The following is a 72,089-nucleotide window of genomic DNA, read 5'->3' on the forward strand; positions in this document are numbered from 1 at the left end:
TCACAACATGAAGCACTGGGTAGTGGTGATCATGCCACTGTAGAAATGTTAAAGGAACTCATACAGACCAGCAAAACATCACAACTTCAGGGTATAACAAATACATCTGAGAACAAGAAGAATCATCCAGACAAGGTCCACTGACCTGGGAATTGTGTTGCCAACAGCTCAGCCACCTAACCTGTGAAGTTCTACTGTTTCGGTCTCAGCAGGTGAACATTTACTGAAGCTGGAGTAGTCCCACCTAGACACTTAAAGTTTGATTTGCTGACCCCACTCACTTTCTTATGATCAATTAAAAAAAAAAAAAAAAATTCTGTCAAGAGAAAGTACAGAGAACTTGTCGAGTAACAGACAGCCTTTGTTGGCCACTACAGTTTTCTATATGGTGGCATCATTGGGGAAAATGAAAGCTTTGTGAAGTCAAATTGCCAGTGATTTTGCAACCTGGACCCATTTTGTAGTTGTCTTTGATGGAAGTCCTGAGTGTGTAAATGTACCTCAATTTCTTTTAATGTTAAAAGATGATAATATATTTATATGCTTAATGTAAGGAATATATTTTAGGATTAGGAACTCTGTTTTTGCAGCAATTTCAGAGCACCTTTTAATAATTTGGGAGAATATTTTTAATGCTTACTATGTTTGGCACCATGACACTGCCAGGTCTCATATTTCAAGTATTTCATGGTTGCCAAACACATGTGCAAGCTAAGGGCACCAGCAGGGAATTTAAGGTTGACTTGTTCTTTTTTTTTACATTCATGTTGTGATTGGTTTGTTTGTTTTTCTCTCTACCTAATCTCCGAGGTCCAAACATTATCATATGTAGTTTTTATTTTTATATGTTTACACTGAGTTGGAATAAGTAATATACTCTTTTAACTGCTCAACCCACTTTCACTGGTGTAATAAGGTCCATTCTTTTTGCAGAGGAATGTACAATTTACAAAAGCTACACTAGAAGTTTGCATAAATGTCATGGAAATTTATTCTTGGTTTACAAATATGTAATGTAAACACTGTTTATATTGTACTTAAGGTACACTGAAAAGCAACCCGGTCATCAGATTCGAATCGATGGGAAGGGAATGGAGTGCTAATAGATAGAGCATTTGCACGAAGATTTTTGTAAGGAGTAATTGGTTTAGCAAAAAGAGTAGTAGCAAAATACCCACAGAGGGCCAAGCCCAGAGTTCCTTTCCTTGTCTTAATTTGTGGGACTAGCATAGGGGACAATGGTGCCTTGAGCTTTCCTAAATGTGTGCCAGCTGCCACAAAAATAAGTTTGTTTGAATGAAAACAGAACACCAAATATTGGCTGCACCAGTTTCAGTGGGAGCTTCACCAAGGTTTTAGACTGTAAGAACACTTCAGTTTTGGCTCCGAAGAAAGAGCTGTAGTGGGAAAAAAATGTAAGGAAAATTAAATAACAGTAAGCTGAGTATCATGGCCTGGAAGTAATATTTAATGAAGAGGTGCAATATGAACATTATGAGGCATAGAAGGGAAAATGATGCCATTTAAATACCAAAACCTCAGGGATATACTAGCTATTAAATGAAGATGAACAGCTCTACATCTGTGCTGGACTTGAAACAAACCAGGTTTTATAGGAATCTGTTTAAAATCTCATGTTTAACTGCTGATCCACAGCTTACTCCACAACACAGATGCCTAATGAGCAGATATCTATGTTGGACAACAATATAACTGAACATGTTTAAATCATCTGCTAAGAAAAATAAAATTTTATGAGAAAGGAGAGATGCAGAGGCAGCTGAAGACCCAAATTCTGTTCTTAGTTACACATACGTAATTCCACTGATTTCAAATTCATGTACTTACATGTAAACTGAGAGCAGATGGGGGAGAAAAACAGATTTGGTCTGAATTTGATCACTCTGCTGCAGCCCAAGGGGAACCTTGACAGTTGAATTTCTAAAATTTGTTCTGTGTTTCTTTCATTGAGTGAAATCTACCTGCACATTTAAGGCACTGTGAATCAAACAAACACTCATGAATGATATTAATTAAATTTAGCTGCATTAAATATTACCTTAAACGCTGAGTAATTCTGGAGCAAATGGACAGACATCCAAGCGTCTCTAAAACACAGTGGATCAATTTCTGTTTTAATGTGTGCTAGCAGAAATAAAATTATTTCTCCAGATGTGCGCAGCATATAATTGTGTACATTGTTAGAAACTACAGGTCAAGCAAACAACATGTTGACCCTTTATTATCAAAATCTGGGTCACACTTTTAATCTTAATGATACTACTACAACATTTCAATACCTATTTGAAGAAAAAAAGTGAGAATTTTACCTTGATATATCTTCACGAATCTTGATACTAACTGTTTAGGGCAAGTGGTTTCCATCATCTTTGATAAAGTTTACAATGAGGTAAGCAGTATCTTTGATATCACTGGGAGCTCAACAATTCTGTAGGAGCTGCATTTCATAGGTTATAGCTTAAAAATAGGATAAATTATACTTTCTTTGATAAAGGAAACTTCTGTGGGTGATACAGAGACGTATGTATATGCAACAGTCCTTAAATGAGAAGCAATCCACTTGGGTAACATACTTTATGTATTACAGCACAAGGGTTGATCACTAGAGTAGCAAGCCTTTGGTGTTTTTATTCCCCTATATGATCCTGTAACTGTAGTGTTTATGAATGCTCACATCAGAATTCCTTTTGCAAGAAATTATTTCCTCCTGTGCAGGCAAAGTTCAGTTTTTCCTTGGAAGAATCAAGTCTTAAGTTGTTTGCTCAACAATACTGACATCTTTTACAACCTGAAATATAATTTCTTAATGTAAACCACATATAAACTTTATGCCTCAAGTTCACATTATGCTTTTTATTCTTAACAACTGGTGAATATCTTCAAAGAGCACAAGGTAGTTGTGGAGGGGAGTGCTCCCTGTTCTTAGTTTTAAATTATTTTGGCATGAGCCAGATGCTTTAAAATATACATCTCAAAAATATAAGACACAGAAGGATGTATGTTCAATAAATTTACATCAAACCTAGTTGTTCATTGTCTTATCCTCTCTTAACATAGTGGCCAGACCAATAACCTCTCGGTAAGAAGCAAAATAATCCATTTATTAGAAAAGGAGGCTGGAAATTTAAAGGACCAACATTAGTTTTCTGTCACATTAACATTGCTGTGACAGGTTCAAAAATAATTAACGAGAAAGAAAAACCCTAAATGTGTATCTAACCTTACAACCCAAATCCAAGTCAGACATGCATTTTTGGTATGCAGATCTAGGGTGCCATGTTGGGGTCCTTCCTTTTCAGTTTTTGCTGAAGATACCACATGCTCTGACAGAATCTGGATTAGAGAGCTTTGTATATAGAATGTGTCATTCTGTTTTGTCTGTCACAATACTATGCCCACCAGACCTTCAAATCTGATGCTTTTCCCTTTTGTACACTACTGAGGTATGTAATTTGCTGTTGATCACAACAGGAAAGACCATGTTGAGCTGCAGAAGCTGCATATCTGACCTGCTACAGTTGCTCTCATGTTCTAATGCAACATCTGTCAATACTGCCATGAACTATTCTTAAAGATAGAATAACAGCATATAAGTGGTTTGTATGTGTACTTCAACCTGCGGATATGATTTAATTTATTTCTCAATTATCCTCAGACACCACAGATCTGTTCTTTAAAGAGAACATTTTCTCACACTCTTTGTTCCATGAGAATGCTTACCACAGAGCATAGGAAATACCTCGGTAACAGAGAATAGACACCCAAAGACATCCTCAGTATTAGTCGGTTGCCAGTAAAAGAGAGAAACAATTATGCAGGGGGTTATGATTCAGAGCCACTGGCTCCATTGTAACAATGTCTCCTTTATCACTTCAACATAGAATAAAATCTCACGCCAAGAGAAAGTGCCAAAAACAATCAGAAATATATCCAAGCAGTCATTTGAGGCAATGACATTAAAGCATATTCAGAGGGTATGTAATGCACCCTTGCACCCATTTGTTGTGTTGTCAGGGACTCGGTAATCTTTTTAAAGTCATTTCAAGTCCTTCTAACTGGGGTGAATCTATTTGCCATGCTTTAGTAACTTGTAGATCTGACCAGCTATATTTGTTTTGGGAGAAAAAAGCATTTACTCCAATAAATGTCGTGTGATATAAGCAGTGCTGTTTCTTCCTGTACTTAACAGGGCTCTGAGCATAAATTTGAAAATGTTCATTGTTGTGACAAACTCAGAGCAGTGATGGGCTCAGAAGCCACACTCTCTCAACAGTGTAGGACTTTGGGAGTGAAAAGCCACAGACAAAATGCAAGTGCAACCGTGTGAAAAATGAAAAGCTCTTTCAGCACAGTATGTGTGTTCAGAAGAAGAAATTACGTATTTCTGCACCCTTTGCATCTCCTAGGTGGAGTCTCTTGCAGAACTTGCTGTGTCCCCACCATTAAGAAGACATGCATACTATTTACCGTAATTAGTCAGTCATGAGGTTTCCTCCTTATCTGCTTTTTTCAATTATTGTAATTAGCCACTAACAATTTCTGAATACTAACTGCTTACTAATATAATAATAAATACCAGGGATGGAATTTTCATAAGAGAGTAAGGAAGTCAACTCCCATTGAGGATTGTGTTTTTAAAGGAAAGAGTTCACACGCAATTGCTTTTATGGAGTATTACTCATTAATTAGCAGCAAACTACATAGCAGATTCTGCAGTTTATGGAACTGCCTGGTAGCTGAAGCACATTTTTCATTAGACTAACAGATTATTGATTTTAAGGGACAAAATTACTTCCGTTTTTCTTTTTCATTAACAAAGAGTCAGATGATTGGAGAAAAAAATGGACTTCTAATTGCAGTTGTAGTTTGTGTTCTGCTTTACTGAAAACTTAAGTTGAACAGGAGGATTGTTAGACTCTCCCTAGTGTCTTAAATTCCATCCATAGGGCTTTAAATTGGTGTTTCAAAGTGCTGAACACTGATGCAAAGACCAAGTTCTCATTTTCTACAGACTGGTAGGAGAAGGTATCAAAGCTGATTCACAACGCTCCTACTCCTAGGTCACCAAATACATCAAAAAGGTTTAAAGTGATTAAGTATAGGCATGTGAGTTCATTGCAGACTTCCCTGAGTGTCTGACACATCAACCCATGGCTTACAATATGACAAAGGACAACATGGGAGACTTGCAGCCTTCAGGAAAAGAAGGGATATGCTGAAGTCTAAGATGGCAACAAACACTTGTGATTAATCCCAGCAATCTGTGAAAATTCTGTCTTCCCGAGAAGTTCAAAACGTGTGTGCAGGTTTCGTGGGTCAAATAAAATTATTCAGCAACAAATATCACAATTTCTTATTATGTAGTTCTTAGTTTTGATCTAAAATGGCTTGCAAGGGCTCAGTTACCTCCAAGCCAATGAGTTTCTGATTTCAATTAGAGTAAAATCTGTACCACTTCAAATTATATTCTGCTTCTCATAGGCTTCAGATGGCATGTAAGAAACAGAGAACAGCCATACCTCAACCATGTCACCTCCTTGTCCCTCAGCCATGCCCTTTCATCTGGTAAGAATATACTCTTCATATTCTTTCAATATTTGACACTTCCAAAGATAATCTTTTCCATGTTTCCATACAGCTACTTATTACACAATTACTTTGTCAGCATGCTATTTCACTTCCATTTTTAACACAAAAATAAAATGTTTTCAATAACTACCCACCTTAATTACTCTGTATAACTGTACCCTACTGACATAGGACAGTTCATAAAGTAATAATGCCTACAATTGTGGTTAAAGAAGTGCGGCTAATATACCTTATTTCTCACTGCTTCAGAATTCCCTTCAGAACAACCTCAAGTGTTGGAAGCTAAGCCCTAAAACTAAAATTGTTTTTAAAAGCACAAGAAGTTATGTAAGTATATTCTTTTGCAAGGAGTCAATAACTAAATCAAGTAATAATTTAATAATATCTCTCTTTCAACTAAAGTATCTGATGTAGGAAAAAAAATTTCTTCTTTTACCCAAGCAGTGAACAACTGCCTTGAAAAGGTGCTAGTGGGTATTTTGTAGAAATATGTATGCAAAAGTCTTATCTCTCTCCAAAGAGCCAAGCTTTCGCAAGGAACATCTGCTATGAATTTTCTGTGCCTAAATTGTGAACTGCTAACTGAAGCTGTTGATTTTTTTTTCTTCTGCTCACAGCAAAGTACTTAGGCCTAGGTAATTACTGCGTTGTATAAGCTGCAGTCGTGCTTACATACCTGTACACCTTCATATGAGCAATGCTTTTGGGACATGATTTAAAATACATCCATGACAACCAAACTTCTGCCTTTGTTTACTGTCTGGTTGCTCCTTTGCTCATTTGAAGTTTCTCAACAAGCCTAGCCTGAAATGGAGTTTATTCCAGAGGGAAGAGTGGAAAAAAAGTTAATGATGAATAATTACATTGTTTGGAATGTGACTTCCCAAACTAATAACGTCTTCAGAACAAGAGGTAGCAAATATTCCAGTTTTCAGTGTCTTTACAACATCATTGAAATGATACGTAATATCAAAAAATTGCTTTCAGTAAATTGGCAATGGCACCCAGTGAAACTTATATAACTGTCTGGGTTCAGAAGAATACTTGTTTGAATGCCAGTACTTTCCCACATTGTGTCAGACACTCCTTTCATAGCTGTAAAAAAAATACTCAGAGCCTTTCCCATCAGATGAAAATAAGCTGATATTCTTAATCTTTTCATTAATGCGAGATAACAGGGAGCTACAGAGAAGATCAGCTGAGCTTCATGTTATCTGTTGAAAGACTCTGCTGTTCCAGTCACAGAGTTTTAACAAGATCCATAAAGTAGAATTTGAAACAAGGAGGAGCCCAGCATGTCAAGAGTCATCCATCGTACAATTCATTTAATGCAATCCTTTCAACAGCTATGCTGCTAAAGGCAGACCAGCCATGTTGCATTTTAAAAGGGCTATTTTTGTAGAACAATGTTGCCCAAAGCATTTCCTGTTCTTATCGCTCCTACAGCAATATGTCTGGAGCTCATTACCAGTAGCTCCCACTTTCAATAGTCAATCTTTTGCAAAAGATGTTCATTCATGTTTTCTCCCTTTCCCTACCAATTTGCCTTGTGAATTATCTGATGATATATCACTGTTGCACTGATTCGCTTAAGAAAACACAGACCTATTCACATCTCAAGACAAAGTGTTGGACAAAAAGCAAATTCTTAGACCACCCACTCAATGAAAATCTTCTGTACCTTGCAGCTGAAAGAATTCAAAACCTTGAAGGAATTCATTTGCATTTTATTATTCAATGTTTGTTGAGTAAGTAATTAAGTGATCATGTTGAGAAGTCAGGCTGCATGTTTTTTGTTTCTCTTTTATAGAAAAATACACAGTAAGAACATTTGGTAGCAATTTTGTGTGTATTTCTTCTGTGCTGATGGCTCCTACGTGCTGGTTGCTATGAACACATGGAATTATCTTGCTTAAATATAGTATCAGAAGAATAAAACAATATAAATGTAACACATTTTGGAAACTTCAAGGATGAAACTAAATTTATGGAAAATGTCCTGGATCTGTGGATGAGGATAAATTAATGAAAAGGGCCCTGTGATGTGGTGGGAAAACAGAGTTTGTGAACCAGTATATCTCTTTCAGGACCACATTCTCAGAGTCTTATGGATGGGACAGGATGATCTGAAGTCTAAAGTGGTTATGGGAAATCTGGAGCAAAATACAGTAGAAAAAAAATGCTTTTACTGAAGCTGCAGTTGAGCACGAGTTTCCAGCATGTGCCTATCTTTAAGTACAAGGTTAGTCCTACAGAGATAAATCCTGCCTTCACTGAAGTTACATTTCACATTTCTCAGAGATTCCCTGAGGTTCAAATCTCTGCTCTTATCCATTCACTTCAGAAACCCTCATAAGCTGCACCCGTATCCAAGCCAGAAGATTTTGCCAGCAAGACTTTTCAAGGACAATTGTTACAGAGGAGTCTTGCAAGCTGGTGGGAATTGCATGCTTGCCTCCCTACTCCTTGAGTTAGGTACAAGGAAGTGGTATTCAGCCAGATTCTATGAGGCATATAACATTGATGCCAAAATCAATGGAGAGGAACTGTTTTCTTAGTTATTTGATGAAGATTAGCATCTGTGGAAGAGTCTACATGTCTCCATTGACTTTACAGGAATCACAGACTTCTAGTTCATCCAGAGACTTTGATGACTCCACCACGGCATGAGGTGGCCAGCCTGCTGGCCACCACACGTGCATCTCATGCTAGCTCCTGGAGGAGTGATCACACCAGACCCTGTGCCACACTATTTCAGCAAGCTGGAATAGGAGTAAAACCCCCATTTTTTTGGCAATGGAGATTTTAATGAGATGAACCTAATTGCAGTGCAGAGGCTGATAGGGACAAGCAGAAATGTCCTGATCAAGAATGAGAGGTCGGGTGGCACCACAGCAACCATTGTCAGCTTGGTCATGGAATTCAAGCCCTAAGTTTATGACTTAAATGCTAAAAAAATAAATGCAGCATTGTATTCATGTCTGATATGCAGAAACATGATATCAGCTTTTGTATATACTACTGGGGGGAAAAAAATGCAGAAAAAAAATGCAATGTAAAAAGTATGACTTGTAAAACCCTAGTGCCAAAAAGACTTATCCACAGGCTTAGGTGTCTCTTTGTATTCTAAGTGACAGTCCAATGAGTATATTGTCTGGTAAGAGAACTACTGTCATCAAATCCAGAAATACCATAGAAGAACATGCAAGTTACAAGGATATATTCCTCAGTGATGATCAAAGAGTGGGTAAAAATAGCACATTTTCTAGTTTTGAGAATTTAAATTATACAGTGAAGGCCTTTTAAGTGTTGCCAATAATTAAAAACAAAGGAAAAGCTCATAAACAAATGGAAGTCATGTAGGCATGAACTGTACAGTGTTCAGAAGTGACTGGTCTCCTGTGTACCAGTTACTGCAGAGTTAAGAACACAATAATTACTTCCTAAAATAATTTAACTAAATGCATGTTTTTTTCAGTAATGAACAGGCTGTTACTGTAAGTAAGCATAAATGTACCACTATTTGTATGCATTATAAAATCTGGAGAAGTGCTCTATTCAGGAATTCCCCAACACTGGCTCTGCAATCTGAACCTCTGAGTCAGATTCTGACTTCTTTTGTATAAACCCAGTCAACTTGACTGAAAGACCTGATTTTTACAGGGTGGGATTGCAACAAGGCTTTATTATCTTTAGGGTGTTTCCAAGGTAATAAAGTTGGTGTACTGTAAACCCGAAGGCTGATATACAGCCCCGTGGCTGCTTCTGACCTCATCCTCACAGTGACAGTCTGAAAGCTAAGTGGTCTGCTGTGCCTTCAGTAAGTGTTGGCAGGAGCTTGGAAGAAAAGAAAGGGAAAACAAGAAGCTAAGATGTCCATGTAAATAAGCTGTTTTTCCCAAGATTCTCTGTTATCAAAGGGTAGGGTCTAAGGTCAGAGCCCTCCCTTTCCCTCCTCATCTGTCACAGCCTAACTCATTGTGCCAGCCAAAAATAAATGAACCTCTCTCCTTTCCAGTTCATTTTCAACTCCAGTCAGCTCCTGGATCTACTTGAGCACATGGCCATACACATGCTGATGTTGGCACAAGGCAGGGAGAGGTGCAGGAGGGCAGGATTGCCTTTTCCAGAGGCATTGTATTGTACGTCCTAGTTTTATTCGCATTGATTTTCCTGTGTGAGCAAGTCTTGGCCCTGAATTTCCTCTCCTCCTGGCTATTGTCATTGACCCACCCAGTCACACAAGTGAGAAAAGGATTAAGTGTACGTCATCTGTGTCCACTCAAAGCAGTGGAAAAATCCATAAGCTTTATTATTAGAGAGTTATTAATATTGTATATTGCTGTAGATTAACAGAGTTGGACCTTGATTAAAAAAAAAAAACATTATTTTTCATGCAAACACATTAGCTTAGGACACAAGCTTTTTTGAAGCACAAAAGTCAGTAAATGTCAAGAATTATTTTTTGTGCTATTCTTACCTCAACCCAGAGGTTGCTAAATATCTTACAGGAAAATTATTTCTTAGCAAAAGGAGTTTGAAAAGTTTTCATGTAAGCACTACATTTTTTCAGAGCTTATTGCAAAATAAACGCTTAACACTGGGACGACTAAAAGATTAAATAAATAAAAGCTAAAAAACTTTCTTAATCTTAGACACTTCAAAGTAATCTGGATTTAAATTGCCATAGCCTGAAACAACTCCGCTGCTCTCAATGTGAAAGGAACTATGTCCTGCATATTCAGACATGTTACAGGGCATATACATTATGAGACAGTTTTCAAACCGCTGCTTTCTCTTCTTAAGGATGCATGGCCTGAAATTTATGCTTTAACTTTTGCCCAAGCCACTGCTTTTTTACTTTATTTGTATCCCATACCATTAACAAACTAAGGATGTATGAAAATCTTTCAGATTTTGAACCTCAACAAACTTTGCCATGAATGAGGCAGAAGTTCTGGATTTGTAACAGAAACCCAATTAGGGCAAATTTGGGCCTGCTTTCCACAATTTTTGATGCAGGTTTGGTTGAAAACTTATTTTCAGTCAAACTCCTGTTTCTGCTTGCTCATCACTTTCTCTGAGTTATTAATACATAGTCATGAATTCACATATTTGGCTTATTATATAAGTAATTTTTGTAATGCCAGTTTGTTTCAAAAAATTTGAAACAAAATCATCAAATTTAGGCATGCATTCATCTCTTGCTGCATTGCATCCCTTTATTGTGCTACAATGTGAAAATTACTGAGACAATACTTTACATAGTATACAGAAATTACTTGTTTCATTAGTTCATATTGAGTACATTTTCCTTCCATAAGCCATTTGATTAGCTTATTTAAAACCCAGTGTACAAGACCATGTGAGGTGACTAATACAAAAGGTAAACTTGCATTTAAGAAAAACAACACACTAGGAAAATAGAGAGGAAAAATTCCCACTGGCAGAGATCTCTTGTATTTGGAAGCTGATTTTCCCATTTCTGTTTGGGAACAGTGTTGGAAATGAGGTTCAAAGTAGCAAGACGAGTACATAATGTTAAAAAGTATTAGTTTATACAGCAATTCTTACTGGGCTTTGCCCTTCAGTTGTGCCTCTGAGAAAACAAATTGAATTTCCTGATTTCAAATGGCAAACTCTGCTATTACATACTTTGTGATTTCAAAGAGCATCTGTCATCACACAAAGACAAATACATTTCTTGGAGAAACATCTGGTGCTTTTTTAAACAAGCCTCAGGCCAGGTCTGCGCAATGAATGAAATATGTACTATAGATAGAGTGTTATTTAGTGTTGCTTTTCATTTAATCAACTGTGTGTGGAATGTTTGTATTGCGTTAACTATCTCTAAAATATTGGCTCTCCTACCACTTTGGGCAATTGTTGCCTTAAAAAAAACCCTGAAAATGTGCTTTGAGTATAACAACAAAGAGCAGTAAATCGGCTCTACTTGATTCCCTACTTCCTTGAAGGATATCTGTGGGAAAGGCAGTAGATGTTCACACACTTTTTTTTTTTTTCAGAAGTCAAGTGTTTAGTCTTCCTGCTTTGCAAAAACAGCAATAATCTGTTCATTTGTCTGCCTGAATTTGAAATAGAGAAATGAACATACATCCAACCCCATCCCTCAACTGAGCTAGTATCAAAAATCTGTACTGTAGATAGAAAAGAAACAGCAGGCTAATCAGCATAGCAGTACCCCTGAAGCCCCACTTCTTAGGTTTTTATCATTTTCTTGTGCATATGTTGATAGCATTAAACCAGCCGGTAGCAGGGTCCTCACCTTCTGATGAGGTGTCACGAGCTCATTTCTAACATTGCTCTCATGCTGAAATTCAGAGCAGTTGATGGCTGTTGAAGAGCTCGTTGGTTGTTCTCTGTGGTTTTTCATGTCTCATGTCTGACCGTGTCTTTCACAGTAAGTTTATAAGTGGAGTGAATAGACGGGGGCAGTGTCACATGCATGAGTAAGGAAGCAGCTGGTAAACTGATCTATGGCATACTGAAGGTCAATATGAAAGCCAAAAATAGAGAGGGGGAACACAAGGATGGAAAGGAGGTGAAGTATCTCATCCAGAACATGTGGAATGACCATAATGAGAGGTTCATAACTGGGACAACCCTTCCCGCTTTTCTGGAAATGAAGAAGCTGTGCTCTGGTTTTGACTCACTCTGTTGACCCGTGTTTCATGTGTTATTCAATATTGGTCCAAACATTTTCAAACACTGGTTTCTAGATATGGTGCAGGCACATCTCACTGTGTGTTTCCTTGGACTTACACTGCCCTAGAATGGCACATATTTAATGAGGAGAATTGTCCAATCTGTTTATCTTCCCCTTCTTTCGCTGCAGGGGAAAGGACAGCATTTCATCTATGTCCTCTGCATTCACATCCTGCTTTTAGGTGAATGGTTCAGCAGCCAAAAATGCAACTAGTACACTTATGTAAATATACAGCATACATTTGGAGGACAAGGAACGAAAATAGCAAGTACACATAAATAGATAAGTCATAAAGCACTAAAAAAACACTGAATGGCAGAATCAAGCTTAGTGTATGTCTACATTCAAAACAAAACAAAACAAAAAGGACAAACAAGACCTCAGAATGCATAAACAAATAATTGGAACTCAGATACAAAGATCTGCAGCTAGGCAATGCAACATCCTTCCCACTGAAGTATCTTTTGCAATACTGTCTGTGAATTAAGTCTTCTTAGCCAACTCTCATTCTCCTTAAGGGTGACTGTCAACTAAAAAATAATTTTGGAACGAATGAGAACTATCATGCCTAAAGTCATAAAATAATCTCAGGCTAACAGGGGCCAGTAAGAAACTTCATTAATAGGAAATTATTCCATAATAGCTCCTGTATAGTCTTACCCACATTCTTCTGAAGCAAGTGAAATGTGTTGCTCTTGAGCTGAAAACTGGACGTAGAGAATAGTGATCTAATTTGGGCAGTTCAAGAGCTTTCTTATCCTCTACAAATGGGAACAGAGCTAGAGTAGACATCAAATATTTCTTTTGAGCTAAATTCTTTGTGTGAGTGTAGCATTTTAGGAAGAAAAATATTCCTTTAGGAGGACAATAGCAGCCTGGCTAAGAGTATTGTATAGCGCATACATTCAACAGGCAGCTCAAATTACAGAGAGCTTTTCCATTGTCTAAGCACAAAGTGTTTGTACAGATGCCAGGTTTTGCAATGACAGATTTGGGTGGGCATTAGTGGCAAAGAGCAACAGTGCTTTTTAAAATAAGTATGGGAGCAGATGCTGAAAAAATTTACCATCACTGACACAAGCAACTCCATTTCAAATCTAATGGCCATTAGTCCAGGAATAAGTGACAATATATCTAAAATGAAAAAATTATTCTCTGCTCTCAAAAAACATGTGAACATTTAAAGATCATAGAATTATATAATAACTGAGGTTGGAAAGGACCCTTCAGATCACTGAGTCCAACTGTTAACCTAACACTGCCAAGTCCACCCCACCAAACCACATTCCCAAGCCCCACATCTACACATTGTTTAAATACCTCCAGGGATGGTGAGTCAAACACTTCCCTGAGCAGCCTGTTCGAATGCTTCACAATGTGTTGTATGAATAAATTTTTCCTAATATCCAGTCTAAACTCCCCCTGAAACAGCTTGAGGCCATTCCTCTTGTCCCATCACTTGCTACTTGGGAGGAGAGACTAGCAACCTCCATGCTACAACCTACTTTCAGGTAGTTGTAGACAGCGATAAGGTCTCCCATCAGCCTCCTTTCTCCAGGCTAAACAGCTCCAGTTCCCTCAGCTGCTCCTCATCAGACTTGTGCTCCAGACGCTTCACCAACTTCTGGAAGGATGCCCAACCTTCTTGGACTCCTTTGTCCTTCAGGGCTGCCCACAATGGACTCTGTCAAACAGGTTCCTAAACAGGCCACAGTCTGCCCTCAAGATGGCAAACAACAGTGGCCACAGCAGACTCCTTACCCTGAGTACAGAGCTCCAGCTGGTGTAGTCATCCAAACTAACCTGCCAGCCTCCTCCCTGCCCTGTGCACACTCCCTGCTCGCATGCCCTGACTCCTGCCCATTTTAGGGCCATCACTAGAAAAGCTGCAGTCCTGCCCTACACTTGCTCATTGGATCCTATGTGAGGCAAACACACAGCTTGTGATGTGAAGGAGGATTCATCCTTTCAGAAAGGTCTGGCCTGTTATCCCTCCAAGCAAGAGGTGTCTGGTGCTTCCTCTCAGCACTGACTGGCACCACCACCCTCCTGTGCAACTTCACCCAACATACTCTGGGCAGCAGCAGCCCCTAGTTTCCCTGATTCTTTATTTTATGACATTCATCTTTACTCTGTAGTCTTGGTATAAAATGAAACTATGATCCAAAAAATATTCCTTCTCACGCTAAATCTGCCAGCATAGATTAGTCCTCTGTACTCAAGTTTGGATTCCGGTTCAGCTATAGTTCAGACAAATTCAGTTATACAAATGAAATAACAAAATTACTTAATTTCCTTGATGTTGTCCCCATAATGTAAAGTTATCAAACTGAAACTAAAGGTTAAATAGGCTGAATTATTGGCCAGAATTATGCATGTCTACATCATATGGATGCAAACAAAAGTGGTGGGGAGATTTAAAATTCACAGAACTGCAATTATTTTGCTTTTAACTAGTGCAAAGGTAAGAAATATCAGAGATCAAACAAATAACTTCGTCCTGGCTGTAAAGTAAGTGTATGAAATATCCCATAAATGTGAGTTCTAGGCATGAAAAACACACGTATATAGTTATGTATATACCTGTATTTCTTTGAACATTGAATGCTGTCTAGTTTCTCTAGTATTGCCACAGATACCAGGCTACACTGAGGGACATAGCAGATCGAACAACATCCCAAGACAGGCAGGGCAAATAGCTTTAAAGCTCCCCACCCCTTTTTTTTTTCAAAGAGTTTCCTCCTGTGGTTTGTTTCCATGTATCATTAGTGAAGTATAGCTGCTGGGTTCTAATGTCCATGAGCACCCGATAGCAGAGACCAGCAGCATCTCTTGGGTGGCTCGGGGTGGGAGGTTTGGGCCGGGGGCACTGAGAAACATATAAGGTATGAAGCCAGGGGCATCTTTGGAGCAGGGTTCTGAGCAGGCATCATTGCCCCTTCTCACTGCAGTGCCTGTCTGCCAACATCCTGGGGCAATTTATTAATGTTGACTGAATAATTAATTTATTTCCTCTGGTTTACCTTTGACAGGTTACAGTATCTTGTTTGTTGCAAAAGTACGATGACATAAAAACGTGGGAAAGTAGGTAAACAGGGCAATTAGACCCTTCCCAAAGCCAAACAAGTGGGGAAAGGAGCTTCACATGGCAAAAACCAGCAAATCAATGAGATGGTCTTTGGAGGAAATCTGATGTACTGCTCTGGCAGCTGGAGAATCAGAAAACTTGCAGTGTGATTTTCATCAAAGGAGGAAGATGTGGGGAGATTACAGGAATCAAAGTAAGACATGGATGTTTTCTTATACTAAGGTTTGGGATTTTTTTTCAATCCCTTTAATTTCCTCATTCTTTATTACTAGCAGAGTGTGGGTTTACGTGAAGTTTTATACAGTTCAATTACTAATGTGTGGTAGGTACATCGAAAGACATTTCTTTTGTCTTTTTAACCAGAAATTGATGCCATGGGAGCATTCCCCATAACGTCCATCAATAAAAATGAGAAGTTATGGACACGTTGCAACAAAACATGATTGTCACTAAAAAAAAAAAAAAAATATTATGGCAAGAAAATAACAAAATACACTGACAATCATTTTACACACACTTATAAATTCAGTAACTTAAATTAAAAATATATTATCAACCATACTTTCATCCAGGTTCAAGTCTCGATTTTGACAAAACTGTTCCGCTACTAAAACTGGTCAGGGTACTGCTTTTCTTTGACAAGATTTCCATTAAAACCATTTTATCCCATAAAACGTATATCCATCAGGTCTTACTTAAAACATAATATTTCTGTCAGGAAGTGATTCTGATTAAAAAAAAAAAAAATCAGTGGCTTTTAACATTAAATAAAAGGAAACCTATTATTAAAAAATACATAAATAAATAAATAAATAAATAAATAAATAAATAATAACCTCACTCATTTTTCAACTGGATAAATACTCAAACAACGAATCAGTCCTCTTCTAAAGTACTGAGATGTTAAGAAGACATAATTTCTAAATTGAAATATAACAACCTAAGGCTAAGCAAGTGACAAAATACCAAGACGTAGCATATAAAATCGAAATTTTCATTAAATTAATCCCACGTTTGAAATCTGTTGTTTGGCTGTTAATTTGTTTTAGCTTGATAAGATCAACAGTTTAAAATGGATTAACATAATGGAAAGAGACATATAACATGCAGAGATGATGTTATAAAGTAAGTTAACTCTAAAAAGCAAACTACTTCGTTGCTTCTTTCTTAAATGTATAGTTACAGATGGAAAAACAAAAGTTTCATGGAAAATTTAAAAATGTCCTAGAAGGACAAAGGAAATGAAGGAACAAACCTGACACACATTAATAATTGAAGTATAGATGAGTTATAAGTATAAGCTGAAGTTCTGTTATATGTCAAGCATTATGAAATAGAGTGTATATAATAAATTCTCGTAAGTTAAGCCAGAAAACCATATCTGCAATACAAAACCAAATGCAAGCTTGTGGGCATTTTGCTATATGCTGTAACAGCAACACTCAACAAATACAACTTCTGTCATTATATTTATGCTGTTATGTAAACATCATTACCCTCATTGTAAACCTGGGGAAGTGGAGCACGGCATGGTGGGGATGGAAAGACCGGTGAGCCAAATTTTCCTTTCTTCAGAAAGCAGCTTGAAAACATTTTCCTGCTGGGTTCGGCTGTGACTCCCTGTGAGCCTGGAGGCAGCCCCAGTACTGATGGAGGGGCTGCACAGGAATTTAGGAACATCGCATCCCATGCTCCATGTTGTTAGTCAGTCTTGTGGTTAACTGTGCTCCTGAGCATCCGCTCTCCTCCTAGGAGCTCCCTTTCAAATCAGAGAGTGCATGAGTATGTCTGCTTGCATTTTTTTTTCCTCCGTTCCACATCAACTTCCTTTGACCCCAGATGGTCCAGCAGCTAAAGATGTCTCTTCTGCTATATGAGCACATCCCTCTGATTCTCCTTTTAGTCCATCACTTTTACTTCTTGCAAAAGACCTAAATTCTTTTTATTCTTTCTGAAAATGTCTCACTTTGTCAGTCGTGACCTTTTGATCTGGTCATAGATTTTCAGCTCTCCTTTTTTTTTTTTTCTTAATATATGTAGTTGGAGGAGTAATTTTTCTCAACTTCAGCCAATATTGCATTCACATTTAAAGTCCCAAGATGACTGAGACTTTCACTTGCTTTAGCAGATATTAATACTTCGTAAAGCCCTCATCAACTCACAGCTGTTTCTCAGCACATTGAAACAATTCATAATTTTATCATGTCAGCCAGAACTTCACAGCCGGCAGTAGAAATCTTTGACAAAGCAACACCCACGAAATTCCAATGAAGACAGAAATAATTTGCAGCACATGCAGTCTTATTTAATATATGAGACTACTGTTATTAGTTATGATACAAAATAATTGTTCCTAGAACATAAGCATTATTAACCCATGTATCAGATAGCATATTTATAGGTAAATATATCATGGAACAAAAAAAATTAATTTATAAAACTTCAGTTTTAGATTATTATTTGGAAATTTGTAAATTCTTCAGAAAAGGATCAAAACCTACTCTGTTTTTTTTTTTCAGTTAGAGCAGGTAGATGTCTTAACACAAATATGTTACAGATATCAAACCATATAAGAAATCTCAGTTCTTTTTAGTTAAGACAAATTTGAGCACGAAGTTGTGGCTGAGAAACTTCTGGGTTTGTATTATTCAAAACTTAACTATGTACTTCAGTAATGAGCCAAAAAAGTAAATCAAATTTCAGAACACAATCACTTCAGTACTGTAAAATGTACCAGGTACTTTCTGAGCAGTAATGTTCATACAGTACTGAGCTGGTTGTAATGTTGAAGTGTACTACAGTTATCTGCTCATCTAGTTCAAGAGTAGCAAAGGAAATACAGGTACTTCATAAAATTGCTTTCTTCTCTTAACGTCCCAAAAATGTTTTCACCAGAACAGAAGGTACCATCATGATCATCCAGCCTAGCCTCTTCCATGGCCCTGTTGTGGTGGTTTAGCTTTGCTGCTTCAGGAAATCCAGAACTGCTGGTCAGGTTAGAACTTCATTTTTTTCAGAAAGATGCAGGTTATAGAGTTTATTCTAAAGATCTATATAAACAAGCTCGAGGAGAAAAAATGAAGTAGATATTAGTTTAAAAATGTAAGTAATAGTTATAACTTCTGCAGTCTTCCTTGCGAAGCTGGACTCCGGAGGCACTGTTGACCTGAACAGGAAGAACAGCAAAGAGCAGACTAGTCTGTGACAAAGCGATTATCAGTTGGTGACTGATGTTCCCTTAAATTACGTTGGGGAAGAATTGTTATGAAGCTTCTTGTGACTAAATGAAAAAATAAGTTTCTGTAATAGCAGACACAACTTTGGCAGGATATCAGATAAATAACTCTGTATTAAATCATGTATGTTTAAGGTATTTCAAGTAGTGAACTTACAGCAAGATGAAGCTCTAAGCCACACAAAGCATGACACAGCAACAGTCTTGACAATTTGAACATGTTAGCACTTCTATCAACTGCTACTGTTATTGCAATGTGTGCTATCCTGCTATTCTATTGCACAGGTTCAGGCAAGAGTGTTAGTCTTAGTAACAATAAAGATTGTGTAGTAGTATTTCAGTTTTAACGCGGACAACACCATAGACATAAGGATGGCAAGAGGTTTTTTTTTTTCTTGCTATCCATTTGTCTATGGTCTTGTCAACATTAGAGCAGAAGATTGGTACACATTACAATAACATCTCTGTCAAAGACGTTCACTAACTAACTAACTAACTTCCCCATATAGAGGTATACATACACATTTCCCCTAAGTATACCTTCTTAACTTACACAAAATTCAACCTACATGACCAAGTGTGTTTTTGTTTAAGAAGAAATAGATCCCTGAATCTCTGTCCTTCGCTGAGGTAATCGTTATTCCAATAAATAAATTACTCAGCTTAGTGAGAAATTGAGGATTGCATATTCTTCTTCCTTCACCAGGTCCCAACTGCCAGTACACTCTGTTGAAATATGCATTCGTACCTTCAGTCTCATGACTGTTGCCAAAATGATCAGTCATCTTAAAAAGTGTAATTAAACTACACAGTATCAGTTACAGAGCTGACTCATGTCAAGTGGCCCAATTCTAAAAGGTTCTAAGACCTGCAAACAAGTGCTCAAATTTGAGTTAGAAACCAAGCCCAAAGTATATCTCCCATCCAATTTCATAATCTTTCGTAATTTTGAATATTAACTTAGCTAAATTTTGACTAATACAATTCAAAAGAATTAAAGATTTCTACATACTATCATTTAGCAAGATAATTGTATTTCAACTGTGGTTTTCTATGTAGGAGTGTATGCTGACAAAACAAGGAAGACTGATAAAAAATGGGAGAACCAGAATGCTAAAACATAACACATATCAATAACATCTTTTATCAACACAGTTTAAAGCGTGGTACCTTGGAAGATGCATGTTTTGCTCTAAATTTAGAAACAATGCCACTATGTTCTGAAAAAATAGCATGTTCTATTTTCTTCAGAGAACCCACCCAAGTCTCTAAATATAATTAATTAATCAATTTAAAATGTGCCTTATGTCAAACTGTTGACTCCCGAGTGTTGGAGATCTATGCATCACCACGTGGGTTGTCCACACTGCAATGATGTTGTACGCAGTTACCAATTCTTTTGAAGTCCCTCTACTCTTTATCATAAGATATGGCAATCACTTACAGGGATTTTGCACAGTAACCCACTGTCCAAAGGGCTTGAAATACAAAGGAAAAGAAAGGACAGAATAATTTCAGGAAAAGTTTACATTCCTTGTTACAGTTAGCATTGAATATCAAAGATAAAGTCAATGTGCAGGATCTAAAGAAAAACAATCCAGGATGTGCCTCGTGTCCTGTAGCATATGCTAGACTAATGCCACAGGACAAAACTGATAAGGTCTTATAAAATGTCACTTCACGCTGAATTTTGTTTACTGTTGTTAGCAATTATGCATGTAAAAATAGGCTATTTAGACAATAATGATTTCTAAAGATGTGTCATATGTTCATGGTTAAATATGCTAAATGTCACATTAAAGCTGACATGGCTATAACTCAAGGCAAAAACACTGTCAAGCTGCCCATGACCCAGATGTGGTATATGTCATCAAGCTGATTCTTTCTGTTTGACTGTAGTTTATAGTGCATAATATTGCATATCAAATGTCCTGCAAAAGTGCTGCTTGCCGTGACAGAATTTTTGCTCCCCTTTTGGTATTGTTGTCTTGTTACAGCTACTGGCAGACATTGAGGATATGTTTCAGTTAGTTCTAGCTTCCCTTTCATTGGGAAATACACATATATACATATATACATATATATATGAGAAAAATAGAAGTAAATAAACTAGAATAAAATGAAATTACTATGCAGTCATACTCCTTGAGGAATTCAATAGCACTACACTGTGTAACCTTACTATAGTAGGCAGACTTTCTGGAGAAGTCGTGAATGTGTGGGAGAGCTAAAATTTTTCCACTAAAGTCTTGTTAGACTGCCTATGGATCAGCTGAAAGTACTCCTTTGATGACATTTTTCACCCCCAGGCATTGGCTTTGTCTTTTTACTGGTGGAGTGAATCAGTGCTTTTAAGAAATAAGTTTAAAGAAGCTTCAGTAGCAGTTGACTCAAGAAGACTACCTCTGGAGCAAACCGCTTCGAGTGGTGATTTATAATATTTTAATTATCCTTAATATATGGCTTTTTAACACAGCTGGACCCGTATTTCAATTGCACTGGGAATCTGTACTTGCTGGCAGATAGCCTATTGGTTTTTGCCAGACAGATTTCTATCACCACTTGTAACATTTTTTTCCACTAAGTGGGATATTTATAAACACTGTTTCAAGCATGCATTAGCAGCATAAGTTATCACCAATTAAATCCTCTAGGACCCATTCCAGTTCATCCTAGAAAATAAGCATTTTTCATGTTTATATTGTAACTCTAGAAATTAATTGCAAAATAGTAAAAGGGCTTGATTTGGACTGGATAGAGCCTTTGAATAATGCTTGGTGTTACTCCCAGAGAAGACCCAAGAAGGATTTCCAATATTATGTCACAAAATACCTTTCTGGTTTCCACAGAAAGAAGCTAATGTGATTTTTAACTAGATTCAGAACACTTATCTTCTTGTAGCAGATCAGGTCTAATTACGGTACTTCAAAGAAAGCAGAACAAAACCAGGTCTCTATCTCTTCTCGTAACAGGGAGGCTCTTTCACTCACTTGGATGAAGAGTAGAGGGTATGATCTTTTTTCTGTTACTGTTGTAATGTCTCTGAAGGAGCTTTATGGGGTTTTTGCACCCTTTCTTTCTTGTGTCAGACTGAGCCACAATCTATTCCCTCCTGTCAAGGGCTAAAACAAGACTACCAAATGATATAACCAGCACTCGTTGAGAAAGCTTTGATGGAGCCACTTGGCATCAGAAGACAACATCCCACCATTAGCATCCACCAAACATATACAGAGGCTGACAAAAAAGGCGCACTCCCACACGTATTTAGCACATTACCAAGTTTTACAACACAGAACATGCAAGTCCAAACTTGCAAAACACATGTTTTATAATTGCCTGGGAATAAGTGTCTTATTCTGTCTTCATGCACTTCTTACATTTTTGGAGACAGTGGAAGATACAGCATCATTCTGACATTACTCTTCTTCTTTGAAGTGCAATGCGATCCCTAGATTTAATGCCTCCATAAGGAAGGCATTGAAAATAAGAAAATGATGTAAATTGTAAATCTGGAAACTGCTTTCTGACAAAATGAGTAGGGCTCTAAAGTTAGGTTATTCCTACTGGCTTCATGTGAATTATATAGTTATAGCTGAGGTTAGGATTTGGCACTCGTGAAGCTGAAATTCATGAATAAAACTAACATTATTATTTCTGGATAGTTAAAAAGAGACCAGCTGATTTTACTCCTGTGTAGGTTCCCCAACTCTGCAAAAATAGTTCAGCTGGCATAATTGTATGATTTTTTTGTGTCATGTAAAAAACAAAGAAGAAGTTAGCTGGTTTTGATAAAATAGCATCTGCCTCCTAGAGGGAAATTAAATTATAGTTGACAGCTGAGAAGTATCCACATGACAAAAAAGCAAGAATCAAAGCAAGTTACAGGATTCCAGATCTTTTCCAAAAGCGTTTTTGTCTGACTCATATCAAGCAGAGGCTGAAATCTTAGCTTTTTTCTGAACACCTATGATAACCTGTCTCCACATAGACTGCTGCAATCCACAGCTGCCCCTTCTCCCTTGAGTCTATGCTTTAGCCAACTGGCAGCTTCTTCATCTCTTTGATTTCTGAGCATGATTGAGCTCAGACAAGCTGTGCGGGTCCAGTCCTTGGGTCCTCATTTGTCACTGTGACTTGGTGCTCCGTATCGCTTTCCCTGATGCAAGTAAAATCAACATGTCTTTACAGGTATCTGTCAGATTTTAATCACAGTCAGCAGTATTTACTGTGATGATAGGAAAGAAGACTTAGAAAATGGAGAAGGAAATCACGGTGTAGCATTGGCAGAGAATAGAACTAGTGGTCAACTACTAGTTAAGACCAAGAAACAGCACGTACACATTCAAGTCCCTTTCTTACAGTGTCTGCCCAGACAGAGCATTGACAAGATATACATATATAAATATATTTATTATTTGTTGCTAGTGATTAAATCTGTCTTACTGAATTAAGCACTGCATAAAAGAGAAATCACGTTCTCACAAAAAGAAGATTATTCTGTAGATAGAAATTATAGATAGAAAGTGTTGAGGAAAACAAGAAACAAAGAAAACAAGGGACAAAGTAGAAGTGATGTGCTCAAGGGAAAACACCAATATAAGATCTGAGGGATTCCACAGGTTTTCCTTCTGTCTATTTTTCACAGTGAGCAACTGTTCAGTTCTGTAGATCTCATCTGAAATTTACTGCTATCAATGGAATTAGACATACTGAAGTTGGCCTTGGAAAGAGACATTTTGATTTTGATTCTGTTGAGATCACTTGTTTTTCCATTTTCACCTATTGTGTTGTGTATAAAACAAAGCTCACTGAGAGGTATTGTATAGTGTGTTATTGCTGGAAAATGCCGTTTCTTCTAAATCAGCTCTTTTTATGAGAATGAACAAGCTTCAACTTGACACTAGGCTCTTGGCTGTACTGTTCTTGAAGGCATTTCATGTTTTATTAATAGTAATTCATACAGACTGTGGAGAGAACACTGATTGGAGCAATTGCCTCATGTTCACCTCCCTGATCTGCTGCTGTCAGCGCTGAGGTGAATGCTCTGACTAGCCAGCAATACTGCGAAGGGCTCTTTCCATCTCTGTTCCAGAATAAACATCCTCCCACTATTTTTTGCAAAATCTTTGAAAAGTCTTAACGTTATCCCAAAGTTTGTATGCCTCCTTCTATTGCAGTTACACTCTCCCTCAGATGAAAAGAAAACCAAATTGGAAAGGTGTTTTCCATGCCACCTATGCTCTCCCTTGCTGGCAGACTGCTGCCTACAACATGCAAGATTTGCTTCTATCCCTCCAAGTTACCATTGCTTCCAATGGATAGTTGTGTGACTCAGGTTACATTTCTGGGCTTTTGAAAATCTCTGAGTGACATTTCACCTCCAAGTCCTGCTCCTTACGTACATTTTGAGATTAATCATTTTACATACAAAGCCATGGAAGTACCTAAAACACCCCTAATGATGTGAATCAGTGACTGAATGTGTATTTTCTGTCTTTTAGTCACCACCACATTAGTGTAATATTCTGGTATGGGGCTGACCAAGCAATTTGAATTTGCAGTCATCCTCAGTACAGTTTAAGCATAAATAGGGAGATGTCTATGGGATAGAAATTCCAAAGGTTTCTCCTCAAACCTTATCATAAATAAAAAAATAAATAAATAACTAGAAATAAAAACAAAACACCACCACATTAAGGTTACAAAAGTTAACACATTTGAACTGAAATTCCAATTGCACTTCCTTATTGACTGTTTTCTTAAAATTGCCCAAGATTCTGCACTTGTCGAAAGACTTCCAGTATGACTTATAAACTGGGAAAAATAATTACAGGTTTTAACATGAACTGTTGGACAGTCCTCTGCACTCTATTCCTCTCGCTGCAGAACAAGGTTCTCAGCTTCCTCTGAACGCAGCTTACACGTATTGTGAAAAATCTAGCTCATGCCAATTTAATTTCTATTTGGTTTTTAGACTGTCCTTTATTTCCATCAAAAGATACATATAGGGCATTTGAGGAGAACTAGCCTCTTCTGATAGCACCAGGTCACCTGTTTGGTGACCTAGTGCTTTTAAGAGATTTTATACAGAAGTTTTAATACATTGATTCTCTCTATAATACTGACAGTATTAGATAGTGTTTTTAGGTTTGGAACGTAAACCAGAACAACCCATTTGTTTAACTGTATGGACAGACTTTTTTCATGCTCTTTGACTAGATATAAGAGTAAAAAACAATTAAGAGTTCAGGAAGAGTTCACTTTGCCACCAAACAGCTCTTATTTTACTCTGGTATTTCTTTTCCATCCATGTTTTTATGTCCTCTTAATCTTATAAACTCTGAAGGAAATGGTTTGTGGGAAAAAATTTTCTTAGCAGTGATGAGAGGCTACATAATAGAAGGCTTTTTTGAATTGTCTTGGCAGGTGGGGGGAAGTAAGAGAAACGCATGCAGTTTTGCATAAACTTAAAAAAAAAATAATTTGAAGTAAGCCGTTGTGGGTTTTGACTCTTTGATTCTGTTATATATATAAAAAATAGGTCTTTATGTTGCGTGTTGCTAAACGTAATCTAAATGCACAGGTGTTTTTCTTTTCATCTTTTTATTAAATTTTTCCACTCTTAAGAAATGATGTGGTGCAGACCAGACAAACTGTACAAAACTCAAGGAGGAAGGCCAGTTCTTCAGAAATGCCAGTAATTGCAGAGCAGATACTATAACATGCAAATGATTCTGTGAATTTCAGCCACTTGCCAACCCTTGAGGCCTTTCAAAGAGAACTTAGCAGCCCTTCAAACTGTAAACAAGACTTTGTTGCTCAGATGGTAACTGAGGTTCTTCCGATCAGTCTTGTCCAGATCTTGGTGGATAACCTCGCCATCCCGTTTCCTTCAACAGGATTTCTTTCTTTTCTCAAAACACATAATAGCTGTTAGGTTGTACATCATAACAACTTCAAGCAAGCACTGCTTGTTAATCAGAAATCTTAGCTTCTAGCAAATACAAGTAAAAAGAAGTGTTGGTTTTGCAGTCAGTTTTTGGTAAGCAATTCAGAAGTCTGCTGCACAAAAGAAAATCATTATTTCCTTCTCTTCTTCCCCTCCCCAAGATTTGTTCTAGCCATAGAAGATTTTCAGAGGCACAGCAGTTAGCTTTTGGAGCAGAAGATGTCCTCATTTTTTTTATAATGATCTCTGTGGAGACCAGTCAGGCAGGGATTAGAGGTTGTAAAGCTACCACGACACTTGGGTGGTGTAGAGAGCTTCCAGGAAATTTTTGAATTAGATGTTCAGAGTGTAATTTTGCTTATCAGTTACGGAAGAAGAAATAAAGTTGAAATTGAAAACCAGAGGAATGGGAGGTATCAACCCAATGGAGTGTGATATCAACATCTCCAACATGGAAGACACGCCAGCAAAGTGGAGGCAGGCTGACCTGCAAAAGCTATCATGTCCTCTGTTAGTGGTAGAGCTTCCCTTGGGACTTGTAGGAATTGCCAGGCTTTTGAGCACAGCAGTCTGTATGTCATTTACTGATAAAGGCAAAGGCAAGCTCTCTGTGGAACTGAGTGTCCTTGTGTGACTTCAAGATCAGCTCTGCTAACATCTTATCAGTTTGGTGGCTACTGTGGAGAACCGGAGGCACAAACAGTGAGTGTGTGAAACATCAGCCTTTGGGAAACCTTGCCATTTATTCTTTGTGTGCAGAACTGAGGAGATTTCAACTTGTGGCTTCAGCTCATTGTTGTCTGATAATAGGCATGAGCAACTGCCACCAGTTTCAATAGTACTTATATGAGTTTAACTGCCTGTCCCCTCCTCACTGTGCTACAGCCCTGGGCTCTGCAGTAGACAGAGTCATAAGGAAAGGCTGTCTGAACTCTGCAGCCTAACTTGAGGACTGGTATAAAAACTAATATCCATCTTTGTTATGAAATAGCTATTCATCCATTTCCATTGAGAAATCACCCTGTAAAGCTATCCATCACATCCTGAAAGATGTCTACTGATCCCACCTCCTTCCTCCCGTCCGTTCTTTACGCTCCTGATAGCCACTGTCATGTTATATTTTCCAGGTACCAGTCCCAGGTTACAAGGACTGGCAGTACTGAGTATAACCAGGTCCCCCAAGCAACAAACCAGCCGCCAAGCAGCTCCTCTGATCATCAGCCAATGGCCTCACAACACTTGGCCATGCAGCCAGGCTAAGCCAGGAACATACTCCATATTACTACCTGCCGAAAGCTTAAAGCTTGGCTACAGGCATCTGCACTTGCAGGAAGATTTCTTCTGCCATAATATTTTGACATCAGTAAAAACAAAATAGGGAGGCATCAGACACCAGGCACAGTGTGCCCGTTCTGACACATGCAGGTCAAGATCAGTGCTAAATGAAGCATGGTCGATGCTGCTAACGCAGTGCAGAGCTGGCCAAGGAGGCAGGAAAGCCATGGAGAGAAAATAAAACCTTGTTGAACAAGCTCAAGTCAAAATGGAAAGCCAGATTGTGAGGTCTGCATCTTCTTCATTACTCCATAATATATGACATCAAAATGGATAGAAAGGAAATACCAGCTTGAATATATTAAGACAAGTACCTTAAACTGTAAATGGTCATTGTGCAGCTTATTCAAAGCAAGGAGGACATGTTTTTTACCTCCCTGAAAGTATACATGGTTCCAGGCAGATATATTGAGCTACCCTGACTCAGAGAAGAATAGAGAACAAGAGAATTAGGTTTAAGTCTTGGCTTAAGTCTCTCTTTCTCTGAATCTATGCACTAATTTTCTGTCTCTTTTTTTTTTTTTTTTTTTCCCCCTCCTTTTTCATGTTTTTTGGTTGGAAAGGGGAAATTTACAGATAAGGATGCTGTGGAGTGTTTTTCTTTTAACTTTACAAAGTTTCCAATACAAACAAACCCCCATTTACTGCAGAAATGTTATTTCAAGAAAAACATTTGCTGTTAATTTCCATAACTCAATTTTATACATTTGCATACTTCTCTGTCTCTGTCTTGTCTTTAGAAACAAACAAATAAAAATAAAAAAACAAAACAACAACAAAAATATTTTTGGACCCTGAGTGAATTCCAAAAGAAAGGGTTTAGTTTTTCTGCCACATATTATGCTGATCTTACAAGTCACCAAAACAGCTGCTGAACAGGGCTGATATTTTTTCCTCTCTTTTTTCTATACATACCATGTTGCCAAACATTACAATGTTAATGACCTCATTTTCCCAATGCTCTATAGGAGCATATCTTTAAAATGCACAATAAGAAACTGTGTTTTAAGTATGTGACTTGAATTTTGTAGCCAAATTGACAGACAACCTGATTTTCAAAGTTATTGACAAAGGGAGTTTGGGTTGCTGAGCATCACTGCTATTCTAATGCATGTTTTTTTCAAGGGAGTACTCAAAATTGAGATACATTTTTAAAAGTCAAGACCATTTGAGCTACAATCTGTAAGTATTTTGTCCTGGCTGTCAGACTCGTGGTATGGCTGTAGTACCTTCACTGGGTTTTTTTAACTGCACGTTTCTAATAGACAGTTACCAGACACCTCACTCCAAAACACTGTAGCAAATATTGACCTAATTTTACTTCAAAATGTAATCGTGTGTGACGGATGCAGAGAAAAAAGACAGTTCTGAAGAAGCTACAGTTCCTTAACTATGGCTGCTTCAGCTTTTCTTCCTCTAATTCACACTTCCCTTTTTAAAGTAGGAAACAAGACCGTATGAACACTGTAGAAGTATCTGTAAAACTGCTCTCAGACAGTGAAGGAGAGTATCTATAGTGCTAATAGAAAGACATTTTTAGAGTTTTCAAGGTTTGATTTTTTTTAATTTTTAGATTTTTATCCAAAGCCTACTGTGTTCAGTGTAGCCCAAACTGGCATTTTATCCCGAAGAATTATAGGGAATTTTTAGATGCCTGTATAGGATCAGCACAGTGGTACCCTTTGAAGACTCTCTAATGCAGTGTATCGTTCCCATTTTGCCACCTACATATGATGATGGATTGAAACAGTGATACATAAATACCAAAGGCAAAATTCACAAGCAGTAGCAGCTTGAGCAGTCCTTGACCTCGTCAGGCTGCTCCTGCATCACCTTCCCTGCCAGGGGAATACAATGTGTGCATAGGTCTCCAGCCGTTGAACTGATCCAGGATAAACCAAAACAAAACAAACAAAAATCCTCTACAAAATGAGTGTTTGCTCTGAGCATGGTTCAGTGTCCAGGTTCAGTATGAGGTGGGAGCCTACACTGGGAGCTGCACACACCTGGGGGCTTGCACTAGAAGAAAGGAGTGTGAAATGAGACTCTCAGATAAATACCAACGAGGTGCTTGCTCACATCCAGTCGGGATCACCCCAGACCTCTCACACTGCCAATGCAGGCTGCACAGCTCACAGTGCCCTCAGAAAGGTGTCTGGTTAAGCGCTTTGCACTGTGCTCATCACATTATCACTGTGTTCAGAGCTGACAGCACCTCCAGCATTGCAGACTGCCTCCGCTGCAGGAGCTGCCGGAATAAAGGTGAAGAGATAATGTGAGGACCACCGCCAGACACCTGGAGAGTGAGAGGGGAAAATAGTTCAGGTTGGTACCAAGGGGCAATTACATCTGTGAAATTCTAGGTGACTTGAGAGACTGTAAATACACAGGTCAAATAAAATGACTGTGCTTTAGCATTCTTTGATTGACCTCTTAAACTGGTGATAATTATAATAAAAATTCATTGTAATTACTAGAGTTTTGTTATTTTTTTCATTTTACTAATGGTTCAAAAACACTTGAATTCATTAAATTACTTGAAGGGAAAATAGTATTTTAGCAACCTTCTTCCCTAACTAAGTATTGAAAAAAATACCGATAAGGGGGTTTTTATCTGCAATGCAGAATAAATAGATAAAAACAGATTCAACACAATGCAAGCAAAAGTAGCCCAACTGAGCTCTTCCAAAACAAGAAACTACACCTGCTAATCTAAATCTTTCTTCCTGCTCCCACTCTATTTTGGCTTGCTGGTCCCTGCAGCCTTGTGAGACAGATGCCTCAATGCTCCCACAGGTGCCTCAGAATCTACCAGTGTTTCCCCATCCTGTAAGCTCTGTGAATTTATTTTCCTATTTGGAGGAGATGTAAACACTTCAAACGCACCCCAGGTGAGCTGAAAACTAAGCAGAGAGTGGGCTGTCCTCTTCTGCCTAATGAAATCCTTGAAATGAGGTGTTGAGCACTTTCTTTGCAGCTAAGTATTTCTTGGGACCTACCATGACTGGCTTCTCAAAGTGAAAGTTTCATTAGCCACAAAGACCTGGCTTGCCAAACAGCCCAGCACAGACACTTGCTGTGTCTGCGGCACTGTTCGAAGAAGTAAAATGTTCAAATATATTCATGCTGCTAAGCATCACTATTTATGACCTCCTCGCAATGACAAAAGGGAAGGAATGTGATTTGTCCCAAAGTTCACTGACAAATATGAGAGGAAATATTTTTTAAACTAGTGACAGATATGAAAGGACAGCATATTCCAGGTGAACGAGGAGTAGGCAAAATGTCTCCTCCTTTCAGATATGTTTCTACAAGTTCTTTTTCTTTTTTTAATTCATGCTGACAAGCATACACCGAACCTAGCAGATAAATATTTTACTCAGATTTTATGCTGTCACTGACATGTTTGCACAGCAAGAATCAAGTCTGCTCCTCATTTTCAGGGGCATGCCAAAGCAAGTGCCAGCCCACACAGCTCTGCTCTTCAGAGGGCAAACTTCCCTCTGATGGCTACCCCTGGCAGGTACAGCAGGGCAGGGCTGCAGCATGTAGCTAACTTCTTGACAATTCTGGAGTCTAACAAGTCAAATGCAACCAGCACAAAGGGGCAGCTGCTATACAGTAGCTGCATTTTGGTATTCAACAGCCTGCCAGTGGGAAAATGGCTTTGGCTGCGGTAACTGGGGAAATAGGTTTCTCCTCCCCAGAGCCTTTACTGCTTTAGTAGGGCTGGGTATAGTCGGCACTGGCTCTGGGCTCACATGATTTTTACCAACCATTTTATTAACCATAGCTGCATTTTACCAGACCAAAAATAGGATTTGCATGAATGATTACTCAATGCTGAAAAATTTTCTAAATCAATCACAAGTTTCAGGGCTTGATTTAGCAGTTGCTAGTTACTGGGTAACATTTCAAAATGTGCTAGGCTGCTGCTCAGACGAGATTTTACAGCAATTTGATCTGGAAATGTGATACCCCAAGTTTGATAACAAATGTTCAGACAGATTAGGGGACAGAGACCACTCAGTTATGTAAAGTTACTCTTTACAATATCACTACAGTAAGATAGGCACAGGTAACCTACTGTAACTTTTGTTCAGATGAGCAGCTGATTCAACAGCAGTAGGAAAAGTCATTTCATAAACATCACTGGGTATTGCTGCCTGCAGAACTTTTGTGCTTTTATGTTTAGAATAGCAGCACCTTCAGCTATTGGTGCCAGGTACTTTTTATCCTTTTATTAGCTGTTCTCCCTTCCCCTTGGCTTCTCTCACACACCCTGAGTAACTGAACACAAGAAGCTCAGTTCCCAAGAGACCAGTGGCGTGATAATAATCACCTCTATTAAGATAAGACAAACATAGAAGATGGAGTCAGTTACTGGCACTGAGCTGCTCATACAAGGCACTGCTAAACCACAACTTCTTAATCCAGGGAGCTTCCAGTCAAACAAAAAGCAGGTTAATGTGCTGCTGATGCAGAGAAAGATGAGTCACAAACTTTGCCAGCAAGCTTTCCTTTACCTTGGCACAGCCCAAGGTATGTCCAAATTCTGAAATAATTGGAAGCTAATTTTCTTTGAAGGAAGGAAAACCTTCAGAGAGGCTGTTGGATTAGAGAATGGAAATAACATGGTGTTTTGGTTCAGGTGGTGTGTGCCCAGTCAGTGCTATACCTTCCTTGGATTGCTGGAGAATGACAAGCTCACCAGGTAACAACCCAGGGTGGTAACAGCTTGTGTGGTGAGTGGATGGGATCAAGGGAAATGCTGGTTACTCCACTGGTGGGCAGAAGGCAACACTCTAATAACAATAATAGGCTACCATCTTGTCTATTGATAGTCTAGAGACTGGGAAATCAAGCCCTAAGCAGGATTGGCACAAACAGGATAAACTCTGACATTGCAAATGCATGGATAAATGTGACTAGAGCTAAACTGCCTTGCAATGGTAATGTGTTGTGATGTTGGGTTTTTTTTTTCTACTCTCACTGATTTGTTTTGGTTCTAGCTTGACATCAAGATCTTTCAAACCATTTTTTTAGGCACTTGGTACGGGAGGCTTTTTCAAAGGATTTTTGCATTCAAAGTTTGAAATCAATGGAAAACAAATGCTTGTGATGCCACCCAGACTCAGATTCAAATATTTTAATATAGTGCTACAAATTTCAAAGAGAGGCTGCACTTTCACAAAGTATTTTGTGGGTTTTTTAAATCCGATTTTGAAGAGTAAAAAACTTCCACCCTCTATTTTAAGTGTCACTTTCAACATCTCTACATTTATTGATATTTTCCATGAAGAAACGGGGATTTTTACATTTTTTTGGGTGACACAAACTGCCAGCTAGACATCATACTGTTTCATGTATTTCTAACACTGCATCTAAAACTCTTTATATGCATTTATGTGTGAATTTATACACATATGAGCAAAGAGCTACATTAAAATGGCAGTCACAAGCGGAATGACAGACACTTTGGCAATGCTTGTGAATCATTCCAGGATATTAAGGAAATCGTTCAAATAAGTGGAAACAGCCTAATAAGTCAAAAGACACTCTCTCAAACAATATGTATACTCATTTATTTAACATGGGATTTTTTCTGGTTTGTGTTATCATAACACATATTCCTCCTACTCTTTGGAATTACCTTTTTTTTTTTTTTCTACTTTGGGATCCCAAGCAGCTATCCCTGAGCAATTAAGAGCTCTTCTGAAACATCAGGTCTTGCATCTGTTTACTTGCTTTATTTACTCACTTTATATAATACCTCTGTGAAATTCCAAGGAACTTATTCGCCTGTGTGTTGCTCAATAAACTGTGTCCACACACAAAAATCTTTCTGTTGAGTCCTTATCTTTATGTAGCTGTATCAAACACGATGACAGGAACTCTAGGGAATACAGTGAACCAATGTTTCAGGAAATTCAGGAAGATGTATTGGTAATAGGTGAATAAATAAAGGAAAAAGCGGCCCTCGGTGAAATTTCCACCTGCATTCATTCTGGTTGCTGCCAGCACAGCAGGGGTTGTGCTTCTGCTGAAGAATTGTCTCTCCATTTGTTCGGCCAGCAAGAGATAGTTCACAGCTCATATCAAAGGGCCCTAAAGTTCCCTCCTCACCTCAATATGCCTAGGAAGCTGTCATGATACAGCTCCAGTAAACTTGGCTCTAGCAGGGACTCATGTAAAGACATGATGCTTTATGAGTCAATTTTCAGTTAAAGTGTTTAACAAAGACAACAGTTTTCCAACTTTTGTTTTTCATTCTGCAAAAGAATGTGGGCTAAACAAATCTTTAACTCTAAATAGATGTTCTTTCCTTCTGGAGCTGCCGTGACAATGCATTATCAGTATGCTTTCGTTCTCTTTGTGCTAGCTGTTGATTTGAAGGCATGAAGGGAAACACGCTATGCAGGGAAGTGGCTCAGATTTGGTTTTCCTCCTTCTTTTTTAGACTTTGACAGAACACGCATTTCTTTGTCGTAGGGCTTAATTCCTTCACATAATTCAGAGACTTTCAGGAACTCTTTACCAGATTGGGTTGCTGATAAAAACTTGCCAATGCCACAGCCCACAGGGCTCTGCATCAGTGCAGTTTACTCTTTCACTGTCATTTTTGCCTACACCTAACACATGATGGGGAAATATGGAGAAAGTGACTGTGAAGTTCTCAGAGGGACCTAGATTACTGTCACATCAAAGGCTCAGTAATGCAGGCTGGGGTGAAGCTTATAATAAGCTAATTCAGGAGACTTAGTCTCTGAACATGGCCTCCTGGGATCTCAATGCAGAAAATTTATATATTCCAGTCATTTTGCTTTCTCTTACTTACATAATAGATGTATTTGCCATGCAGTTATACAGCTATCCATGACCAGCCATAACTCTTTCCATTGACCTTGGAAGAAAATCTTGAAGATTCAACCTCTCTGCCCTCAAACTTCATTCTCACCAATGCTTTGTTGTTCGGTGATGAAGTCTCCATAATATAATCTCCAGCCAGCCTCTAAAGACCAGCATCATCAGAGCAATTCACTAGATCACACAGTACAGAAGAAACAGTGGAGTTAGTCCTGAGTTAGTGGTTCCACTCACTGCACATACCAAGAGAACTAAAAAACGTATATACGGCCACGCAGTCCTGTCAGGTAACAGTAGAAGACTGAAAACTAATCTTTCCTCTCCCACTAAAGACAAAAAGCTTAGAAATCTGACTAAAACCCCAACAAACAGGCAAAAGGTCAAATGCATTAAGCAGAATTCTGGATTCTAACCTGCATCTCCTGTGTGATAAAGCTCAAGACACTGTTCCTACATGTGTCAGACATTGCTGAGGTTCTGGAGAGGTGACCATCACCGTACAGTACAGTATGGTACCATTCTGTACCCTCCCATCTCATCCCATTGCATCCCATCCCATTCCATCCCTTAGCTATCACTGCCTTAACCATGACTGCAAGAAAAGACCACTTAAAATTTATGAAGTTGTTTACGTCAGACACCTGTGCCAACTGGAGTCTTCCCAGGGCAATTAAGATTTATCTACTATGACACCTGCCAGCAGTAGTGGATACATGTGTAATTCAGTAGAGGACTCTGAGACAACCCTCTTCCAAGCCCAGATCCAGCCAGGTACTTGATGCTGAAGTGAACTTTTGACTTGGATCAAGAAAGATAAAAGTACTGGCTTCCAATGAATGAAAACCTTTGCCAGTAGTTTGTGTTGACACACACTAGCCCCAGCACATCAAAATTTGAAATATTTCTATAATATCATTTGTGCCAAAGTGTTTCAAAGCAGCCTTGCAGAAAACTACCACAACAACAGGAAATGAGAGCCTGCTGTCTACCCTTTCCCAGATTTTTAAGACTTTTATATATCTGTGATGAAGCAAATTGGTCATTCAGTTCCCTTTGCCAGATGTGCCAAACACATTTCCAAATACACAGTTTAGTTTATAAACAGGAGAACTGTAAGGAACTTCCAATTGCCAGCAAGAAATAATTGGTAAGAAAGAGTGATTCAAGATATCATGAATCTGGTCAAGATCACAGTGGAAACAGGGGCTTTGGTAGTTTTCAGTAAAGTTGCACGGACTGCATATTCCTCTTTTTTCTTTGCCTGTAACACCAGTGGCCGCAAAATTGCTAGCACTTTTGCTTTTCCTCCTCCTTGTCATTAGACGTGCTCTGCAAGAAAGACAACCAGGGTGTGATCCATCAGCCTTGGAGATCAGCAGAAAATCCACTAAATCAAACATATCTGAAATCAGATCTTTAATGAACAAAGCCTGCAGAGGAATGGCTTAGAAATGGGATACAACTGCATAAAAGATACCACAGTAGCATTTTTTTCTTTCTTTTTCCTTGCGTGGGCAAAAGCTGATCTATGTACCAAAGGCTCCTTTCTGTGCAGAAGCTCCCGAGATGATCTGGCTGTAATCTAACAAGCTGATTGCAAATGAAAGTCTTAGATTTCCCTGTTGACTGAATTGAAAGACTGCACACATTTTCCACCATGGCTTGTTTATGATGTAAATGATAGCTTAAACATTGCTCTTCACTGAAAACAGTCCAGCTGCCCACAATCTGGCATTGATTTTCAGTGAATATTTTGCAGCTTTTAAATACATTCTTGGCAAGAAAGTTAAAAATTTTAGCCTATGATATTAAAATCTGCAACTGGACTTGAATGTGGAAACATTTTTCCAGATCTTCAACCTGCTTTTTAGGAAATTCCATTTTGGTCCTGGATGCATTAAAACATTGCATTTGAACTATCAGGAGGTGTCAAGTGCACCACAGCTCCAGCAGCATTGTTTTTCTGAATCGATTTCTGAACAACAGGAGAGCCTGTGGCTTGCTGTGGCAGTATGCATCTTTGCATTTGCTCTCCCAGTTTATGAACAAATTATCATATCATGTAGTTTGGAATTCTGGATGATTGCTTGTTAGAACACTGTAAAATATTTGTAACTCTGAAAATAGTTAGTCCTCAATATTATCACAGTGCAATGTCTTCATATTTATGTCTATTCAATAAAATTAAAACACAAAAACAAAAAGAAAAGCACTTTTCTGCTGCTAATGATGACTAAAGTTTCCAATACTCTGAATACAAGTGTATAGTTTAGATTTCCCTGAATTACAGTCATTAAGGTTTTAAATGTCAGGCTTATCTTTTCACTGATGTTGAAGTTAGCACGAGTTTCAGACATTCAATGTAAATTATAGCTTATTTAAACAGTATCCTTCATTTATAGCCATGAATAATAAAGATCCAGAACACATCCACCACTACAACAAATTACACTGCTGTGAGAAAATGAAACTAAAGAAATCTGAAAATCACTGTGCTATAACACTATCCTGTTTCCCCTCCTAAAAACACTTAAAATATCAGACTGAATTCCAATAGAATGATATTGTTTACACAGGAATTGGACATAATAAGATTCAAAGATCCAAGAAGAGAGTCCTGAAAAATCTCAGAGAAGATGTTGTACTTCTGGTTCAAACAAAATGCTGGTATGATGTGTCAATCTTTTCATAATTAAAAAAAAAAAACTCTGTGTATATCTTATTGAAAAGCCACTACACTGTAATGCCAAAAAGAGAATAGCTATTAAAACTGGAGTCTTTTCCAGTGTTATATGATAGTTTTGATGGAAATAACCGTTAAATTCCATCCCAATAGGTGCAATATTATTACTCTTTTGAAGCAGCAAATAAAGTAGCTATTAAAGGCAGCCTGCTGTGATAGCAGTGGAAGGGGAAGAGGTGAAGTTTACCCATTAGCACATCATTAGTTTGGATTTTTCTTTAGTCTGTAAATAAACATTTGGGTGCTTTTCTGATCCAGAGGTGATTATTATTAACTGAAAGATTTCTGCTGACTTCATTAAGCTTTAAATTTAGTCCTTAAGAAAGAGTGAGTTTTGCCAGAAATTTAGAAACTTAGGGTTTTTTTAATCTCTGTTGCTCTCTCTCCAAAGTTCAGCTCTGCAGCAGCTGAATGAAGAGGCTGAAAGCCTGAGTTTAATTTCTAGTTGATGCAGTTTATGGTTTGAGTGGATTTCCACCAACAGATAACTTTGTCCACCATCCCTTACTGCAATAGCTTTGACTCAGTATTGCCTCATTTGACCCCACAGTTAAAGTGGCTTCATTCAGTAAATGGCCAGAGTTGGAAGACACCTTTGGATACCTCTTAGTGTTGAAACAGAGCGTGGCTCAACTCAGGCTTTTGGGTTATAAGCGCTACCTGTGTGTTGACTTACACTCTGTCATGGACCTGGAGTGGGGCAGGTGGCTCATGAGGCAAAGAGCTCGGACACAGTAATATCTGCAAGCCCTTACTCCACTCCTGCTCCCACAGACACTAAAAAGGGGCCTGTGCAGCCTGACCCAGGGGGCTTGTACCCACTCTTGGGCACTCTTGCCAAAAGCAGTGTCTCAGCACGCAAAGGACTGAAATTTGTGTTGGGTGGGTGATACCAAAAATGCAGGCTTCTCTCCACCACAAACTGATGTCAAGAAATACCTCGCCCTTAATCAGAGATGACCTCAAAAGATTGTAACTTAATTTTACTTCCATCATGAGATGGAGTGCAAATTTAGGTTATGAGACGTTCAAGATGTTAGATGAGGTTTCAGTTTGGGTTAGCTGCATAATGGGAAAACAAGGATAATTTAACATTTACAAAAGAGCTTGTCAAGTTTTGTTTCCTTCTACCAACATTAGCCAGAGAGGTTTGGATCTTACTTGCATGCGGAGTCTGGGGAGAAAGCAGGATGGAAAAGTTCCATGTTTGGCTGCTCTTTCTCACCATGCTGAAAATCAGTGATGAATCACTCAGGCAATTTCCTTCTCTTTGAAACTATTGTACTCTGCTGGGCAGATGTACAATACTACTGCAAGCACCAAGAATACGATAATAAGCCTATGGAATTCTATATATGCCGTGAGCTTTATAGATGCTTTCCCACAAATACCAGATACACAGTTGAATTCTAAGCTGATTGTGTGAATTGGTTTTAATTTACTTCCTCCTACTTCATCCATCTACTGCTCCTGTTACTCTGTAAAGTCTGTTTGACAACTTCTGTTCTATCTCTGTATTTCTCCTCTACACTTTCTGTGCATAATTGGATTATTGTTTTCTTCAAACATTTGAGTATTTTTCCTGTTCTCTTTTCTCATCCTGTTTTAATCCCCTAGATTTGCTTTCATTCTCATATTTCATGAAGCGTTTGATTTGCTAGTTGGTAGTTTTCTTTGCATGTTTCTGTTTCTTCTCTTCCCCCCACTCATTCAACACTGCACATTCCTCCAAAGGCTGATTCCTCACTCTGAGTTTTATTCCAGTATCTTTTGTCCTTTATCACTTCCCTATCACAGTGTATGCAATAGTTTCCAAGCAACTAGCGGAAATTGTAATGAGGTGTCTTTCCTTCAAAATTACATCACATCTGTACTTGAACTTCCACAGAATGCCACCTCTTCTAATAACAGGGGGATAGAAAAGGGTAAAGGTTTATTTTGAGTGGAAACTATACTTTCTTAACAGCACCAGATTTCTTGGAAAGTATAACTGGCTAATATCTGTGAAATGCCTCCAGCATTAAGAGAGCATGCCAAAATTGAAAAGCGTGAGTTGAACATGAACAGATTTGGAGCTGCCCTGTAATAATTATGAATGTTGAATGTTGACCTGCTTTATTGGAATAGTTTCTGTGCAGATAGACTGGCTTCATTGACTCATGGGAAAAGCCAGCCAGGGCAGAAAAAATAGGGACAGGTAAGTCACTTTTCTCTGGACAGGGAAAGGTTGTTCAGAGACAATAATCAGACAAGAAAAAGTCTGGGTAATAAAAGAGTAGCAGTTTTAAAAGCAGCATGTTCTTAAGTGAGACACGCTGAGACAAATGCACCCTTTGGTTGTCTGAAGAAGTGAAACCTGGACTGCCAACCTGGATCTGGTCAGAACTTTACTGTGACTACAGAGAGTTATATCTTTAATCAAGCAAGTAGCCAATGGAATTAAAGTTAAGCACACGTGTCTCTGTAGGTTTGGGGGGTTATTTTGCAGTGATTTTTGTGATATTTGTCTGAGCCGATTCCAGAGCAAAATCTCATAGCTTCAATTGACTCATTCCTCTGAATATTTCAAATATTCCAAAGTTCCCTAAAGTAGTGTTAACATTCCTTTTAAGCTTTCTTATTAGTGCAGAGTGGTCAGCGTCTTTCCCACATGAAATTTCCCTTAAACACTCAAACTCAAGCAAAGAATCTCTGTGTTCATGACAATAGTCACTCTCCATGGACAGAGAAAGAAGAGAAGAACAAAAAATAAATTAGCCCTTGGGAAAAAAAATACAAACAAACAAAAACAAAACAACAACAACAAAAACCACAAACAAACAAAAAAACTCACACACACAAAAAACCCAACAACCTCTTGCAAAATTACTGTTAAAGAATAGTTAACTGAGCACAGAAAAGCCATGTGAGCATACTCCAGCCAGAGAGTTATGCATATTTTTCAGATTTTTAATGCTTTTTCTGATTAACCTTAAAAATCTCAGTTCTCCATTAACATCCAGCCTTTGAGTCAGCAATCAAGAAGGAATAATTCAGAACTGACATCACAGGCAACTTCACAGTTTAATGTCAGCAGATGACAGGGAAAGGAGAGACTTGCATCAGGTTTTCATCAAACTCTGTTTAGAACTTATCATGGGTTTCTAAACATAGGTCTGACCAGCCCCACATTTGGCACCAAGTGCAGCCTTTCACAGCCTGCCCTGGAAGGGATTTTTGAGATTTGATTTCTTCCTTGTCAGATGCTGTAAGTGTTTTAGGTGACTAATGAATATTTTAATCTGACCTTCTAATCTCCAAGTGTGTAACATGCCAACAAATAATAAGATAGGGGAGAGCATGTTACAAAACAGATGATTTCATTGCAAATCAGAACCCCTTGCCAAATTTCGTTGTAGTTCATGTTCTGCAGTACGCCAAAAACATCAGACAGGCAGGCGTCAGTATGATTAATTTCACCATTATTTCCTTTTCTCCCTCAAATTGACCACTGAGGCTGCTAAACTTGCATGCTTAAACGTACACTTTGCACGTGTTCACTGAAAAGTTTGTCAACAAATTACGTTCTTTTCCCCATTAGCTGGTCTTTGGTCAGTCATCTTGAGCTATTATATAGGGAGCAGAATCACAAGTGGTTTTCTTTTGCATCTCCATCCATGTCAAATCAAAATGGGTAAAGAAGATCCAGAATAGAAATGGGTTTTTTTGTTTGTTTTTAAGGTCTAGTGTACAGATATTAGTTCACTGGATCAAAACTTCCTTGAGCATATCTTGTATCCAGAACCATTTTTGAATGCTTCTAGTTTGTGGATCTTTTCATCTAGGATCTTACTTGCAGATTATGATTAATAATTCATACAATAGGAGTTTTTCATATCTAGTTTCTGCCCACTGGTATACAGTTGTGAATGTCACTGATGCCAGCTGAAGTTTCATCTGCATTCTGAAGAATGAAGTGTGAGCACTGTCCATTGACATCTCATGAGAAGTTTAAGTATCGACATTAAACTCAGAGAGAGCTCAAGTCCAGGATAAAGGTTTGAAGCATGGAACTGCTTTTTCTTCCACCATACAAAGAACCTTTTTTTTTTTCAGAGCACTAAATATAATCCTATCTTCTATTTAAAGCATGCAGTTTATTATCGCACTTTTTCACTTACATTTCTCTATGAGGTCTCTTAATCCATTTCAATGAAAAGAGGATTTAGCAAGAGTAGCACATATCAGATTTCCTGATAGACAGACAGATTTCTTGGGGGTTTTTTTCTTTTATTAGTGAATGCAAAGCTATTTCTTTTTGAAACTGTTCGTAAGTGGGAGCTGAAAGAAAAGGAGATTTCATTTTTTTCCACCTACTGTGCAGAACCACATGTCTACAAGGGTATTGGAGAAAGATCAGAAGAATATTCATGTAGTGTCATGCATATGTACAAAATTTCTAATTGTTCAGTCATACATTATGCAAATCTGTCAAAAATCATGTTATAATGTATACCAGAGTTTCAAAAATGATGAATTATTATTAATCCTTCTGAGATTCCCAAAGCAAGTAAAAGATGAATTAATTAATCATCACGACTATGTAAGACAGGCAGTATCTCACTTTGAAAGACAAGAATCATTATTTTCTACAAGGACTTTCTCAGTCTGAACATTAAGTAATAAACTTCCTGATTTGGCTTCCTAAGAGATACCTGGACTCTAGAAACTTTAGCATGTCAGTTAGAGCTGTATATGTCTTTGAGCAACCTGGCCTAAGTGAAAAGTGTCCTTGCCCATGGCAGGACTGTAGGAATTAGATGATCTTTAAGGTCCCTTCCAACTCAAACCATTCTGTGATTCTATATAATTCTATGTTGTCCCCTTCCAAAGAAGCAAGGAAAGAAACAACCTTTGCAATTGCAGGAATAGAGACACAAAAGACTGATGAAATCAGAATTCTGAAGGAAAATATTGCCCTAAGTGGGTTTTCCAACATCAGGCAAGGACTGTGACACAGCTGAGCTGAGAAGTCAGACCCCCCCAACTTAAACGTGAAAACATCATTTAGACTAGCCTATACCATCTTCTAGGGCTTGGAAACTTCTGTATTGATCGCAGTTTCTTTGCAATAGTCCCTCCAAATATTACCTGGTGTTTTGTTGCAGTATACTGTTGTTTCTCATGTACCCGCATTTTTTCCACTTTTTTATACAAGGTCTTCTTTATTCTTAGAACAGTTGTACTGCAACTTCATTGCCTGGTGGCTCACTGAAAACTTTTCAGGCCCATACTCCAAGAAACACATAAATTAAACCCCCTTATTTTTGGCTTCAAGGTGCTGCCTCTGCAGGTGTGGAAGTACAAAATGAAAACAGCAGTCTCTAGAGAAGTCTTGCCAGTCTGATTCTGCCTCCTGTGAAGGACAGAACTCTAACAATGTGGAATTTTCAGCCATAAGGTTACTGAAGCAGAGGGAGGAAGATGGAAGAATTTATTTGATCTCTCTTTGAAAATTTCCTGTGCCTCGGAGAAACCATCCAAGCTACAAAACTAAAGTTCCTAAATTCTCAGCCACACTTGCTAGTGACTACTGTAATTTTGAACACTTCAGAATCATCGCCAAACAGCAGCACACCTGACAGCTTTGGTGGGAGAAACCTATCTTACAGTCCTACCACAAAGTAATTTCAGAGGCAGTGAGACTAGAACTAAGTTCTGTACAATACCACAGCAAATCTTCTTCCATTTGGCCACAGTTGGGAAGTATCTGCATTCACAGCTGTCTAACACCAGGATGGTAAGCTGTCCCAGGGCTGTAACTCATGCCAAAAATATTCACAAGGCTGAAAGGCTGAAAGCCCCTGGACAGATACTACATAGCTTAAAAAGCTCAGAATGGGAGAACTCTGGGGGAAATTAATTGGCAAGAAGTGAAAGTGGTTCTCCAGGTGTCCTCTTCAGCTCACTGAACAAGAATCTATGTCCCAGTGCAGTTTGGGGACCACATTTCAGATTCATTATAGGCTTGCTTCCTCCCCCAGCCCTGCTTCCAGGAACACAAGGCACCCGCCGTGAGGAACTGTTCAGAAATAGCTCAGGTGCAAAGCAAGTTTCAAAAGCTATGATTTAGCTACATCTGCTCTTCTAGGCAGTGCACAGAGAGGGATTTCTGATTATACAAATGGTGGGACTGAATGCAAATGATGAAGGCTGCTGTTTTCTTTATCACGAGGTCTCACATCCAGTCACCCAAACAAGGGATTCTCCCCACAGCAGCTCGACTTTTGCAGAATCTTCCAAGAGAAGGGCTGCTGCACTGCAGGGTTTGGGCAGTTCTTCTGTGTGGTAGTCCACAGAGAGAGTATCTCCACCTTTAGGTCTCACCAGAGCAGCAGCTGAGCTGGAAGAGAGCCAGGTTCCTGCAGATGGGCAGGAAAAAAATCAAAAATCAAAAGAAAAGCCAAAACCAACCTTTTGTTGTTATTTTTTTGTTTTTGTTTGGTTTTTTAATAATATTGTGCTTGTGGAGTATCTGATTAATGACCTTAAACTTTTCAGAGCAGAAAGAGTTCAGGACAATCTTAATTTAAATATAGCTCACAGTTCAACATAATTAGTAGTAAATAATGAAGAGACTCCTGGTCTGAAATTCAGGGACATGAACTCTTTCTGCATCACATCACTGGATCACCTGCTTATAATTTGAAGTATAACAACCTGATGACATTTGGATATCTCTGTAGTTATTTGGGGACTTTTTATAGCTCGGGGAATTCTGCCTAGCCTTTTCCCCTACCATACAGAAAAATACTCTGCTACAATACATTCTTGAGCCTCTACTTCAGCAAAGGCTTTAACACTATAATTGAAATGAGCCAATACTCAAAGGCTTTACCTTATAACTTGCACATTCGCTCATACTTGAAATCAAAGCTAGTTTTCAGATGACTTTCAGATTACTTCAGAAGACACACACTGCCCAGTGTTAGTTTACACTAAAAATCTCTGAGCATTTTTATCTGGGAGCGATTTTCTACTTGAGAAGGAGAGTTTAGGCTTGTTGAGCCTACTCTTTCTTTGGTTTTATTTTTCAGTTTTTACTCTTCGATGACTTGGAAAACTGATACCTGGAAATTTTTCCGTAGTTTTTTGGAACGGAAATAGCAAGAAGCAACCCACACTGGGTTTGAGCCTATATGACCCAGTTTTAAGTTTTAGCGTGCAGCATATACATTATCAAATTACAACTCCTATAAAGCATAGTTTGTGAAAGCCCTGGCAGACTAGCATTTAACAGGATGGAGACAACATGTACAGCTCTAAAAAAACACTAAACTAAATCTATATGACAAACAGAGCTGCACAAAGACTTTCAGTGTTTACACAGTTTTTTTGTTTTAACTCTAAGGTTACTAACTTTGCTTTGGCTTCAAAATAATTAAAACCTATTGTAATTATCCTTGTTAACCATACTCTCTGATGTATAAAATGCCTGGCTTCAAAAGACAGTGACATAATGAGAGCAGAGTATGATGGACATATATTACTTTGCTTCCAGGCACCTTGGAAGAACTAATATGTATTTATACTCATTTTTACCTTGTTAGGGTCTTATTCCACTTCCTCTGTGGTTGCCTTGCACTGGGCCTGTGATGACCATCAATGATAAAGGCAGACTACATTAAATTCAGCTGCAGACGTACAGTGTAAAAAATAGACAGCAGAAACACACACCACATACAAAGTTTCTGGGGAGGGTGTTCATGTAACTCCATCCCTGTCTTTTTCTCCTCATTTCCAAAAGGAACAATTAAATTTCAGAATAATCCCCTGTCATAGTGTATTTGAACAAGGAAAATTAAATTAGCTGCTTCCTTGGCTACAGTTCCTAACATTATTGGGAAATGCTTAATGAAAGGCTCCTCAGAAGCTCATCACACATCTTGGTAACTGAAAGCCCCTGGTTTACAGCTCCTAGCCACAACAACTGAGAAACAACATTTAGGAAAAATGCTTTGTTCAGAGAATACACACAACTGAAAAATTAAACACAGACAATTATTATAGTGGCTCATATTAGGATGGAGGCTGCACATATTACGGATGTACAAATTGGGTAATACTGATTGCTCCTCACGGCTTTTTCTTCTAACAAAACTCTCGGTTATGAGGAGATGGAATGGGTGGACAGAGGCTCATGAAAATCCTTAGCAACTGAGTCGACGGCCTGGACAAAATACTGAATTGTTGTGAAATAGCCTTCCATGAGTTCTGATCCCCAGTATGCAAAAAGAGACTTCAGGCAAGAATTTTTTTTCTCTTAAGATTAAATTTTTTAAAAAAAATAATAATTAAAAATTAGGAGATCTTTAAATACCAGAAAGACGAGAACATTGAACGAATATAGAAATACTGGATGCTGGAAAAAAAAGTTGCAAAGCCCTTGAGAGTGCTAGGCCGCATGCCAGAATTAAACCAGCCCATGCCATAACTAGAACTAGAAGTAGGGACAGACGCAAAGCCCGTTGAAGTCACAGGCAAATGTTCTGCTGATTTCAAGGTAACAGAGCTAATTCAAAAGTGCTTTCCTTAGCCAAAATTTAATTTTGTTAACACACCAGCCTTTTACCACCAGTTTATTCACCCATATTTATTTTAAATAAAATATAAACATGTTGTCCAATATTATCTGTTAATATATAATAAGAAGAAATCAAATCAATAGTTCTCCTTTATCTTACTCTGACCTTATAATGCAAATAACTGGGAATCCTTTTGCATAAATGTATGTAGGACTATTGTCGTCATATGATTTCACTCATAGACTAAGAAACAAAATATAGCAGTCATTAAAACTCAGAACAGCTAATACTCTTTACAGCATTGCATAAATTAGTCTGAGATACTGCTAAGGATTCTTAGCTGTTTAATCTGTTTGATCTAGAAGTATCTTAGGATTTCTAAGAAGCATGGTGTGGTTTTGGTTTTGTTGTATTTTTTGTTCATTTGTTTGTTTGGGTTTTTCTTCCCCCAAGATAGAGGAAACATGCTACAGATACAATTTTGGTATCTGTGCAGTATTAAAAAACAGCAGGACCTATAATCTAATATTATCCACTGGAAAGTGAAGCAAAGTAACCTGGCTTCTAGGTCTGAGTGACTTAAAGTAATCCCTGTAATATGGTGTTGGAGTAATTTAGAAGGGCTCAGGGGTTTCTGTATGCCATAGGTCTGGGCTGGTGTTCAAGGTGCTTAAACGTTGTCTTCAGGTGCTTAAGCATTCAAAGCAAAAAGAAAAAAAAAATCTCAGACAAGGTTTTAACTTTTAGTCTTGTTTTTCATGTGTTCTTTAGTCTGATCTCGTTTGATTCACCAGTAATTAGATATGAGAAATGTCAAGATAAACTAAACAAAAGTAAAATGCTATCCGTACCTTCTTCTTGGACTTGCAATCTATATTCACAGACGAAGTTGAAAATCAGCTAAATAAACATATATGTTAAGCTAACATTTTCCAGTGATAGCAGTTTTAATGTTGTGAAATGTGTTTGATGTGTTCATGTTACAAAGACCAGCTTCCAAAATGTTACTTCTAACTTTTTTTTCTTTAACTGTAAACTGACCTTTTTCCTGTTGGTTCTGTGCTGGCCAAGATATATTTCATTTAATACTGGCTGAAGCTAGAGGTAAAATGTTGAAATACTCTACAGATTTTATATGTATGTTGGAAAGAAAATATTGTGAGGGTTGTATAGAGAGTAGGACCAAAAATTTCAGCTCTGTTAAATGTCTTCTCTAGCAGTCACACTTTGCAATAGATCTGTTTGGTCAATAAGTAGGTAGGAAAGACCATACTTCTTAAGGCAACTACAGTTGGCTTGTTTGAGCTCTAAGAGAAGATTATCAATTAAAAGAGGTGACAATACAGGCTCAGGGGCAGAGTCAGCACTGGCACATACCTGTAAGCACATCTGCAAGCATTTGTGCCTGTGTCTATGTAGAGCAATCAAAATGTCCACACATATTCCCTTTGAAATTGATTCAAGAAAGTATTTTTTGCCTTCAGGGTGTAATATCAGGTTCCTCATGATCATAACAGAAGCACGACTGGCAGGGTGATTGATGTTTAGCTGGACAAGGAGTGACTTGAGAAGGGAGATGATACTTGAACTTAAAAAACCCATCTTGCAGTGGTTTTATCCTGTTGTTTTTCTGGGTTTCCATATCGGTAGCCACCCAGCCACAAAGAGCCCATCATCTGCACCATTTTAGTCTTCACTCCTAGATTTGATCCCCAATTGCTGGGAATAGATCAGAACTGAAACCTGAGAAAACTAGCTGAGAGGGAAGATACTGGTTTTTCACTTCTGCCAGACACAGAGAGGCTGGCCTGGCAAAGGTAAAACACCCCTTTGGAGGTGGACAGGTGAAGAAATAGTCTTCCATTTCTATTTTTCTTGAGAATACACGAACTTTGCTACTTGTGTGATCCAAGAGACTTAATTTATTAGAAATCCTATGCCCTAACATCTTCCAGTAATTTTCTTTTAATCAGAAATCAAATCTAATGCACAATTGCTTCTTTGCTAAAGAATCAGCAATTGCACTTTAAATGCTATTTATTTACAGCCATGACAGCTTATTTTCCCCCCTAGCCTCTCAAAACTTGACAAGGTTGAAAAGCTTCTACTTGTCGGACTGTCCTCAGACATTGATATCTATAAAGTCAAAAAAAGGGCACATGATTAGTGACATGCTGTCATTAAATACCTAGAATGATCTCATAAACTCACCAGTCGAGACATATTAAGATCTATAATAAAATACACTCATTAGAGCACGGGGATAGACAATAGCCTGACATTAAAGTGCTTTGATTGTCTTGCAGTACAGCAACTGCAGCACTTAGGTTTAAGGTCGTCTGTTCTTATGAGGCTTGATATAATTTGTATGTAAGTAAATAAACCAGACAATACTGTTAATACTGATTATACAGAGCATTCAATGGGATTTGCTGTGGCAAATGCTGAAATGAAGATACATTCAAGTATTCATGGAACACATGGGAAGTATGGACTTGTCTAAAATTCAGCAGAATTCAGCAAGGAAATCACAGTCAGAAATGACTCTGAAGTAATGTCAGACAGTGATGCTGAGCTTTTTGGGGTTAAACTCTTGAAAGATGAATCAGGATGTCAGATTTGTACAAATTTTAAATTGATGGCTGCCCTTCATCTTTCCACCACACCTCCCTCAAATAATGCCTTAATAAATATTGGAGACACACCTCTGTTATGACACTGGCATCACTAAGAGTGATGTGCAAATTCTCTTATCTAAATCGAAAAGCCAGGAGGCAGGACAGACCCCAGGGTTTGAGTGTCACTTGCTTCAACTGCCTTTCAGGTCTCCCAGCTGGAATGTTGAGGACTGGAGCAACAGCAGTGCTGGAAAGAAAGGGAACGTGAAATGCAGCAAAATGAAGAGCTGCAAGACTTAACCAGAGAGCAAGTGAGAATGATGATTGTAGGTCAAGGATGGCTGAGATGACAAATGTGCAAGGGCTGAGACCAAAACAAGAACACAGGAAATAGTAAAGGCAGCAAATATATCAGATGAGGCAAAAGCTGGCCACAGAAAAGGGAACAGGGTGTGAGTCACAAACTGGTTCTCTGACACCAAAAAGCAGATATGAGGAAAGAGATAGACACCCAAAATGTGAGAAACAATTTCAAAAACAATGAAGGAAGAAATAAAAAGAGATACATTTTAGATCAGCAATTTGAAGGGCATTCATTTTCTTAAGAAAACAGTTAACAGACAGTTACAAGTCAAACTCCTTCTTTGCAAACATCAGATTTGGAGATGCTAGACAGCTTTGTGATTATGCCAGTTCGACAAATCGAGTGACTTGCACATGGTGGAGGTGGGGGAAATAGGCAAGATAAATTTCCCCAAAAGTTAAAATATTCCATTTCAACACTTTTATAAGATAAATACTTCTTTAAAACTCAAAATCTCTCTTTTAAATGTCCCTCAGTTTTACTTACTTGACCAGGAACTATTTTTGACCTTAAGCTCCCTTAAGAAAATTGGGGACTTCTATTTTGGATAACCCTTGACATGATGGATTTTACCAGCTGTAAAAATAGTTCATAATTTCTCCTGCCCATGCAGCCAGACAGTAGAAGAAACCTGCATGAAACTATTTTTCTTTCTTAATGGCCAGTGAACCAAAAAGGGGGAAAAAATGAATCATTCATTCAGTTCTAATTCAGAAAATTTGAGACTGATGCTTTCTTGCCAGCCCTTTTGAGCTCCTGGTGATGTTCTGATTGCGTTTGCTCAGCTCTGGAGAAGGACCACAGATTACAAACTCTTTCTGACAAGGGCTCTCATTTATTTACTGCTGCCCAGAGTTGCCTGAGGGCTGTATCACATGGTATGGGAGTCCTGAAAGATTGCTGAAGCTCACTTTCCCAGCATTGTCTGTGTTTTGTTACATAATTTAACATAAACACAGATTCCATAACTTCTGAATGTTCTGAAGAGTATTTCACTTTGTTCAGTGTACTAAAAAGCCCTCTTTAATTGAGCTCTTCTTGAAAACACTTCAGCAACATAAACCGAGTTATTGTGAATGTCCCACATCAAAATTCATCTTTGTGATGCTTTTTACAGCTGATTAAAGTAAATAGCAACAACTTAATACCACTGCTGGATGCTTCCAGCCTTGTGCTGCAGGAAAATATCCATGTTCTACTGAACTGGGAATCTCAGGTACAAAACCAGTGAGAACTGCTTTAAGGGTTTGCCTCACAAGTAGGAGTTATATCAAGACTGGGTTTACAGATTTGTCTTGAATGACTTGACAGACTGCAGTCTTGAAGTATGTTAAGAGAAAAAACAATAACTCGCTAAAAAGAGGATGAAACGTTTCCCCGTTTATTGGAACATATCCTAGTTAGATTGGGCTATTTCTCTTAGGGACCTTTTTGCTCTTCTCTAAAGCACGGTATTGATGAAATGTCCAGGACTGTGGTTAGTGGCAAGTAGCAGTCACCTCTGGAAGAAGAAAAACGTAAACCAGAGACTACTGCCTGATATTTTTGTAAATTAAAAATTTGCTGTAACTTTTATAAAGTGAGCTGATTCCACTACAGTTAATACAGCTGTACAGCCCAGAGAATTGGGCTTTTTTTACAAGAGAAAGGGCTTAAATTTTTTGTGACCATCTATCTTCTCTGTGGACGATTTCTCTTCCAAAAATGCTGCAGTTGCAAATGACCATACTGGGAACCATATGTTGAAAATAGGTGCTTTGTTACAGGAAAAATGGGAGTGTTCATCCAGATACAATAAGCTATTATTTAGTGTTCAGAAATTAGTGAATGCATTTCTTATAAAGCTGTAGTTGCCAAAAGGCATGGTAGCAATGTAGGTGGTCTTCTAACTTTATTAGTTGTTATCAACTAATTGTAGTAAAGAAAGTTCTGTGAAGCAAAAAATGCTGGAAATTAGACAGAACTGGTAACTAAAATGATGTTTTATGGGTAATAGCTTGCAGCCAGTTTAATTCATACTGCATTAAAAAGTGCTGTCTCAAGAAAACTCCAAAAGAAAACAGATAATCAGATAGTGACACATTTTTTCAGGCTAGTCAGACTTCCAAATATGCACATATGCATATAAATATATCATTCACAAGAAGGAAATGCTACAACATAGTCTATTGAATAGTTATTTGTCATATTTAACAATCTGTGTCTGTGATTATACACAGTAATTTTGACCCAGATCTTGGAGCAACAGAGATTTATTCCCACTGATGACAAACCTGTCTGTTTAATTTTCTATTCCCTATTCTGAAGAATGAAATTGTATCAATGGCTCATATTTTTACATTTTCCTAATTTCTTTACCTGGGCTCCTTAAGTATACTGCTTTCAATAGCTTTCCAAAACTTCCTTTCACTTATGTCTTTAAGCTTCTCTCATATCCTGTTTCTGTTAGGTATTCTGTTGGTCCTTTTCTCTGAAAGATCAGCAGCCCTCAATCAGTTCCTTCTTAACACACATATTTCCTGGCAATGTCAATACTAATCTGTTGGCGACAGAAATACTGTAATGAAATAAAGCTGCACAACCTGAGAGATTAGAGCCCCATCTGATCATTCCGCACAGTTTATTTATGTGTCTGAGTAGTGCTGTGTATCTCACTGAATATGTGTAATCTAATGGGATGACCCTTAAGGTTCAAAAAGCACCGCAGTCAGTATAAATGCTCCATAAAATACAGTTATGGTCTACATTAAAAAAAGTCATTTTGTGTCTCCAAGGGGATGCCCAGTTTTCAGAACAGGTGGCCCAGCCAACTCCGCACCAACATGGAAATGATGTCTGTGCTGTGACTTTTAAACTAAGAGGTCCACTGTTACACTTTCGTGCCTCATCCTGATAGCAGAGAAAGATATGTCCAAATCTGTGTTTTAGTACAGTCATTAACTTCATCTGTCATTGTACCATTGACATACATATCATTGTACCATTGATATTAATTTTCTTCCCATCTTGCTTAATATTTAAATATTAAGTTTAAATTCAGTTTAAATACTAACATTACTTAGCACAGTTAGAGGCCCCTATCTGAGTACTATAAAATTATTTGAAGTTTGGGAGAATACTCCTTGTTGATACCTATCAGATGAAAGGTCAGAAATAATTTTACTCTAGACGAATACACTCAGGAAAAACATACTTTCAGGAAAAAAAAAAGAAAGAAAGAAAAAGAAGTTTTGTTTATAACTGTTATAACAGCAGGATAACAGGGTTTATTTGTTTAAAATGAGGAAATAAAAAGTTGTTAGACATGGTCACTTAGGTCAGTATAATCATAGGAACTGTCTTTCAGCACATTAGAAATTAAAAAAAAATCTCTCTTGACAGGTAAGAAAAAATTCTCTGCCGAGTATTGGAAAGCACATTATAACTGTAATGGCTGAAAAGGAAAACCACCAAACAAGAAGAAAAATTACTAAAGGGAAAAACATAATCTCCTGGCATAGGTAACTACCAAATTTTATTCTATCATCTCATACTTGGATTTAAAGACAAGATGAAAACTTTTTTCGGGGGTTGGTTTTTTTTTTTTTTTGGCTAACATTTTAAGTCCTAGATTCAACCTCATATTTTATAACAGGAATCATTCAGCTTCTCTTAATGGAAGAGGCAAATGAAAAAGCTCACAGGTTTACATGGCTGCATATTAGGGTTATGCACACAGGAATCTTGTTGTTGCCATGGGCTTATTAGAAACTAACTATTTTGCCTTATTATTTTCTAAACAAGTTATCTCTACTTTGTGGATGACTAAACTGGACCGGCCATTGTAAGAAGTTTCATTAGATATTCTAAAGCATCCAGTTCCTTCAAATAATTCTTTTTCAGTCATCATAGCACTATTCCTGTTAAAATCATAGTTCAAGCATGAGAAGACATTGGGAAGTACTATCAAGTGCAGCTCCTTCTGTAAAAATAAAGACCAGTACCTTGTGAGCTAAGGCTAATAAAAGTCAAACCTATGGACTTTTTCCTGCAGCCATCAGATCTCATCAAAACTGGAAATTCAGTGGAAAAATGACTATTCACCTCGATAAATGCAGGCCAGTCCCATGCCCAAGGGCTTTGCAACTCGCTCCCCAGTGTCTCGGCACTGTTGGTGCTGCTGATACTGATGTGTCCCACACACCTTTGCTGAGAAAGCTTGTCCAGCAGATTTGGATGATTTACATTCTCAGACATGGCACTATAAAATAATAGGCTATAAAAGTAATTCATTTAGCAATGTGACAGTGCTGGCTCTGAAATTTAAAAAAAAAAAAAAAAAAAAAAAAGAAAGATGGTTATTTATACATCACCTCTAATCCACAATAAATCAAGGCACTCACCATATTTTGCGAATTGATTTATGAACTGTATATCAGAGGGATCATATGACTTAGAAATGAAACCTCTGGAACAGAGTTTCATAGAAGAGCAGTGCAAAAAATGGACAAGAAATGGACAAGAAATAATGTGCCTGTTTAACAGTACAGTGTTGGTATGTGCTGTGCCATCTGGAATTTGCCCAGGACTCCAAAGCTGACACCGCTAACCTTGTGAAACTACTACAGCATCATAAAAAATCATGCCTGATATTTCATCCAAGACTTGAGAAAAAGTCTAAAAGTGCAGATTATTGATCATCACTGTAGATGATATTCTAAACCTCATTTTCTTTCTTATCCAGCCAAGTGTCTGTTAAAAGTTTTTGCAAGAGTTGCTTGCAACAACTGCTTTCAGCTGCTACAAAGTACGTTGCAGTGACCTAGACAAAGACATGACACTTCAGAACATTTTCTTTCTCTGTTTACACACATACACCACACACTTTGTCTCCAAATGAAAGCAGATTTGTTTACTAAACTGAGATGGGAACGAGAAAGTGTCCTGTAAACTTTCTTGGATAATTCAGCAACTACTAATAGACCTTGTGCGAGCATTTTGTTATCAGTGAAATGAACATCACCCATCTCTTGACTGCTGCAACAACAAAGTATATAAATAAAATAATATTTTGCATCTGAGATCTGCATAAAAGCTAAATGACATCTTGACTTGAAAATATGAGGAATAGCTATTAGTTTAATTCATGAAGCTAAAGAACCAAGAAAAAGAATTGCTGTATTTCTTGTTTATAAAAATACTTTCTTATATCCTATTTTTTACAATATAGACTACAAAATGCCTTGTATTTCATGGACAATGACTACATAGCTAGATTCTAGATCTATGTATTACATTTTTTTATATAAGAAATCCATCACCTGAAGAAAACTGTAAGGTGCTCAAACCTGAGAACGAATGCTTTCCAACAGTCAAAGGTTTTATTTCTCCATTAACATTAGGGGAAGTATGGTGACTAAGCTGAAAACATCTGCTTTGCTCCTTGTATATGGAAACTATAATGGTCTGTGTATGGTGCCAATATCAATATACTGCTTCTTATTTGCCGAGCAGTGCTGGCTATCATCAAAAGCACACCTTTAATGGAGTAGCTGAAAGCTAAGGAGGCGATTGTTTCTAAGTCTGTTCCTCATCATTTTACATCCCAGATGAGGTGAAAAACAGAAACACAGTACCTCGCTCCCCACCCTCTCTAACTAGTGACACGTACCGGCTTAGCTCTATCTCCAACTCAGAGTCTGCCAAAACCAGTGCTAGTGAAATGTGATCTCCTTTTTCTTGCCTACAGAGCTGTTTAGTTAGAAGACTTAGTGAGGAAATAGAAACAAATCACAAATACTGAGTGTACTCATCTCTATATGGGTGCCATTAACAATATACTTCAAGCCAGGCTCCAGGAGTTTCTTGTTGGTGGTAAAGGAGCCTACATCAAGTAGATAAGCCAAACACCCATTGTTTACTACCAGCAACATAAAGAAGATTTTGGCAACTCAAGTTCTCCAGCTCTTCTCACAGTGACCACCGAAGGTGTTCGCTGACCCAGCATCCAGGTGCTGCACACAGAAAACTTTGCCTTTAAATTCCCTCCAGAAGAAACAAAATACTAGTTAATTCCATGAGCTTCAGAGCTCATCCTTCATTTAACACCAGGAAGGATGTAACCTCATAGAGCTGCAATCAGTTTGACTTTCCTCAAAGCCAGATCCCTGGTAGCCCCCACACCGAAGGCGTGCAACTGTGTGTGGTTTCTCCACCCCATGGGAACACAAATGGTTGGTTAACACTGTCCTGCTGGGGTCTGTGCCTACAATACCCACAGCAACTCATTAAAAAATGGGATCATATGCACAGAAAGAAATTAAATTATCTGGTGAGGATTAAGGCCAGCAAGCAACCTTTTCTGTGCCTAGACTGTAAACAGCACTGACTACACACAGGTGTCATTTAGCGCTCACTGCTCATAGGAGCCAACCCTGCACACATGCATGAAAAAATAACATTTTCTTCTTTCCAGACTATATTTTCCCAAGCAAAAAGTTATCAAGATACACTGTGATGCCTTTCTGTCTTTTATCTTCTCCTTAATTATCCTTACTTTTCCTGTTGTAGCTAAGTCAAGATTTCCTTTCCGTCCTCTTTTCCTCCCATCTTGCCTTAGGAATGACTTCTCACTGCATTCTCTCCTTTTTGGAGGATTCTTTGGTTTGTTCTCTGTTTTGTCTCATACAAGTGGGACTTCTTCACATGCCTCTGTGTTTTTTCTCCTGTCAGTGAAGCATTTGTCACACTGTTGCTATGACCAGAGGCTAATAATATACAGTAGCTGAAAGGATATGGGAGGACAACAACATTTTTGACATACAAAGACAGAATCTGTCAGGAAACACTTGTTATATGAAGCTGTAGGTTGTGCCATTTTTCCCTACTTCTTTAGATAACTGGGTCTTTGACATGAAAGACATAATTCAAGAATCATTTACACTAGTGTATATGAAAACCAATCTCTCTAGAGCTGTTGATGCCTAGGAGGACATTACTGTCCATCACAGCCCAATCTCCAGCGCTGAAATCACACTGATGTGCCATGGTGTGTTCAGCCTATAGCTCTGGGGCCCTGGAAGGTCTGATGCAGGATTAGCCACTGGTGTTCTAGAGACAGACTATAAGTTACTCAGCACTTGCATTACATAGCTGTTTAGAATTATTCAAAACAACAACAACAAAAATGTGTGCATTTTGGAATAAAAAAATCAGACAATATTACTCACTTGAATTAAGAAACAATGAACAAGATGCCACTGTAAGCACTGCAGTAATTAGTTACATCATCTTCACAGTGTTCAGTATCACATTTTACTTTATCTTACATATATTTCTTACAGAACGAAGGCAGTGATGTCTGCCATGTGGGCAGGAATAATTTTTTGCCAGTTTCCCTACACAGTATGCTAGGGACATGATATTTTATTCCTGTTAGGATTAAAGTTATTTGTGTTGGCAGCTTTTTTGCAGAGATCCACAGAGTGCATGCATCTGTTGCTCGTTAGCAATTGAGTATAAATATTTTTAATGGTTAATAAATCCTAGCAACAATATGTTAAAATGGTTTAAAATTGCAAACTTGTTTACTGTTTACTATCTTCTCTTTCATAGGTATCAGCATAGTGATGGGGAGCGCAACATCAAATTCACAGTTTGGATCAGTTTTCACAGTTATCTCACTAGCATGACTAGCAATTACTCCAAATATTCATATATTATGAAGATGATGGCCATCCAAAGCTACTGGAGAGTGAAATACCCTCTTCCAGAAAAAAAGCAACTATTTGAACTCACAGTTGGGGAACCTTGGGGATATTAAGCTGAACTTCTAAAACCTTTAACCTTAAAATACAGTGTCTAGGGTTGGATATTTTCACAAGTTCTGTGCTGGAATAAGCACCCAAACAACAGCTCTTCATCTGTAACTTCTGTATTTTGATCTCCTTGGTCTGCAAAATTGTGTTAGAAATTTTGCAACAGTTGTCTTTCAAATGAAATTTCTGGTACTTCCTTATTTGTATTAAGATGAGGAAAAAAGTTTCAGAGTAACATTTATTTCAGCACATCAGTATTTTACTTCTGCTTCTGATCAACACGAGAAAATGTAAGAGCAGACAAAGATGACTAGTGAGTGACAAGGAGAGGTTAGGGAAGAGTTCAATCAAATTTTCTTGAGCCTCAAAGCAGATCTAGTTCACATTTTAAGCAGAAGTCTTAAAACCATTGTTAAAATTGATCTTATTTTTCCCAAATCTTCATGCTATATTTGTTTACAATGTCATTTTCGGACATTTTTGACATAGATTATGCCCCTTTGGACAGCATCCAATTGAGCCACTGTATAAGCAGAGAAACACCTGAGTACATGCACCCCATTATTTTTTCCTCCATGAACCCTGGGAGATCTTTTTCCTGCTCTCTCCCAAGAGAACAAAGGCAAGTGTTTATCAGCTGTATCTTTGCCCTGCAGTGTAAAATGGGCTCCAACCTATGTGGTCTGAAATGAACTGGTGTGCCTCAGCTGGAAGCATCACGTAACAAAATATTGATGGGAAGAATGTAGAGGAAACATGGGCAGGTCCTCAGAGAGTTCCAGATATTTAGCCCACTCCTAGTAAATGTTGTTTCCATTACTTTCAGGTCTTCTCTGTAGATCTTAGCTCCTCGGTTATGATTACACTGGAAAACCACAAGCAAACCCAAACCTAAATGACATGCGATAGAGGACCTTCTGACTTGCTGTTTCAGTAAATATTTTACATCAGTAAAGCCAGTTAGACCAAACTTTCTGCCACAAATTTGGGAAAAAATCCTTCTTGGAAATGTGGTAATCCCTGTGATAAAACAGATGTATGTTTGGGAAAGGTGTCCCAAGCATTTCTATTGATGTGTAGTTGGGGCATTTGTGTCTCAACAGGAAGAGCAGACATCACAAAACTGCTGCTTTGTCTATTTGGAGTGGAGTGGAAAGAACATGTTAGAAAGAAGGTGAACAGCATCCAGTGGTGACAGAAGCAATTTACCCAGTGTGATAAATACGCCTATGTTACTAGGCATGATGGCAGCATTCTGCAGAGGCTGATGACAAACAGCTTCTTCTTCAGTGCTGGTGTAGCATTTAATGTGCCCAGACTGACAGGAAAAGGGGAGGAAAGGAAATGAAAGGAACTTTCACATTGAGTTTCAGTTAATTAGAAGCAGAAATTTGGGAGAAGTCTTACCTTTCGAAATCTCACTTGTCCCTCTTTAGATTATATAATGCCCAAAGGCTGAATAAATATTCTTTTGGTCTTTGGAGCCAAATTATGACTCTGCTCCACAAACATTCACAGTGGTGTTGTATGTGCCATTGAAGAAGCTGAATGTATGTGTTTTATTTCTTTTTCTCCACCACCAGCAATGAAAGTCATACAAGAATGTTAAATATTTGTGGTCAATTTGTTCTGGAAAGGAAAAAAAAAAAAAAGTAGATAACAGGAAATCACACTTCTATTCTGCATTTGTAAGATTGCTAGAAGGAGCTGATTGTGAAAAGGAAGCTAAAAATCCAACAATTTACAAGAAGTGACCGCTTCCCCTTTAGGGGCTGTCATTGTATTCTGATTTACCGAGGGTACATTTTCCTGAATCTTATACCAGAAATAAGACAGTAGTTCCTCTATTTGTTAAAATCACCAATAACAAATAGTGATTTGCAGTATCCATTCTAGTAGTTATTCATACCTCAATATATGAAAATGCTTCATAAATCAGAAATTCCAGGAATTGTCTCAGAATCTATTTGCATTTCCTTTCGTACCATACACCATCATTTCCCCATTTCAGCCTCTTAAAAATAACACTGTGCACAGTTCAACATTTCATTTCTTTCACATTATTTTAATGCAAATAAAGACTTTACTAGAATAATAGGTTGTGTGTAGTGATTGGTCATTAATGAATTTTAAGGGATAGTTTAACTGAAGTATTGAGATATTTCCTGTAAAATCTTGGAGGCCCTAATCCAGGAAAACGTTCCAGTGTTGAAACAATTCCCATCAAGTTGATGTATTTTAGTTAAGCATTTGCAGGTTTGTTGTTTCATTTTGTTTGGTTTTGGTTTTAGTTTTATTTTAAAGTTTCCCACCTGCCTAAAAGATTTGCAGTTGGTCATGCTCCGAAGTACCTCAGTTCTGAAAAAACCAGTCATTTGATGCAGCTCTTGCACCCAGGTCCAGGATCACCCAAGCAGACAAAAAGCTGTGGGATGGGATCACCCTGGGCTTGGCACATTCACTGCCCATGCAGCTGGTGGAGATCCTCACAGAATGTCACAAGAGCCACCACTTTCTGATAAACACCTCCAGCAATAGAAGGACTGCTGTGATTGCCTCCTTCTAGGATAAAGCCCAGTTTCAGTAGTTCAGACAGAGAGGAGTCCGGACAGAGAGCATTCTTCACCTATGTTGTAGTCCACTTTCTGGGGTGTATAGGATGTGTAGATTAAACCTCCTCAATTAAAAAAATTACTGAACCCCAAAATTTTCCCATTGCATTGGGTACTCCAGCCATTACTGTACTGCACAGTCATATCACCTACACTCACCCCACCTTCTCAACCATGCTGAAAGAAAAAAAGCAAGACCAGCTCATTTCCTCAAAAGAAACAATGTAAGACCCTTATATAGACCGGTCAGCCTCACCTCTGTCCCTGGGAAAGTAATGGAACAACTTATCCTTGGTGTCATCTCAAGGCATATCAGGGATAAGAGGGTCATTAGGGGCAGTCAGCATGGCTTTACCAAGGGTAAGTCATGCTTGACCAACCTCATAGCCTTTTATGAGAATGTAACAAGGTGGATGGATGATGGCAGAGCGGTGGATGTGGTCTACCTTGACTTCAGTAAAGCCTTTGACACAGTCCCTCACAGCATCCTCACAGCTAAATTGAGGAGGTGTGGTCTAGACAATAGAGTAGTGAGGTGGGTTGCAAACTGGCTTAAAGAGAGAAGCCAGGGAGTGGTGGTCAATAGTGCGGAGTCCAGTTGGAGGCCAGTATCTAGTGGAGTGCCTCAGGGGTCAGTACTGGGGCCAATATTATTCAATATATTCATTAACGATTTAGACGAGGGAATTGAGTGTACTATCAGCAAGTTTGCTGATGACACTAAGCTGGGAGGAGTGGCTGACATGTCAGAAGGCTGTGCTGCCATCCAGCGGGACCTGGACAGGCTGGAGAGTTGGGCAGGGGATAACCTGATGGAATTTAACAAGGGAAAGTGTAGAGTCCTGCATCTGGGCAGGAACAACCCCAGGTTCCAGTATAGGTTGGGGAATGACCTATTAGACAGCAGTGCAGGGGAAAGGGACCTGGGGGTCCTGGTGGACAACAGGATGACAATGAGCCAGCACTGTGCCCTTGTGGCCAGGAAGGCCAATGGCATCCTTGGGTGTAGTACAAGGGGGGTGGTCAGTAGATCGAGAGAGGTCCTCCTTCCCCTCTATTCCGCCCTGGTGAGACCCCATCTGGAATATTGTGTCCAGTTCTGGGCCCCTCAGTTCAAGAAGGACAGGGAACTGCTGGAGAGGGTCCAGCGTAGGGCAACAAAGATGATTAAGGGAGTGGAGCACCTCCCTTATGAAGAAAGGCTGAGGGAGCTGGGGCTCTTTAGTTTGGAGAAGAGGAGACTGAGGGGTGACCTTATTAATGTTTATAAATATATAAAGGGTGAGTGCCACGAGGAGGGAGTCAGGCTCTTCTCAGTGGCAAACAATGATAGGACAAGGGGTAATGGGATCAAGCTGGAACACGAGAGGTTCCACTTAAATTTGAGAAAGAACTTCTTCTCAGTGAGGGTGACAGAGCACTGGAACAGGCTACCCAGGGAGGTTTTGGAGTCTCCTTCCCTGGAGACATTCAAAGCCCGCCTGGACACCTTCCTGTGCGACCTCACCTAGGCGTTCCTGCTCCAGCAGGGGGATTGGACTAGATGATCTTTTGAGGTCCCTTCCAATCCCAAACATACTGTGATACTGTGATACTGTGATTTGAGAGAGATCTCAGGCTATAGATCACAACCAGAAAAGTCCTTCTCCCTCCAGCCAGAAGTGAGGGAGCGGCAGGAAAGAAGAAAGGATTCATAACTCATTCTTGTCCTCATGGTTTCTCATTGGCCCCTGTGTGACATCCTCATGGACTGTCTTTGGCACAGTGCTGGCTGTGCAGGCCTTGTTAAATACTGTGCTAATGAGGGGACATCGCTGCTCTTTGTTTATGGAACACAGGTACCCACTGCTTCTCAGCATCACATGGAGACAAGTACTGCTCTTGGTGCTATTCTTAGGTAACTTTCTTCAGCCTACAAACTCTCCCTTGGTACAGTGACTATCACAGCCTGGCCCTGCTCCTGGTTGTCCTCTATCAATCACTTAATAAGCATGAATAGCTTTTTAAAAAATAGTATGAGAGGAACGGTAAACTCATTAAAAAGCATAGCTTCCTGGCACAAATATGATTATCAATTCCGTCATCTGAGACTGCAGTGACTGTGACTCCAGTGACACGACAAAAATGCTTCTGCACTAACATCTGAGGTCACGCAGTATTTGAAAGGCCTTATCTCACTCCATACTTGTTCTAGTTTCTTAAAATTCAGACCATCCAATTACTGCCTCAGCCAGTTTGTTCTCATATAACCATTTTCTCTTATAACCTCTCAACTGTTCTGTCCAGCCTGTTCTTATAGCGTGCATCTCCTCCAACTTTTTTTTCATTATTCTTTCTGAACTGGTTCCACACATACTTACTTGATTTTGAAATTAGAGTTGAACTGCAAGCCCCAAAAATGAATTTTATATTGAATTTAAAATGTGTATCTTTAGTTACTGTGATTACATATATAAAAGGTTTTATATTCATTTTTTAAAAAAACTTGAAAACAAAAGTATGTTCTTGTTCAAGTTGTGCAAGCTCAGTATTTTCAGATTTTGTCCTTTCATTATTTTAGTGAAAGAACAGATACTAATTCCTAGTGCAGTGCTATGCCATCTGTGAAGGCCAGCAGAAACAGGAGTGACATTTTAGTGCTGTTGGATAGATGTAATTCTCTTGACTTATTACTTGAACAGAAATGTTTATCACATGCTTTATGTTTCTCTGGGAAACTACTTAAATATTTGAGTCTGATGTAGCTCTCATCAGCAATGTCTTTATTAGAAAATGAAAGATGTCCTGAGCAGAAAGTCAAGGTTTATAGATGACCAATCTCTGGAAACATTCAAGGTCAGGTTGGACAGGGCTCTGAGCAACTTGATCCAGGTGAAGATGTCCCTGCTTATTGTTGGGGGATTGGAGTAGATGACCTTTAAAGGTCCCTTCCAACCCAAACTGTTCTACAATTCTACGAGTCTAAGGTCTAATCAAGAATCACCCAAACCATACATTTCCTTCAGGTGTTTTGGATGTGGTTGCCCTGCCTGGAGCATGGGAAAGGCTCTAGATATGGGCACAAGCTGGGCCATGTTACTCACTTTCAGAGCCAGAAAATGGTCTCAGGTCTCTTTGATGACACTGACACAGCTGCTGGTGTTCTCATCATCAAGTCCAGTGAAGCTGGGAGAGCACCTTTGTCACTGGGCCTAGTGGGTGGTATTGGTCATTGTCCTGCAGTGAGTGACAGATGAATTAGAGCTCTGTAAAGTATTGTACTCTATGATTTTATCTTAGAAGTGTTAACAAAGCCTATCAGCTGAAAATGTCATTTGCAATGAAGTAGAAGCACAAATAGGACAAACAGAAGAGAATATCTTTAACAATGAAGGACAAATTTATACCTCAACTGCTCTACTGATCTGCTGATTAGAACCCAGATAACAGTGTGTAGTACCTAATTGTGGGCCTCAATAATCTGTGAATAACAATAGAGGTAGAGTATCATCCCCAGCCAAATGTCTACTCCCAATGTTGGATTTTGAATTTTTTTTGTCAATAATGCCAAAAATTATGGCTGAATCAAGTCAGATTGCTGAATGTATCAGCTCTGGTGAGTTGGAAGTAGGCTGTTAGATCTTCTTCCAAATTATGTATTATGCTAATAGATAATGTACCGTGTTGTTACAAAGCTAATTCTGTTTAATTTAGACAACAGGGCTAGGGACTGGGAAAAACACTGCTTCAGGGATAGCAAATGATCTTCTATCTGTAAAAGCACCCTTATAAACACACAGACATGCATACATGTATTTCATATCCTCATTCCACAACATTTGCATATTTTACGACAGCAAACAAGTGACAGCAACACCGTTATCACACTATTTAATGAGTAAAACCTGGACACAAGCAACATAGTGATCTGCCTTAGAATGCAGACGGGGAAGAAGAGTAAAAATTATTATTGGTAGATGGTTTATTGCAGTGAATTCCAGTTTTACGGGATTTAAATCTGCTAGCCATACTTATCCTGAATATTACCTGTAAGGTCAGAACTGCTCTTAGAGAAGCAGAAAGACCCAAGTAATTTCCTTCCTCATGCTGGACTTACATTTATTAAGCTCAGGTGTTCTTCCCACAGAGATGCATGTAAAGTCACTCAGGTAAGCACAGCTGGTGACACAAATGTTCCTAAGAAGGGTCTGCTCCCCTGCTGGGATGATCAGTGTGAGCCACAACAATGGAATGGGGTCTCAGTAACATTTAGAGTTGGTACCCATCCACACGATGAAGGATGGGGAAAGTGGACCTTGCTCATGTTCTTGGAATTCAGAGTGAGTTGTGTAAGCAGACACGACACCTGTGATAGCAGCAAATTAAGGAGGGGTAGGGGGTGGGGAAAGATTAAGAAAAAGATTGAGTGTTGTCCATGTAAGCGGCATGGATCAATAATTGGAAATAACCAGCTTGATTGTGGGGTCAGAGCTCACTTGGTAAGTGAGGACTCAGGTGTCAGGCACACCTCAGCACTCCCTGCTCAGCTTCCTACCAAGGACAATGACAACTGCTCATTTGTCATTAAAGTGGTCTCATGACACATGTGTAGCTCTTTTTATCTCTTCCTGTTCTCATACTCAGGAAGAGCAATTTGATGTCTGGCACAACCAGGGGAGAGCTGATCTTTTGTCACCCATGTTTGAAATAAGCATGTGTTATATTGGCAGTATTTCTGCTTTGTCTAGACATAAATCTAACCTTGGAAAAGGCTGAACAGCCTCAAAAATATCTAAGATCTCTGTGGCAACAAAACAAAACAAAACAAAACAAAACAACAACAAAACAAACAAACAAACAAACGAACAAACAAAAGGTGATTTAGATCCAGTTAATTTGTAGAGTACCTTTCACATTTGGCTTGAATTTTCTCAACATATGCTTGCCTGAGGAGCCTAGTGAGTGTGGTATGCTGCTTGTTTCTTCTACTCACACAAACCCATAGTAAAGATACAAGAGATTACAGGGCAGGCTTCATAATGTTACAGTTTTCAATGATTCTTTCCTGATCTCCACACACTGAAAGGGCCTCACTCAGAGGTGCTGCAGGCAGTAAGGAATGGGGTTCACCTTAACTCAACTTGCCTGGCTGAAAGACAAGCCAGTGTTCCTCTAGAGTCACAGGAGGGAACGAGGCTTATCCTTAGCATAGGCTGCACTATTTTCCTCTCAAGTGCCTCTCCCTCTCTCCTGCTCTTTCCAGCTGCAACAGAGCCCTTCTCTTGCTCACTTTTTATTCACTCACTTCCCTGTCCTCCTCAGTTCCATGTGCAATTGAAAGAGGAAGTGTTGAAACAACCGAGATCTTTTCTCACAATATTTCTGGATGAAACGGAAGCACTGAGCACTGGAAACCTTCTGTCTGGTTTTGCACACTCTTGAGGACAAGTAAACAGCTTCTCTAGCAACATAGCTGTGACTAGGCAAGTTACAAACATGAGTGTAAACTTGCAGACATCAAGGACTCCATGATTTATAATTACTATTACATTTCAGCTCTACCTCATGGTTATATAAATGATGTTTGCCTTCTGAATGAAAAATATTAAAAGGGAATAAATAAAAATACACTTTTGTTTGTTTGTTTGTAAAGGAGAAATAAAAGCTGTCAGCGTTTCCCTCCCAAAACTTACTTGGACATCTCTGAACTCAGACCTAAGACTTTTCAGGTATTTACCTTTTCAGGTATTTGCTGGTCCAAATAAGCATAGACCATGTCAAGTCTGACTGCTTAAATCTGGTGGCTGAAAATTTCAGCACCACAGTTGCACAAGAAGTACATTGAAAAATGAAATTTTTGAACTAGTTGAGGACCTAGACACTTTACAGAGTAAAGCCATCATATGAGACTGCATGGTAAATAATCACCAAATAGAGTGGGGAAAAATGGGAAAGAAAAAAAAAAAATAGGGGAAGGATAGAGAGTATTATTTGATATTTGTGACTGTAATTTCTGTATGACCTGTATGGACAGCCCTATGCAAGAGACATTGCAATAATTGAACTAGCAACTGAAGAATGAATAATTGTCCTGACATTTGCATGTGTTATAAATATCTATCCAGGTGCTGATGGAAAAAAAAAAAAAACAAATCACTTGTGGTTTTCCATGCCACCTGAGACACTGAGATCCTAAAATTAGATCTTGACATACAGCTGAATTTGTTCCTAAATGGTTTCAAGGGTTTCTCTGGTTTGTTTAGGTTCTTTATGAGCATTTGTCTTGGAGAAAAAATTGCTTGTTGCAAAGACAGTAACTACAAGGGATTACTTTAATAAACAAATGGTAATTCAGCTGAAGGTTTTCTTGTAGCAATCAGAGAGTAGAAAAAAAAAATATTTAAAATAAATTTGCCCAAGCCATCTGCAAACAGACCAAGAATATCCTTCAAGAAACTGTATCATTTCTTTCTGGACATAGACAAGCAAGAAATACCAAGGTCATCCTTACAAATGTAACTCCAACCAATTTATAAAAACATGAAAGAGGTTTCCCAATATTCTTCAGTTACCTGTTTCATCCTTCACTACTTTTATAACAAGGAATTTAAAAAAAAAAAAATCCATCACAAATATCTTTATAGCTAAAAAATGTGATTGTTTCTTTCTTGTTCTACCATAACAGAAAAGAATAACCGGCCTTCCTCACAGCACCTTTTGTGTATCAAACACTATGTTCTATGCTATCCACCACTACATCTTAGTCTTCTCTTTTTTAGTTTACTCCTCAAACCTAATGTTTTCTAAATTTCTTTGAAACTTATTCTAAACTTCTCTGTGTTGCATCCAAGATGTCTACCTATGTCATGAAGTCTGAGACACAGTAATGAATAAAGTGTTCTTGCCAAGGCACAAATGGTACAATGTAAAGAGTGAAAAGTACCAATCTTTTATATATGGTGCTCTTATCTCTGAATGTCTTCTGCTTTTTTCTAAAAGTGCCATATTGCTAATGCCTTTTTCATTTGGTGTCTTAGATCTTCAGTATTTCTTGCCTGACCCTCATTTTTATGAAAAAAATACTCAAATCAGGCCTCAGATTTTTTGGCCCTGTGTTACATTTACCTTGGATAAAACATGTTTTGGGGACTGATGTTAATATTCATATGTTCTTTATTCTGTCATGAAGATAGCTTCCAGCATTAGCAGTTCTATAGAGTCCTGCCACGCTTTTTTCACAAGCCAAGGCAGCTTTAGTTCTGCAGTCCAGTATTTACAATACAAACCTAATTGTCTTTATTAGCCATTATATTTTTCTTAACAAATTAACATTTGAAAGGCTTGGTAATTCTATTTAGAAGGTCTGTTGTGGGAAAAACAACCTCCAACAAATGATTGAATTCCTCAGGCTCAATGCAATCATATTATAATTGCTTGATACAAGGTACAGATTGCCTTTGTGTTTTCCTAAATGGTATTAATGCTTGGAGGATTCAGTAACTCCTCATTAACAGGCAAAATGATTGAGTGCAACTGACTTCCAAATAATGGCTTTGGTCAGATTATGAGTGTGCCAGAAAAACATATACCCTAAATGTCTGAAATAGTCTTTTCAGCTCTCCCTTCTGTGCAGACCATGTATTTGAAGGGATAATAGACTCTCAGCTAGCATAATTGCAAGGTATTTTCTTATTATCTCTGGCTAAATATCTATGTGGGCTAAGCAGAAAGGCAAAATTTGAATACCATTTCCTGCTGCTGCAGAATTAAACTGTAATATCATGGCAGCTATCACAAAGGACTGATCCTAGATGTAGAAGTACTTTTGTGGACTGACCATACTTGTTCACCATAAAATAGCAACAGCCCGTAGTGTAGTTCAGAATCTCTGTGGAAAGGGGAAAAAAAATGAAGCATCATTTGGCACATAAGAGTATTCATGCTGTTATTTTTTTTCTTAGTGCTTGAAGCCTTGTATGTCTATATGTTGAAGGAAAGGCAAGTTCTGTGCTTTGATAAGGCATTGTGCACACCCATTATATAAATATCTGATCGAGCCAAACAAGGGTTTGGCACTGTGTCCCTGGTCTCTGCTCTTTTTTGCAGTAGTGATTAATGATGTTACTAGGCATATGATGCCAGGAATTTTGTTCACTTTCGAACATCTGGCAAACTCTTAGCCTCAACAGTTTGAAAGCTTCCAAAGAGGTAAATAAAGAGCACTTAAGCAAGCCTCTCAGGAAAAACGACCATGACATTGGGAGAATCATCCCGCTGAAAGCAATGAAAATTCTTGCACAGAAAAAGAAAAGGGAGCCAAATCAGGCTACTGTTACATGGTTACTTCCAGATAACTTTTTCTTAAGTCATAACAACCATGAAGGCACCTCGACAAAAATTGTCTTACAGCACTATTAATGCAAGGAAAATTCACCTATTACAACTTACAACTAGAAAATGCATGTCAAACCTACTTCCAGGATTAATAATATTGCTATTATTGAGCTAAAGGCCTTTACTTACCTTAGAAATGTGCTGCTGAATATTGTTTTCTTTGCTCAGGATGCCATTATTTTAAATAATAAAGAAAGGTGGGAGTGGGAGTGCGGGGGTGGGTGTATTCGCGGCACATAGCACTGTGTATCTAACCAGCACATCACTGTCAGCACTGTGAGAGTACCCCACGACCTCAACTGCACCAAGATCACACAAGATAATACAGATCTTGCTCACACAAATTTCTATTTTAAGTACTGCTATGCTGTCATTGAAGCACTTGTTTGTTATACTCTGGTGATTTCCAGCTGTAGAATAGAAATAAGTTAAGCACTTCAAAGAGTTGAAATAATTTACTCAGCATCTTCTAACTTATTATGCATATCAGAAGACAAGATAACTGAGTGATAACACGCAAGGATGTTGCATAAACAGCTTTAAAGCATTTCTTATTAAAGCACTGTGTGGTTGGACTAGCTGGTGTATCTACTTGCAGGAGCCAGCACACTCTAAGGAATTTTAATGGATCAAAAATTACAAGGCAGAAGTAGGAAGCTGTAAAATAAAGACTAAGCAGGAACACTTCCCATTTTGTTAGTGACTTCAACAGAAATCTAGAAGACAGATCATCATTCAGATCAGCTGGACAAGCAAAAAAGCAGGGTACCATGTCAGGAGAAAGTAGGAACTGTATTACAAAAAATCAGAAAAAAAAATAAATCCCCTAGCATTACCTCTGAGAAAGATTTCAAGTTAAGAATTAGGTTCCTTATGTCCCACAAGACTGAAAAATATTGTCTTGATGTCATCCATAGGCACAAAAGATAATGAACTATAAACCCATAGCACACAAACAGTTTTGTCTCTTGTAAGAGAGGAGGAGGCTTACAATCAGCAACCATTGGGTATTAAAGTATTTCTAGTTAAATGTGACTATCAATTTTGACCAAGCTCCCATTTTACACCCTATTGCAGAAAAATGAGCAAACTGAGGAAGCAGGGAGCACCGTCAAGCAGGGTCACTACTGAGCCAAGGAAACAGAAACTCAGCACATGGAATTTCTCTTTAACATGGAACAATTTGCTTAGCCCTAGGCAGTAGGATGTAGGATTTCTGATCACCAGCTCCCCTTTGAAGGGGCAGCTCTCCTCCCCTGATGGGGGATACAGGAAAGGTGCATCTCCCTAGAAGAAGTTGAGACAGTGTCCCCAACATGTTGATCCATTGTTTCCAGTGGGAGTTGTTCCTCAGAGAGGTGCAGCACAAACCTCCTTGGGGTTTATCAGGTTAGGCAAATGAATTAAATACTTAGCCTCTGTTTTGTATGGAGAGATATTTTTGTTTAAATGGGGACTTTGTATCTACCAGTTTATTTTCAAATCTGTTTGACATGATTTCTAACACTATTTAGACCTAAGTTGTTGGCTGGTTTGTTTTGGGTTTTTGAAAGAATTTCAGAAGCAGATGAAATTTTCAAATTAATAGTATTTTTTGTAGAATTTCTCCTTGTCTGGTTTAATTCCAAATGCCAGTTAAGCAGGATAATAGTCCAAGTGAAAAGAAGGTGTGTGGGGGCAGGAAGGGGAAGACAAATGAGCAGTTCAATATCACACAACATTTATCACTTAACTGGCAACTTGTGAGTCTTTTCATCAAAATAATCCAGTCTGGTGTTATGCTTTGCTCTGCTTTTCATATGTGCAAAAAAGTCTCTTTCAAGAGCACTTAATAATTTGCAGTTATCTCTTCTATGCTTAATTAGTTTCTGAGAAAAACAAGAGACTGCAATTAAAGAAAAACCATCTTGTTTTGTTCAGTGTCTCATTCATATTTAACAGTGATAACAGATTATTAAATCATGACTACCAGCATAATACTTTTGTACATACATTGTTCTTTATTTATGCTCAAAAACTAAGGAATTTAAATCTTAACCACATACAGTGTTATCTAACACAGAGTTTTCTGGAATATTTTGAATGATGTGGGTGGTAAAGATGATTAATGTAAAAGACACAAACAGCCTTCTCCAAGTTTTTTTCTCTCACAGAGTTAATACTTCCATGTCCAAACTTGTCCATTGATGGGAAAAGAGAAATTTATGCTAGACTATACCAGAACACAGCTACACAAATTCTGCCAACTTAGGCTTGCTTCTCTGAGCCAGCAAGTCGTTGATGGAGTCACTGGAGATCCCAGATGTGAAGACTGGATACAATTTCCAATGTCTGTTGGAGAAAGCTTCGTTAAAATAGGTTCAACAGTGAACTTATCTCTAGCTGCAGGACTCTGGAACAGCATGTTGGCCACAGGTAGGACAAAGGCAGGTCTGAAAAGTACAGTGAATGTGTCCACTGGTTGTACTCTGCCAAAATGGTCCCCAGGACTATAGGGCAGGCATGCACAGTCATGTCCTTTTCAATCCTGATCCCTGTTGCCTCAGTTGTGATGCCTGAGTACGGGTATTGTACCTGGGCTCCCTCTTCAAGGCAATCAAGATGCAGAGCAGGAAGGCTGGTGCACTCACCCCACCTGCAAGTTGTGGAACATACTCGGGTCCCAAACCTTAGACACAGCATAAGAAACCACTGTACTTCTGCAAACCAGAGAAAATTTATTTCCTGTTGTCCTGAGCCTGGGGAAGGGAAAAGTGCACTAAAGGTTTACCCTTACCTATGCAAAGCATGAGTTTAATGGGAGCTGAAAGCTTTCAACATCTTCCCAGAGGCAAGTTAAAATGTTGGTTTAGAATGCTTGGCAGAATTTGCCTAAATGTAAATAAATGTGACAGTGGAGGTAACTCTGTTTACCAGTTAAGTCAGGCTTGTGCCTAGGCTAGTAAGGCTGAGTCCTGACCTATGGACCACTCAGACCATTAATCTCCTGACGCACAGTCTGATTACCCCTGCTCCCACCTATGTGTCTGCAAACTCCTGTGCAATGGAGAGGCTGAGTTTCGTCCTAAGTGCAGACCCAGCATGTTCACCTGTTGCAGTCTGAAAAGAACCACGATGGCGAACACCTCTTGCCAAGGGCTGACGCATACGAGCACCCTACGTTTCTTCCCACAGTGCAGCATGAGCCACCACTTGGCCCTGTAATGCAACAGGGGAAGTGTACTCATCTAGTCAGATCCAGCTGTAGCAGAATCCAGCAATGACTAGCACTGGTTCCAGCTAAGCCCACCAGCTCAGACATCTGTCAAGCTACAGTCAAGTGAGCCCAGAGACTCACCAAGGCTAGTGCCTGATTTCCGGGTGGCTATATATGTAGGTATGTATGTATATGCAACATGACATGGAACTGGAATTCTTCAAGGATAAATGTCAGGTCTGTGCAGTGTGTATGTAAGAGATTTGCATCCTCTGTTGGCTGTGACTGGTAATGTGCACTGAGTATTATTCTTTATTATTAAAACAGTTCACAGAATTGTAAGGATAATAGAACTACTCATCTAATTTTATATATTGCATAAAAAATTAATCAAATTTTATATAGTAATTAACCTAGTATCACCATCTCATTTTGAGCGAGACAGTCCTGATTTTGTTGGGAAATATCTTCAGGGCAGAGACTGAAAGATATTTAAACTCTGTAAACATGTAAAACACACGATAGTGGGTACCACATGTGTCCTGGTTGGCTACTCTGTGAGATGTTATTTCAGAGACAATAGACCGAACTTCATTCAGGAGCTGTCTGTTTAAGAACAAGTAAAATCAGACCCTAAACTATAAATTTTGAACATAACCCAGGAAGAAAGACGCTCAAGATCTCTTGACAAATATCTGGAGACACCTGTCTCAACACTAACTACAGAAAAATTTTAGGAAGACAGAAATAGCTTCAGTGTGAGTCCTTCTGCAAGAGTCAGTGGCTCTGTCCACATGTTTGAAATCTTCCACCAGGAAGCCACTGTGCATAGTACACTCAACCCACAATCCTAAATCCCTACCTCGTCTTCAATGACATTAGTGATATTTTTTTTTTTTCCAAAAGAGAGAAGTATTTTCATCATGTGATCCAGAGACATTCCTCATGGTACAGACTGGTTTCCATTTCACCCAAAATCTCATCGTCAATACACCTCATCATACACTGCCCAACTTCAATGGTGTATCTCACAATGAGTGTATTATACCCATTTTCCTCATCCTTCCACAATAATTACTGGCAATGAAATAATGCACACTGTGATCACTGTGAAGAAAGCTGCACTTTCCACTTCTCAGGGTGAGTGAGGATTAAGAGGAGAGATCTTAGATCTCACCAGAGCAATACAAACCAACACTTGTACATATGCCTTCCTTGGGAGGGTGTCTGTTCTTAACACACTTGTCCCTTTGCATATTTTTGGACTGTTTTCCCTCCTTACTTGCTAGATGTCCATGGAGCTCTTGTGGTAAGGACCAATCTAATAAAGGATTTTTAAGATCACCACAACAAAAAAAAAATCATAGTATTAAAATACATTTTCTTTCTCTCAAATATTGGTAATGTTATGAAAATACACGTATTCTGAAAATGATTTTGTTACAGAAATACAATGCATATTGTTCAAGGGGTAGTACTGAGCAGACTAATCTGATTATTCCTGATCTTTCTGAAAACAACTGTCCCTAATTTTTACAGTAATAATCTGTATGATATAGGAACTTGAAACACCTATATCCCTGAGCTTCAGAAGACTCAGATAATATCTAGCACAACTTCAGATATCAAAAATCTTTAGCAAATACCCAACTCATGTGATAATCAATAGTGTAAGCTAAAAATGCTTTAGTTTAAAGCTGTTAGCCTCCAAATCCCCCTGTTTTTTTTAAGCTGAGTAAAGGTTTAGACCAATCATTTGAAATCTGATTGCTCAGCTATACCCGGGGCAGCAAACCAAATTTGTTTAAGACTAATTTTATTTCAGGCTTGAGAATTTTGGTCATCAAAGGTTGCTTCAATAATCATGTTAGCTTTACATTGGAACAGATGCTCGTAATTGTAGGACTAAAGTCCTCAACTAAAGACTTTACTCACATGAAGTCTTTATTCAGACAAAACTCCCATTTATCCCTTTAAACACAAGTCATCGTACTTTACTGAAGGAGGAC

The sequence above is a fragment of the Patagioenas fasciata genome, chromosome 2, assembly GCF_037038585.1.
Source record: "Patagioenas fasciata isolate bPatFas1 chromosome 2, bPatFas1.hap1, whole genome shotgun sequence".
Taxonomy (NCBI): domain Eukaryota; kingdom Metazoa; phylum Chordata; class Aves; order Columbiformes; family Columbidae; genus Patagioenas; species Patagioenas fasciata.